The sequence below is a fragment of the Dermacentor albipictus genome, unplaced genomic scaffold (assembly GCF_038994185.2).
Source record: "Dermacentor albipictus isolate Rhodes 1998 colony unplaced genomic scaffold, USDA_Dalb.pri_finalv2 scaffold_35, whole genome shotgun sequence".
NCBI lineage: Eukaryota > Metazoa > Arthropoda > Arachnida > Ixodida > Ixodidae > Dermacentor > Dermacentor albipictus.
Genome location: NW_027225589.1, coordinates 3,288 through 75,376, shown reverse-complemented (window position 1 = coordinate 75,376; position 72,089 = coordinate 3,288). Strand labels below are relative to the sequence as shown.

The 72,089-nt window shown below is 46.7% G+C and overlaps 2 protein-coding genes across 3 annotated transcripts in view; both read right to left on the bottom strand.

Moving 5' to 3' along the window:
• Positions 1-4,815, bottom strand: part of LOC135897245 (sulfotransferase 1B1-like) — a 12,727-nt gene extending 7,912 nt beyond the window's left edge. The window contains exon 1 of one of the 2 annotated variants that reach the window (XM_065425828.1): positions 4,746-4,815. In XM_065425828.1, coding sequence (XP_065281900.1) covers positions 4,746-4,789 — 44 coding nt within the window. In that variant the 5' untranslated portion in view covers positions 4,790-4,815. Of the gene's footprint in view, positions 1-4,701 lie in introns of both variants that reach the window. The other variant, XM_070529912.1, reaches the window with a different exon arrangement.
• Positions 4,816-23,439: 18,624 nt separating this feature from the next.
• Positions 23,440-31,165, bottom strand: LOC135897250 (sulfotransferase ssu-1-like). Its single transcript, XM_065425832.2, has 3 exons — positions 31,056-31,165; positions 26,550-27,024; positions 23,440-24,031 (listed from the first exon to the last, which is right to left on the bottom strand). The coding sequence occupies exons 2-3, from the start codon at positions 27,003-27,005 to the stop codon at positions 23,546-23,548; spliced, it is 942 nt and encodes a 313-aa protein (XP_065281904.1). The 5' UTR covers positions 27,006-27,024; positions 31,056-31,165; the 3' UTR covers positions 23,440-23,545.
• Positions 31,166-72,089: the final 40,924 nt, after the last annotated feature.

Genomic DNA, 72,089 nt, shown 5'->3' with positions numbered 1-72,089 from the left:
CTAAATCATGCAATGCAACAAAGAAAACAAATGCAGCGGCAATGAATTAACTGTTGCACGATATATTCGATGAATTTCTTGAAATACACGTATTATGCTATTATGAAAAGAGCCTAAATATTCACACTAGTTCCCCTTGGCAAGTATGGTAGCCAGGCTCGCCTTCACCTTTGTGTCATTATACCCCAAGGTGATGAATGAGTATGCTGCATATACGTAGATTCAGCAATATAAGGTAAAAATAACAAGTGTGTATTCGTTGTATGTTCATTAAGCAGCTTAATATATTTCCACAAATGATATAAGTCAATAGTTAAGGCGGTTCAACTAAGACTAATGGTTGCTTGACAATACAAATCAGTACAATTGTACGATGTTTTATTGTATGGTATGGTGAAGAATAAACCATCACAACTGCTGCTTGTGCCAGCAACAGTGCGTTCCCTTTTGTGAAAAGTTCATATATGATGCATAATTGTACTTATCCCAAATTATGTCTACATTTATTGCTGAAACGTTACCCAGTTGGACAGACTGTTCATTTTTTTGGACTGGTAGTTAAATATGCTCGTGCAGAGGGATATGCTCAGAAGACGTGACTGGAGTATTCACAGTATCATGCGAAAGATTGTAATTTATTTTGCTTAATACACATTTAAATGTCTTTCTCATACACCTAAATGAATGAGTCATTGGCCATGACTTCAACACAAGGCAGGTTGATTGATTGTATTGATATGGTCCCTTAGTTCCTTACAGGCACTGAGGCCTCTTCGGCATGCTAATAGGTTTCCAATTAGGTATTCCCCATGAGCACCCGAAATAACACGCGAGCACTTTGTGTCATTGAACGACAGATATGCGCCTCCTCGGAAACAAAAGTGATACTACAATTTGAATGAATGCTATCACAGTAAATTATTTAGGGTGCTCTCAATGATGAATTTTTTTGTAGGGTTTCGAGGTTCAGGACTTCTAGTTAAAGCAACAAAATTCAGCAATAAATGCCATCTCAGTATGCTTGACTTTCATTGTTTCTTTCAATAACTAGAACCAATTTCCATCAACTTTTTATTCGGTGAAACGTTTTAAAAATATATTGACACGTGTACACGTTTATCTTTCTCGTGTGACCACGTTTCACCGTTCAACAAATGTTATCACGCAGCGAAGGACGCGCCTGCATGTGTGGGAAGTTTCTGGAATCTTATCTATGGTTCCACCCACTGTCTGTCACCGAACCTTGTGTAATCTGATTGCATGTATGCGCGGCGCGAATTGTGTAGAACTTTGTAAAAGACAAGCGGGTTTCAGCGATTACTCTGGAACATTCGACGACTGATGTATAAAGCCGATGCGCTTCCCCCTCTGATCATATTTTCCACGATCGCCGATCGTGTTCGCCGCTATCGTTGTGCTATAAGTGTAGCCTGTTCTTGTGGGCATAGGTTCGCACAATAAAGGTTAGTTTTGTCACAGTACTGCTACTGTGTTCTTCAACGTCACCACCACGTGACAATATTTACTAAGAGATTCTCTGCAAAGTTTAAAAAAATTATGGGGTTTTACGTGCCAAAACCACTTTCTTATTAAGAAGCACGCCGTAGCGGGGAACTCCGGAAATTGCAACCACCTGGGATTTTTTAACGTGCACCTTAATCTATGTACCCGGGTGTTTTCGCCCCCCCCGAAATGCGACCGCCATGGCCGGGATTCGATCCCGCGATCTCGTGCTCAGCAGCCTAACATCATAGTCTCTGAGCAACCACGGCGGGTCTCTGGACAGTTTTTATGACATATAAAAAGACAGCATACCTATGTGGTCATTAAAAAATTCCGCTATCTTTTGCTGAATTCATTATCTTTTGCTGAATTCATGAAAATTTTCTGACAATCTATGGCATCCGCATCCTAAGTAAAAAAAAATATTCTGGCTCAATGCTTGCCAAGTACTGCCGTTCTATAATATTTAGATAAAACGAAGAACACGTCAGTCATTTGACATGCAGGATTAAATTCCACTGAATTGAATCCTTTGTTTAATAAAGCTGACAAGAGCTTGGGCAAGTTCGTAATTGATGGCCACACGAGTAGAGCACGGAAAACAAGGACACAGAGACACACACGGAAAGCAAAGGAAAACTATTCTAGTGTTAGGGAAAACTATTCAATTAGTTATTTTTAGGGTTCCATAGTAGTTATCTATATAATTTGCTCTCATCACTTATGCTTTAGTTAACTTTGTTTACCTCAGACTAAAGACTACATGGCAATATTAATCAGTACCATTGTGATGTTTCGTTATGTTACAGTATGATTAACAGTTAGACAAGCGTAATGGTCGCCGGTGCCAGCATCGATAGGTTTCGTTTCAAGACAGGTTCATGTGACACACAGTGTACTTATAAAGTTAATAGAAATGCGAGATTCCCAAACGATTCCTATAATAATAATTGCTGAAACAAAGATACCCGGCTGGACTGTGCACATTTTTCAGGTGTTAATGCAATATGCCCGTGCCGAACGAATATGCTCAGCATATTGACTGCAGTTTTGAACAATCACATTAAGAATTGCAATTTATTTCCGCTTAGAACAGTCTGCAATGTCTCTTTTCTGATACTTCGAGATGGATACATTCGCTACACTTGCAGTAGAATGCACATGAATGGGGACGTGTTGATAAGATTACATACCAACTAAAACATTTTACGATCTCTTAGGTGGGTTGATAATGGTACAACAAGTGCAATGTCCACTAAATTATTCGAATAGTCGGTGCGTTATCTACTAAGAAAAGCCACCAAATGGATAATCTGTCTCTTTTTTCTTTTGTACAGTGAATATAATATACAGTCCGTCCAAGACGACGGCACTAAATGCAACATTAGTGATAACTGGAACACTTATTGCGCACGGCAAGGGCTTCATACCATGCACGATTGGCACAATGCGAATCTGCGCCAGCAGCTGTCTAGTGATTAACATCACGTAAACTGCATAACGCCGAAGAATCGAAAGGTGCTTAACGCTTTTCAAATAGCCCGAAAGATAACTTCTGCTGGCATGGCATGGCATGGCAAGAACTTTATTTTAGCCCAGAGAAACTAGGGTCCGAGTTCAGAAGCCCCCAGGCTAAGTCGGTGGCTCCGACCACGCAGGAACCGGTCGGCCAAAGGCTTTCCCGATGCCGTGAGCTCTCCGGACGGCCAGGAGTTGATCTTGGAGGACTTCGCGGGATATGCGCCGACTCCAGTCCTCCCCACTGTTGAGATCCGAAGCCCTTTGGTTGGGGCACAGCCAGAACATATGATCAAATAGTCAAGGAGTGTGTCCACAACTTTTACATTCTGCTGGGAAAAAACCTCTTGCCGTCCCTATAGTCTCAGGTGATTTCGTGAAAAGTAGTAAGGGGGTCTTTGTAGGAGCCGCAATCATCCTGGAGCAGTTCCTCATCTGATGCGCGGCATGTGAGATCTCGCACAGCAGAGTGAGCTTTCTCGTTAGGATTGCAGCCATCGGGGCTGACTGACTGGCCCTGATGAACCGGAAACCAGGTGTGAGCTATCCAGTTGGTCGTAATTATGAGTAATAATATTGAGTATAAGTAACTTGTGTGCTTCCATTGAGACGAAGCCGGCTGACTAATTCCTAATAGCTGTACGGGAATCGGAGAAAATCGTGGAGCCTCTCCTCATTGTAATTGCAAGTGCTATGCTTGCTTCTTCGGCGGCATGAATAGAGCTCGTTCTTAGTGACGCCGCGCTTATTAATTTACCGCTCTCATCGACCACGGCAATAGCGGAGCTGTTGCCCGATCCATAAGTAGTTGCATCGACAAAAAGAGGTGGAATTTGTTGTTGGCGCAGTTTACCCAGAATGCATTTAGCCCTGACGTCCCTTCTGGCCTTGTTGTGGATGCTGCTAAACTGTTTATGAAAGAGACAAAAAATCTTTCAACTACCGTCAAACGCAATACCTTCAGTTTTAAGCGTGTAACGATGCTTCCCGGAGCGACTAATTCTCTAATTTCTTCGACTAAGTTGCGAAGCTGCAAGTGACTGAGCTTAACGCAGGTTTCATGCTCCAAAAGCGCTTCTGGTTGTACAAATTTAGATTGGGTGAATCTAGATATTTCTTCAAGTCTTGTGTTTTGTTTGCGGTAACATCCCAAAATTATTTAGATTGGTTGCCAGGAACCTTAAGAATACTGCTACATTTAAACTATACAAAAACGGCAGCGCACACACCGCTGATGCATGTCCCGCAAACACGGCCCTTCATCCGAGTACGCTAGCAGTTATTCGACTATGCGTCTCTTTTTGAAAATTCTTCATGCTGACACACTTTCGAGATATATACGTAAAGCGTGTCACGAGAACTTCACTGCACATGCGGCGCAGCATTCATCACGCCCGGATCAAGCGCCACAAAATGAGATCTACAACAGTGGCTGCTCAACACACACAATCCCCCCTTAGTGGCAGCTCAGTATCAAGTTAAACTTGGTGTACTTCCATTGTTACGCACATCAACTATGACGCTGAAATCAACAAGCATGAGCGACCGCTTGCCGTAAAAATTCCGTATAGTAGAAGTCAGAACAAGAGCACGTTATCACATCATGAAAATGAGACACGGATACTATGCCCGAGTCACCTGCGCTACATTCAGCCGGTTCGCGCTACGAAATGCGCTTACCTAATCATGGGCTGTTGACGCAAAACATCTTTGCTAAAGCTTACCGTTCGGTGTACTTGATGTGTGATGCCACAAAGAAGACACGCATACACAGACACTAACGTTCAGGCAGACACCGCATACTGCTACAAGCGTTTACGTGCCAGGCGCACTCATTGAGAATTCAAATTGACGCGGACAGATGGCGCTCATTGCGCAGGCGCAGGAGCTCCGCGTGCCAGGGAGCGAGCGCTCCGAGAAGTCTGTGCGCCTTTTTTTTTTCTTTCTCTCTCTCTCTCTGCGCGCCATGTGCGGCGGGGCGGGTTGCTTTTCTTTTCCATTTTTCATCCTTTTTTCATGAACGAAGGAAATACGCTGGCAGGCTGTATTACAAATGCTGTAGGCTAACCTATGAATTTGGAACGCACTCCTGGACGAATGCGTTGTTCGTGAAAGCCGTAACAAGGCCCTTCAGGCGATTGCATTATCGCAAACGACGATGAGTAATACAGCGCATTTGTAGCATATCTTCCAGCGTAGCGCCAAATGTGATGCCCGCACGTAGGTTAATGCAATTTTTCCGTTTCGATGATAGGTCAAACCAATCAGTGCTGCAATGACGTACTCATATGCGTCACCGCGCAGGCATACTGCCTGCGAAATGCTGGGTGGGCTCAGAGAATTCGGCACATATTTTATGTGAATGAGACACTTTGATGAGCTTATAGTGCCGGATATCAGTCAACGAAAAACCGCCCGATGTTAGTGATTTAGCCGAGATATGAAGACAATGTGAAAATTATCTGAGAATCGGACGACACACAACGCGCACACCACATGCGCGACATCGGTTCATCGCACACTCACAAAGTCCGCGTTCCCAGCTACGAACGTTACCAGTCTCTGGGCTGTTAGCCTGATGCATGATACATTTAGCTAAATTTGGCGTTCATAACATCTATTATCGCAATTGGATCGGCGTTTTCTTTATTCTACTGCCGCAAAAGTCATACTGTGACCACTGTGAAGACTGTCTTGCCATTGCCGAGAGCGACTAGGAAGATCATATCATGCGGTCAACAAATGCGGAGGTATACACTATATCTATACTAAAGTCTACAAGTAGGCTAACGATTAACGATTTTTGTCTATTGCCAATCTATAGACGGTATGTAAACCTGAAGCAATAAGGATTTTACAGTATCGGCTGTATTGTACTTCATCTCACGCCTTACCACAATCAGTATACGGGCTGTTCGCACAAGTTCACATCACCTTTGGTGACGTCCCACCCTATGGCCTTCACCAGTGGTGATATAGGAAACCGTGGAACATGATTCGAATTGCAAAGAAGTATACGGGGTGTTTAATTTAATTTGAGCCAGACTTTAACATATGCAAATGCTATGTAGCTGGAGAGAACCAAGGTAATGTTGTTTGTCAGCACTTCAAGATGCTCAGATCATTCCCCTCATTACATAATTAGTGGTAATTTATTTCTCAAATATTTTAATTACATGAAAATTCTCAATTATCAAATTTTAGAGCAACAGTAGAAACTCCCGATACAGCTTAAAACATTTTGTGCGCATACAAGCCGGGACGAAAATAGGAGCAACACGAGGACGAGCGGTGTTGGTTTGCGTCCCTGTTTCTTTACGCACAAAAAGTTCAGTGTTGATGCATCTGATTCAACTAGGCCGACTCGCAGTTATGGTCCCGATACAGCTTGCTGTTGCTCAACACGTGCTCCATAGAAGTGTTTTTCAGAGCGTGAAGAAGCCCGCGATCACACGCAATGTGATTCGAGTGGGTGGTCATGCAGCAATATATATATATATATATATATATATATATATATATATATATATATATATATATATATATGCGTGTACGTGACTGTGTGCATGTGCGTGTTTGTGAAGAATTACGCAGAGTGGGAATAGACTAGAAAACATTTGCACCTTATCGACTCTCGTCTATGGACAGTCTATAGATGAAGAATGAATTTACAACAATTAATAATGATTGCGTCAATGTTTTTCTATAGACCATCTATAGACTTTAAATAGACCATAAATAGAAATATCGACTTTTGTCTATAGGTAGTCTATGAGGGGAAATAGACAAAAAAGAAACAAACACCATATCGACTTTTTTATAGACCGTCTATAGACTGCGAATAGTCAAAAAGAAACAGAAACCTTATTGACTTTTGTCTATAGAAAGTCTATAGACAAATAATAGACAAAAAAGAGACTGCATTGACTGTCGTCTATAGGTAGTCTATAGAGGGGAAGTAGACAAGAAAGAAACGAACACCTTATCGACTTTTGATATAGACCATCCATAGACTGCGAATAGACAAAAAAATAGAAACTTTATCGACTTTCGTCTATAGAAAGTCTGTAGACTTTGTATCAACAAAAGCCCAAATCTATAGTAAGACAAGGTCGTCTATAAAAAGTCTGTAGACTATCTATAGACAGTCTAAAGTCACATTTGTAAGGGCGGTCGCGTGGGCCTCATCTTCAAAGCGATCTGCGACGTGAACGAAGTGCGCTAAGTGCTGGTAGCTTGCATGCGCTGCGCTTTCGATGTTGTTGCTCGAATTCACGTTGAAGTGAGAGGCAACACGAAGGTCGATTCGCTGGTTGCTGTTACTTCACTCCTGACTTTTGGCAGCAAGTTGCCGTGGTCATCAACTGAGATGTGTTCATGTTAACGTGTGCTTGCGTGACACCGTTCTTGTTAATTTACTTATTGAGCGTATTTTGACATGTTTATGCGGCCGATAAAACTTATAGCCGCACATGATATAGCTGTCTACTGATCTGTTATCGTAATCGATGCTTCGCCTTTCGTGAGAAGCTACGACTTTTTACGTTTTTTCAATGGAGCTATATTGAAGTGTAAAGTTTTTTCGACAAAGTCTGTGAAGCTGCATCGCTTTATAGTAATTATGCTCGAGCATGCCACACGTTGCATCGATATTTCCCAAAATGTTTTCTATCCAATGCGTCTATATCAAAGAAATTCACAGCGCCATTCAATGAACGACGCCATTGGGTTGTTAACAAAGAGTGATGCTTTAGTACGAGGTCGATTCAAGATCAAGGGACTAACTATTCGATGTATACGTTCGAGGTTTTGTGAACTGAATTTTCCAGAAAAAAAAATATTTTATATACCACTATTTTATGGAAGCAATGCACGCAATTTTATTTTCTTCATATTAAGACAGCTTTATTTATGCGCATGTAAAGAGAAAACCTACATCGGGATAACGTAAAATCATAAAAAGCAGCGGCCCTAAGTAATTTCATCTGCTCTAACTCATTTGACCGGAAAAAAAATATTGACACCTGAACTCGTTTATCTTTTACGGGTGAGCGCTTTTATCGTCCACGAAATCTTATCCATCAGCGCAGGACGCGTCTAAATGTATCGGAAGTTTCTAGAATGTCATCGATGCTTCTGTCCGCTGTCTGTTGCCCAACCTTGTGCAGTCCGATTGCATGTATGCACGACGCGAATGGTGGAGAAGTCTGTGGAAGGCATGCGGGTGCCAGCGATTACTCTGGAACATTGGACGACTGATCTATAAAAGCCGACGCGCTTGAACCACTGATCAGATTTTTGACGATCGCCGACTCTGTTCGCCACTCTCGTTCTGCTTTAGGTGTAGCCTGTTTTGTGGGTCAGCTTCGCCGAAAAAAAGCTAGTTTTGTCTTTCACAGTATTGCTACTGTGTTCTTTAACGTCACTACACCATGACATCTGGTGGAGGTGATTTGCGTTCATCTACCGGACGCCCTCACAAAGCCGTAACCCAAGCCCGCACGGGGAAGACAACACCAATATCACAAGAACCAGCGAGGTAGCCACAGGCTGCAAGGACTGCCCCCGGAGCACGGAGTTTTGCCTGAGGCGACCATGAAGATAGCCACCAAGTCCACCCCAATGGCAGCCCCAGCGTCCTCCAACGTGCTGCAGCAGTCCAGGGAGCGTCCGACGTTCCGCGGTTCAACGTTCGAGGAGTCGGAAAGCTGGCTGGAAACGTATGAGAGGGTCGCTACGTTTAACAGCTGGGCGAGCGACGACAAGCTGCGACATGTCTATTTCGCATTGGAGGACGCCGCCAGGACGTGGTTCGAGAATCGAGAAGACACCTTGACGATGTGGGACCTGTTCCGAAGCGGCTTCCTGCAGACATTCGTAAGCGTCGTACGCCGAGAACGAACCCAAGCGCTATTAGAAACAAGGGTGCAGCTACCTAATGAGACAACTCTAATTTCACGGAGGAAATGAGCCGTCTATTCTGCCACGCTCACACTTAAATGCCCGAGGAGAAGAATGTTCGCCTACTCATGCGTGGTGTGAAGGAGGAATTTTTTGGCGGAATGGTACGAAGCCCAACGAAGAACGCCGACGATTTTCTTCGCGAGGCCACCAGCATAGAAAAGACACTCGACATGCGAAACCCGCAATTCGACCGCCACACCAACTCGACAAACTACGCCGGAGTACAGTCACTGGCCACCGACGAGCTGCGCGAGACTATCCGAGCGGTCGTGCGGAAGGAGCTACATAAGCTGTTCCTATCATCACAGCCTCAAGTGGCTTCGACTACCGAAGCCGTACGTGAGGAGCTCCAACAACAACTCGAAGTAGCCGCTGAATCGCCGCAGCCTCAGCCGCAAGTGATGACATCCGCCGCTGTAGCCCGCCGTCAGGTTCCGCCTCCGCGCCCACGGCAGTGCCCAGTGACGACATAGTTCCGTCATCCACCGCCGCCTCCGCCAGCACGCCCAGCGGTCGCCCAGCGCACCTACGCGAGGAAGACGGACATTTGGCGAGCCCCCGACCACCGCCTGATCTGCTTTCACGGCGGGGAAGCCGACCATATGTTGCGCCGATGCCCATACCGCGACTTGGGACTGAGAGGGTTCGCCGTTAACGCACCGCGTCCACAGCTTGGGGAGCACCCACATGACATCACCGACGACCTAGCGGCCACTTAGTGGAGCTCCCGACGACCGTCCCGTTCGCCGTCACCAGTCCGCTACCTGTCACCGCAACGAGGACCATACGCTGGCCCAGCCTGGGGCTGGTTCGTCAGCCCAAACTAAATGCATCAACCGATGGAGGTGCGGTTGCTGCTCGTCGAACAGACGAAGATCCTCCGCCACCGACGAAGATGCTGAAAAGACAATCTCGACGACATAACACCGCCACCCTGACGAGTTCTGGCAGCAAACAACACGTTGATGAAAGACGACCTGACGACGCGACGTTCAAGCCACAGGTCAGAGCGACGCAGCCGCGATCCGACGCCAAGACCTAACTGTAACGCAAGACAAAGAACCCGGGTCACGCAGGGCTCGAGGGCAATGAGAGAGCGCATGGCGCAGCTCGTGCTTTTGTCAACCGAGCGGCCGACCACTCTGACGAAAACCCCTTTTGTACCACGAGACATCCTTGAGCACCAGCGGCGCGAGCGAAGAAAGTACAGCCCACCACACCCTGACCTATCCAGGCAGGACTCTTATGACTGGCGCCAAATACAGAAGCACACATTTCCAAACCTTTATTTGAAAAATGCCATTCACCCAACGCCGTACAGCGTTCGCTGTCCTTAGTGCGGAGGCAGGCCAACTCTCGCCCACATTACGCGGGACTGCCAGAACAGGCCACCCAATATTAATGCACCAAAAATAGCCGGCAAACATTCCGGAAGGGAGCAGTAGGAGATTTGGCTCGCCAGCGAGGATCGGGAGATGCAACTAGTGCTCCTCGACCAAGCGCGGCGAACCGCTCAAGCCAGTGGGGCCCTGGACTAGGGGCTCCACCCACTCGCTTTCTGCATTTTTCTTTTTTCTTTTAAATAAACGTTTTGATATATATCAGTCAAGAGTTCAAGCACATCGAGAAGGTGATGACGATCGCATACACCGAGGAAATTCTGGAAACCGCCAATGCGTTTGTCTTCTCGGATTCTGCCGCATCTACACCGACGGCCATAGTTTCGAAACCAGACTTCGACATAAATCCAAGTCTCCCCATGATTAAGCAATAACAGCTCAGAAGTTTACTTCGACGATGCAAAGAGTGCTTTTCGACGTCATCAAAGATTCGACAAAGGCCAGTCGCAAAGCATCGCATAATAATCGAAGAGTGTGCTCGATCACTCCGCCAGAGTCCTTATCCAATTGATACTCGAGAACGTGAGACTATAGGGCACCAAGTCGACGAAATGCTGAGCGACGACATCATCCAGCCATCAAAAAGCCCTTGGGCATCTCCTGTAGCCTTGGTGAAGAAAAAGGATGGAACCCTACGTTTCTGCGTTGATTACCGCAGCCTGGACAAGATCACGAAGAAGGACGTATATATCCTCCCACGAGTAGACGATGCATGGGATCGGCTCTGCGACGCAAGATACTTCTCGTCGATGGACCTCAAGTCTGTCTGCTGGTAATAGAAGTCGACGTGAGAGATCGCGAAAAGACCACTTTCGTCACGCCAGACGGCCTCTATGAGTTGAAGGTTATGCTATTCGGACTGTGCTCGATGCCTTCCCCGTTTCAGCGCGTCATGGACACGGTGTTAGAAGGATTGAAGTGGCAGACGTGTCCGGTTTACTTGCATGACGCCGTTGTCTTCGCCGGAAATTTCGACGATCACCTCAGGCGGCTTGCGACAGTATTAGAGGCCGTCAAGATGTCAGGGCTCTCTCTGAAGCCGGAAAAGTGCCGCTTCGCTTACGATGAGCTTTTGTTCCTAGGCCACGTGATCAGCAAATCTGGAGTACGCCCCGACCCGCAGAACGCAGCTCCCATCGCAAAGTTCCCGCAGCCAATCGACAAGAAGGCAGTGCGTAGATTCCTTGGCATTTGCCAAGGTCTTTTCACGCATCGGGGAGCGGCTAACACGTCTAACCAAATGTGATGTTGAGTGCAAGTGGGAAATGACGCAGGCCGATGCATTTCAAGAACTCAAACGACGCATGCAGTCGCCGCCGGTACTTGCACACTTCAAAGAAGACGCCGATCCCGAAATCCACACTGACGGCAGTAGCCTAGGCATCGGTGTCGTCCTAGTCAAGAGGAAAGACTTACTCTGATAGGTGATGTCTTATGCTAGCCGGTCGCTGTCAAAAGCGGAAGGCAGTTTTTCTACGACTGGAAGGGAATGCGTCGCCATCATTTGGGCCACAGCAAAATTCCGCCCTTACCTCTGTGGGAGGCCATTCAAAGTGGCCAGTGACCATCACGCGTTGCGTTGGCTAGCTAACTTAAACAACCCCTCAGGATGGCTGGCGTGGTGGAGCCTCAGACTACAAGAATACATCACTGTAACCTACAAGTCCAGACGAAAACACTCAGATGCCGATTGCCTAACACGCGCGCCCATTGATCCACCGTCGCAATATGACGAGGATGATGGCGCCTTCCTTCGAATTATAAGCGCAGAAGACTTCGCTGAACAGCAACGAGCAGCCCCGGAGGTAAAAGGCCTCGTCAATTATTTGAAACGGCACACCGACGTTGTCCGTAGGGCATTTCAGCGCGAATTGTCTTCGTTCATGCTTCAAAACAACCTACTCGTGAAGAAAATCTTCTCACAAGTCCGCACCAACTGCATTCTTCTTGTTCCGTCGGCACTGCGTCCAGAAATACTGCACGCCTTACATGACGATCCGATCGCTGCGTACCTCGGTTTCTCCTGAATGCTATCGTGGATACATGAAAGGTATTACTGGCCGCACCTAACCACTGATGGCGCCCGTCACGTCAAGACATGTCGAGACTGTCAGCGACGCAAGGCACCACCGACAAGGCCATCGGACTTACTACAGCCGATGAAGCCTCCTTACCGACGTTTTCAGGAGATCGGGATGGACTTGCTGAGACCTTTTCCGACATCAACTTCCGGAAATAAATGTATCGTCTTGGCGATGGACTATCTCACCCGCTTCGTCGAAACTAAAGCTCTACCGATAGGCAGCGCATCCGAAGTGCCGAAATATTTCGTTGAAAACATCTTGCGGCGACATGGTGCTCCAGATGTCCTCATCACCTACAGAGGAACGGATTTTACAGCAGAGCTCACCCATGCCATTCTTCAATACAGCCAGACAAGCCACAGGAGGACAGTTGCCTACCACTCGTAGACGAATGGTCTCACGCAGCGCCTGAAAAAGACCCTCGCCGACATACTAGCAAGGTACATCGACGTTGAGTACAAGACTTGAGATGCCGTCCTGCCATACGTAACCTTCGGTTACAACACGGTGGTGCAAGAAACAACACAGATCACGCCGTTCAAGCTGTTTTACGGCAGGAACCCGACGATGACTCTCGATGCCATGCTGCCACACGTGACCGACGAAGAGAACCTTGATGTCACTACCTATCTTCAGTCCGTCTAAGAAGCCCGACAGCTCGCCCACCTAAGGATCAAGAACCACCAGCGTACCGACAGCCGAAACGACAATCTCCGATGACGCTACGTCCAGTACCAGCCTGGCGACCGTGTTTGGGTTTGGACCCCAACACATCGACGAGGGCTCAGTGAGAAAGTAGTGCGACGCGATTTAAGACCCTACAAGGTCACGTGACGTGTTGACGAACTGGGCTATGAGGTCGGGCCAAACGGCATTTCGCATTCACAGCGGGGACACTCACGACCTGAAGAAGTTCATGTTTTGCGTATTAAGCCGTTTCACCAGCGCTAATGAAGTTTGGGATGTCGCGCAGCTCAACTTTTGATTCCTTTTTTTGGACTGTGTCAACTTCGACTTTGTTTGTTTAAAAGTTTGTTTAACAGTGCTCTTGTTTGTTTTACTCTCCTGTCCACGCAATCTTATCGCTCAGCGTAGGACGTGTCTAAATGTATCGGAAGTTTCTAGAGTTTTATCGATGCTTCTATCCGCTGTCTGTTGTCGCAGAACCTTGTGTAATCTGACTGCATGTATGCGCGACGCCACCATTCGAATATGAACCTGGCAACGTTTAACGCTAGAACGTTATCTAGTGAGGCGAGTCTAGCAATGCTATTGGAGGAATTAGATGGCAGTAAAATAGATATAGAAAGCCTCAGTGAAGTTAGGAGGCCAAAGGAAGCATATACAGTACTAAAAAGCGGGCACGTCCTGTGCTACCGAGGCTTAACGAAGAGACAAGAACGAGGAGTCGGATTCCTGATTAATAAGAATATAGCTGGTAACATGCAGGAATTCGTTGCATTAACGAGAGGGTGACAGGTCTTGTTGTGAAAATTAATAAGACGTACAAAATGAAGGTTGTACAGGTCTACGCCCCTACATCGAGTCATGATGACCAGAAAGTCGAAAGCTTCTATGAAGACGTGGAATCGGCAATGGGTAGATTGAAAACAAAATACACTATACTGATGGGCGACTTCAATGCCAATGTAGGCAAGAAGCAGGCTGGAGACAAGGCAGTGGGGGAATATGGCATAGGCACTAGGAATAACAGGGGAGAGTTATTCGTAGAGTGTGCAAAACAGAATATTATGCGGATAATGACCACCTTCTTCTGCAAGCGGGATAGCAGAAAGTAGACGTGGAGGAGCCCGAACGGCGATACTAGAAATGAAATAGACTTCATACTCTGCGCTATCCCTGGCATCATACAAGATGTGGACATGCTCGGCAAGGTGCGCTACAGTGGCCACAGGATGGTAAGAACTCGAATTAGACTAGACCTGAGGGGAAACGGAAGAAACTGGTACATAAGAAGCCGATCAATGAGTTAGCGGTAAGAGGGAAAATAGAGGAATTCCACATCAAGCTACAGAACCAGTATTCGGCTTTAACTCAGGAAGAGGAAATTAGTGTTGGAGAAATGAACAACAATCTTTTGGGCATCATTAAGGAGTGTGCAATGGAAGTCGGTGGTAACTCCGTTAGACAGGATACTACTAAAATATCGTAGGAGACGAAAGATCTGATCAAGAAACGCCAATGTATAAAAGCCTCTAGCCCTACAGCCACAATAGAACTGGCAGAACTCTCGAAGTTAATCAACAAGCGTAAGACAGCTGATATAAGGAAGTATAATATGGATAGAATTGAACATGCTCTCAGGAACGGAGGAAGCCTGAAAGCAGTGAAGAAAAAACAAGGAATTGGCAATAGTAAGATGTATTTGTTAAGAGACAAAGCCGGCAATATTATTACTAATATTGATGAGATAGTTCAAGTGGCTGAGGAGTTCTATAGAGATTTATACAGTACCAGTGGCAGCCACGATGGTAATTTAGGAGAAAATAGTCTACAGGAATTAGAAATCCCACAGGTAACGCCGGAAGAAGTAAAGAAAGCCTTGGGAGATATGCAAAGAGGGAAGGCAGCTGGGGAAGATCAGGTAACAGGAGATTTGTTGAAGGATGGTGGACAGATTGTTCTAGAGAAACTGGCCACCCTATATACGCAATGCCTCATGACCTCGAGCGTACCGGAAGATTTGAAAAATTTAAACCGATCAGCTTACTGTCCGTTGCCTACAAACTATTTACTAAGGTAATTGCAAATAGAATCAGGAACACCTTAGACTTCTGTCAAGCAAAGGACCAGGCAGGATTCCGTTAAGGCTACTCAACAATAGACCATATTCATTCTATCAATCAGGTGATCGAGAAATGTGCGGAATATAACCAACCCTTATATATAGATTTCATTGATTGCGAGAAAGCATATGATTCTGTCGAAACCTCAGCAGTCATGGAGGCATTACACAACCAGGGTGCAGATAAGCCTTATGTAAAAATACTGAAAGATATCTATAGCGGCTCCACAGCCACCATAGTCCTCCATAAAGAAAGCAACAAAATCCCAATAAAGAAAGGCGTCAGGCAAGGAGATACGATCTCTTCAATGCTATTCACAGCGTGTGTACAGGAGGTGTTCAGAGAACTGGATTGGGAAGAATTTGGGATAAAAGTTAATGGAGAATACCTTAGTAACTTGCGATTGGCTGATGATATTGCCTTGCTTTGTAACTCAGGGGACCAATTGCAATGCATGCTCAATGACCTGGAGAGTCAAAGCAGAAGGGTGGGTCTAAAAATTAGTCTGCAGAAAACTAAAGTAACCTTTAACAGTCTCGGAAGAGAACAGCAATTTAAAATAGGTAATGAGGCACTGGAAGTGGTAAGGGTCTTACTTAGGGTAATGGTCTTAGGGTAATGGTCTTAAGGTAATGGTAATGGTCTTACTTAGGGCAGGTAGTGACGGTGGATCCGGATCATGAGACGGAAATGATGAGAATAATAAGAATGGGCTGGGGTGCATTTGGCAGGCATTCTCAGATCATGAACAGCAGGTTGCCATTATCCCTCAAGAGGAAAGTGCATAATAGCTGTGTCTTACCAGTACTCACCTACGGGGCAGAAACCTGGAGGCTTACGAAAAGGGTTCTACTCAAATTGAGGACGACGCAACGAGCTATGAAAAGAAGAATGATATGTGTAACATTAAGGGATAAGAAAAGAGCAGATTGGGCGTGGGAAAAAACGGGAGGTAATGACATCTGAGTTGAAATCAAGAAAAAAAAATGGGCATGGGGTGGACTTGTAATGAGGAGGGAAGATAGCCGATGGTCATTAAGGGTTACGGACTGGATTCGAAGGGAAGGGAAGCGTAGCAGGGGACGGCAGAAAGTTAGGTGGGGGATGAGATTCGGAACCTTGCAGGGACGATATGGCCACAATTAGTGCATGACCTGGCTTGTTGAAGTATGGGAGAGGCCTTTGCCCTGCAGTGGACGTAACCAGGCCTATGATGATGATGATGATGATGCGCGACGCGAATGGCGTAGAACTTTGTGGAAGGCATGCGGCTGCCACCGATTATTCGGGAACATTTGACGACAGATCTATAAAAGCTGACGCCCTTGACCCGCTGCTCAGACTTTCGACGATTGCCGACTCTGTTCGCCAATCTCATTGTGCTTTAGGTGTAGCCTGTTTTGTGGGGACAGGTTCGCCCAATAAAAACTAGTTTTGTCTTTCACAGTATTGCTACTGTGTTCCTTAATGTCATTACCACATGACAATGTTCACCCACGACTCTCCTCGATGCCTGCAAGTATGATTATAACTTCCTTAGCTTATGCAAACTCCGTGAGCTACCATGATATGGCAACGCCGATATGGCACCGAATGCCTGACTCCGACGATGTAGGCACAGTGGCATGGCGGCTATGTTTTAATCGTGATTGAATTACAACATCGTGATTACGATGGAATAACGAAGCAGGAATGATGACGATGACATTACGACGATAGGATGCCACATGGCGTCAGAATAACATTGTAAGCTGACCAGCACTGACTTACAGCTACTTTTATTTTCGAAAGTGCAGGAAACGAAGGTAATGTATAAATATTACTTACAGCTAGAGTACTAAAAGTAAGGTATCCATAGATTGATGACACATGTATAAGCAAGGCGTCCTTGACACAGATTGTAAAAAAGAAAGGATTTCTTGTAATGTATGTTCACAACAGTGGGCAGTTTTGACTAAGCGACGAACGTGTGCACGTGTTTGTTGAATTCTTTTCTTTGTTGATGTGCGCAATGTGTATGACCTCAGTTTGGTAGAAGACCGAAAACAAAACTGTTTGCAAGCAAGCGCATGCGTTTGCCGCCTACATGTCCCTTCGGTTCACACTGTTATTCGTTGACTTCGAATTAAAACCAACTGATGGGCCAACAAGCCTTAAGAATGGTATTACAACCAGTGCATGACAGTAAAGCTCTTGTTTGGACTAGTTTGTACATTCTTGACCACGTAACAGGGCAATGCGAAATCAAGCGTGAAGAAAGGGCCTGCCTTGTGTACGTGTCTTACTTCGTCCTTCCTTTCGGCGCTGTCCTGATATTAGTGTATAACGCTATGACGTAACGTTGGCTGTATCACGAAGGTTGTATAGCGACGACACAATGGCGAAAATTGGATGACAGTGACGCTAGCGTAATAACGGCGGCGTGACATAGACTGTAGCAGGAAAATTTGATGAAGACAGCCTAATGAAGACGGCGTGAGAGGGCGTCACGTTGGCTGTGATACGAAGATGTCATGAGGGTAATGGTTAGGCTACAACAGTGTCATGACGATGACTGGCACATACACAGTGGCAATATGACATAATCAGTGGCGCCTACGGAGGCACACATTCCCATGGGAAGTTGCATTGCAATATCTCTGCGATTGGCCCAACACTGCAGACGGCTGCAACGGCTCAAAACTTAGCAAGGCATGAGCTTTTAGCACACTTCATACTTACAGACCAAGGTCAAAGAACATTTGTTAAGCAACACACACTCATTTAAAGTAACTTTTCAATATACATTTTTACAACCATACAACTTAACACTGTATGAGAAAGCTTAGTGTGAAATGTAACATACAGAAAGGCAAGAAAAAACAAAATATATTTTATGTGAAAATGCGTCATCGTCAACGAAAATTGAAGGAAGGAGTAAGCAAGGAATATGCACCCTTAAAGTTGCTACACAGTACATTTAAGAGATGCATATGACAAAGAACTGCCTCATCAGAATCTGAAGGGAGTACGACATACAAAACTATAATAGTTTTGGTAGTCTGCGAGTAATATATGTGCTTTTACAATATTTGGCAAACATAGTAGTGTCGGAATTGTTTGATTTGTTTTCTCCACAAGCGCCCTGTTACATTTATAGGGCATCAAAATATAACATCGCCATCGACAGTAGGTGTCGAATGTGCTGGTACAAATGCACCAATAACAGTCACGCACCTTTATTATGTGTAAGGCTTTTGCTTCGTTGTCACAGAAACCTTATTTTTGAAACCAGACGAAAATGAACATCTCGACCATGTGAAGCAAGCCGATAATAAAGCCAACGAATGGATAGGGAATGTATATTGTTAGATTTCATTTGAAAAGAAGAAGATATGTATCAAAGGAAAAAAATGTCGACGCCAATACCTCTGGCTGCCTACAGGAGCCGAACCCACAACCTTCGCATTACGCGACCGATGGACTACCAATTTTGCTGCACGAAGGCCGTTTCAACGTACACACTCTTGGGTATCAACTCGGCACTTGATTTTCTACTTCGCAAGGGAGCGTCAGCACAGTAATAATAATTGCCAAGTTTTGTTACTGACTAAATCTCCAACAAAACAACCTAGCTCTGTGTGAAGGGGTCTACAGATTAGTCTTGCAGCACCATTTACGAAACCAGCCTTTATCGAGCTCTACGATAAAACGGCACAACTGCTCTCTTTACTGCAGGTGCAGTGCCAGCGTTGCAAAACAGTGAGAGTACATTATTTGTGGATGCAGTTGTAACAAGGCCGCGTTATGGGAACTTAGTACTTTCCAAATCATAGGTGTAGGGTAGAGCTCAACACCACTTCTCTGGCAGCCATTGACGGAGCTACGGATACTACCAAGACGTCCTTGAGAACCATCACATTAGGAAAATACGACTTTCTAAAGTGATGTCGATTCACAGCGAAACAGAATATCCAAGCAAATAAAGAAAACTGATGCACCAAAAAGTTGTAAGGTGCGACTGTATTGCACGAACCTAGGGCTTTGGTGCCTTGCTGCGAAGTCTACAAGTGAGCTTCAAAATTTGACGCTCAGTGAATTGACAGAAGTGTCTAGAGCCCATTGACACAACCCGCACTCGAGTCTAATGGTGCCGTGCATCAGTTGCTGACAGCGGCACACATATGAGGCAAGGTGACTGCTTGTTTCTGGTTTTAAGGAGCTCAGCTATTGAATAAAGTTTCGCCAATCTGGCAAGCAGCCGAAAGTGTAAGCAGTAATGTACGGATGGTGTGAGGGGCATTTATGCTATTACCACTGCAGATATTTATAACCAAGATGCCTCACGGGCCATGGAGAGGGAACTTGTGCAGACTGGCTAGGCATCATTCTAGACGCCAACTTTACCCCTAAACGCCAGAAGAAAATTGGCGGTTCTCATGCGTGCGGGCGAAGCTGCGCTAAAAGGACCTTTCCTAGTTGCTCCGAAAACAGTAGTTGCTAATATTTACGAAAAGGAAACGCCAATGACAGAAATGTTTGTATAAAATGAGGAATTCATTTTTTCCACACATTTTCCGAGAGCGATTTTTTTCAGTGCTCCGTCATTAACACTGTTCACTCAATGCAGCTCAGGTGACCGTTCGTTAACTTCAATTATTTCGTTCCCCTTTGGCAGCTTCTGTAGCTGAACGCATTTTCGTTTCTTTGTTGCCAGATTCTTAGGTTTTCATTTGCTGACTTTAATTTATGCTTGTAGCGACCGCCCGTATCTTCTTTCTGCACGCTTCTCGCAAAGCCAGTGTCCCTCACATTAGGGGCCATTAACCCTGCTTCTTCTTAAAATCGAGGCAGCTACCCGGACTAAGACGCGACCAGGGCAAGTTAGTAGACCTGCTTTTACTTTTGAATAAAACACAGTTGGCACTCTTTTCGCAAGCACGTCGCATGCCAGACATACGAAGAGCACAATGAGCACCTTCGCCATTTATTTGAGCGACTGGATTAGCACGACCTGGCTCTAAAGAACCAAAGAAGCATTTTTGTAGTTGAAGCCCTGGATTTTCTCGGCAATCGCATTTCACCCCAAGCCATCAAGCCACTGGAGTCATAGGTGTGGGCAGAAGAGGACTTCACCTGTCCAACCTCCTTCCGAAAACTGCGCGAGAATCATGGGCTTCTAAACTTCCACATCCACCTCATACCATGTTGTGCACAAGTTCTTCAGCCGTTTACCGGCCTCCTGCACAGCGACTTCTAGACAGCGGCTACCTTCCACTGGTCCTCGCAGCACGAAAACTCCTTCCACGACACAAAAACGTGTTCCTCAACTGTAGTGTTGCTGATTCTTGTTGCCCGACGGGCCAACTTGCTTTATAGCAGACGCGTTGACCACGGCAGTGTGTGCAGCACTGCAGAAGCACGATGGAACGGACCACTGGGCTTCTTCTCAAAGCACCTGAAACCTACAGCCGCTCTCTACAGCACCCTCGGGGGGGGGGGGGGAGAGGGGCAGGGAGTGATGGCCACCTATGGTGCTGTCATGCATTTCCGTTTATTTCTTGAAGGCTATAGCTTTTACGTTCGGCTGGTCACAAGCCATTAACCTTCGTTTTCAAGCGCAACAATTCCTCGTACTCCGAATGAGAGCTTTGGCAATTTTCCTTTATTCTGAAACTTTCTACTCACATCCCCCACATCTATGGGACAGAAAGTCAAGCAGCTGACTCGCTGTCGCGTAACGGCACTGTCCCTTCTAGCGCCTTGGATTTCCAAGCTCTAGCCGTGACCCAGCAAAACGACCCCGAGCTGTGCCAATTGGTCACGTCCGACACATCGCTGGCAGCCCAAGGTCCGTTCATGCCCCATTAGTTTCGGCGGTCAGTATTCGATTCACTGCACAGGTTAAGCCATCGTGGCATGAGAGCGACACATAGGGTTATATCAGACCTGTTCGTCAGATGAGAGATCAACAAAGATGTTCGAAGTCGGGCAAGAAGCTACTGAGCCATTGAAGCCATGAAACTGACCCGGCACACGCCATCAGTGCTGCAGCCATTTCACCCACGAGAGAGCCGTTTCAATCACGTGCATTTAGACTTGGGGTGGCATCTTCCGTCCTGCCAAAAATTTTGAATGCATAACCTCGCTTCAATACAAAGCTACTTCCGATTACTATCTCATCACTGAAACATCACTTTAAAGCTTGTGTGTAATATTTTCAATTTTTATTTTTGCATGTGCCTGTAATTTATGCTGACTTTCATGTTAGATATTTACAACCAGCCACATAGACTAAGGATCTAGATGATACTCTGATCTACATTGTGCTAAACTATGATGGGTTAAATATTTCTTCTTCGTCGTGTTCTTCAAATAAACATTTGTGGAATCAAAAACCCGCTGCTTTACACGCGAGATCTTCAACGCAGAAGTTCTTGAGCGTATTGAGAAACAGCCAATTGAATTGTTTTTAGCTATATAGCTGTTGTGGGTCCAATCTATCGGGGCTAAAAATTACCAAATTTGTCAAATGACTAGTCACTTGATCGCATTAACACTAATGTCCTCAATATGCTTCGGAAGTAAGGGTAATGCTGTATGCAGACGATGTGTTTGAACCGGGCTTGAGCTAACTATACGGCGCAAACACAATGGTCATTGCCTCCACTTCTGCCTAAATCCTTTGGGTGCCTAAGCAATAGAACGAATGGAGCCATAGCTACACCAAACACCACATTTTCGTAGCTCTGTCAAAAGTTTCGCTGTACATCGATAGCATAGTGGAAAAAGTTTCATTGGCTGATGACGATGCAATCGAGGTAGCGGTCCTGGCCGTCTCATCGAAAACATAACATCTTTTGCGGCATGTTCTTCATGTTTAGCCTAAGATAAGCATTGACTATTCGCTCGAAGTCGGCTTGTTGGCACCATTTCTGCAGCGCTGAAGTTACTAGTTACACGGTACAACTCCAGATTTCACGGGCTTTCTTTGAACTCAAAAAGTATAACGAAAACATGGATCTTCATGCAAAAAGTCCATGTGGACATTATTCATTAAAATCTGCAACCTCTAAATCGAAGATTTCGCGTATTTATTTCAGTGCACTTTAGGTTAAACAAGTTTTGACAAATACGGGCTTAAGCTCAAAGTCGGAAATATATTGAACTGCTCAAAACGACAGGTAACAACACTACAATACTAGCTTGGTTGAAGCCGTGTAGCGCACACTAATAGTTTTCTTATTTGGCCTAAATTAGTTTAAGTCCTCTTTAGAAGAAGTATCCAGCGTTTTGAGAAGCTCAGCTATTGAATACACTTTCGCCAATCTGGCAAGCAGCTGAAACTGTAACCAGTCGTATAAGGATGGTGTGAGGGGCATTTATGTTGTTAGCACTGCAGAGATTTATTACCAAGTTCCCTCACGGTAATGGAGAGGGAACTTGTGCAGAGTGGCTAGGCGTCATTCTAGACGCCAAGGATATGTACGAGCCCAAGCTAGAGAAACACAGATGTTCATATCATCAGCGAGTCAGCTGTGTGCGGTCGTACTTACATATGGCTTTGTCATATGGTGTATGCTAGAATGAAGAGGACATTTGCACTCCGGGTATTCAAATCTGTTGGCCTAAGGCCGGTCATGAGTGCAGTGGAAAGTGGCAATGTTTCTGCGAAGCGTTAGTTGCTTCGAGGAAAGTAGCCTAGAATGCAGGCACATCCCCAAGATGGTCCAGTCTGACACAAGGTCTCAAAGCGCGAGCTCACATGGAGAAAGTACACGAGATATTTGCAAGTGACGCATGGCCCAAGTGTCTCGGAGGGCGAGTTAAGCACGAGGGGAACATAGGTGGTTACGTGTGCCAATACTTTCGGATCTAGGAGCGCACATTCTAGATTTCAGAACAATGCTGATACATTCGACTTTGCTGTTTCTAGCACTTGGCCCGGCAAATCATAAAACTGGCGGTCACTCTGGCTAATAAATTTGTGAATAATCGTTACGTGTACTTAATATGACCGGAAGTTACCAATCTCGTGGACGGGCTCTTTACTACGACTTACTCACTTAATGTGCATCTGCAGCGGGCATCATAATGAAAGAAAGAAATTTCCTCTACGTATTTATCTAAGCGTAGCAGGAATTTCTTTATCAGAAACAAGATCTACACAGGGAACAGAAAATTTACATATCTTTCCTCGCTTACACAGCCTTATTTAAATATTGATGAGAAAATGCAGATTCGCAAACATCAGTCTTCTGACACTGAAGAGATCGTTACCTTCGAATGTTTAAGGCAGGTCACAGTCATTCCAAAGCTCCATTACGTCGCTCCCTAGAGTATTCCTCGTTATCCAGGCTTTGGTTTCTTTTATCTGCTCCGGCGTGAAGTAGTTTTTCCAGTCACCTACGATTCCTTTACGCACAAAGCCAGCTCCTTCGTGCATCTCGCCAGTCTTGGTTGGTATGTCCTTCACCATTTCAAACGAGTCAGGCTTGTCCTTCGCTGTCTCCACCATTTTCTTCACTCGGTCAGTTGGCTTGACACTAAAGCAGACCTTCATGCTTTCGAGACTGCAGGCCTTCAGCAACTTCTGCAGAAGTGTCTCGTCTTCCCGCAGTGCAGCTCCATGCTCATTACCGAGGAAGTCGGCGATCTTGAGTACTTGCTCTCTCGTGTCCGCCTTTAGATTCTCGTAGGTAAGGAAAAGGACATTGGCATCGTTTCTCCGCTCGTACCATGCCAGCAGGTGGTCGAAATAGTCGCCGTAAATTACCTGTGCACGAAAAGAAAGTGGGTCGTTGGTACCTAGAACGCATGAAGAACAACTTATGTCTACACAAATTTAGTGTCAAAACAGAGGGAACTTTGCTTAATTATAAGATTAGACTCGGATAATTTGCTGTTATCTACTTCGCGTACTTTTTGTTAGCCGAAAGTTCGTTACGTGTTGATGTTCTTGGTGCGTAATAACTGTTACCTCACTTACAAACAACACAAACACATTGCCCGCGGCGGGAGTTGAACTTTGAGCAGTAAACGATCACCACCCCGACTGGCAGCGGGCCAGCGCTTTCGCAAGGGAAAGGGCAGTGTGGGAACGGTGGCATCGTGAGCGGCATCGGACCTAGCTGTGGAGGAAGACGACGACGAACGCACGAGGAGTGCCATGAGCACGTCACTTTGACCACGTGTCTCCTAGAGCCATCGCCGGCACCGCCACTGGACTTTCCGCTTCATGAGCCCTCTAATGTTTTCGCATTAAAACTGAACATTATCTAGAGCTCTACTTTAGTCTTTTACGTAGTTAGTGCAGGTAAACACTACCTATCCCTTGTGATTGACCCATTTTATAGTATGAAATTGCAATAAAAGGATATGCCAGGGCACGTAATCTACGTAATACGGCCCTGCGAACGGCAGTAGTCAAATGCACCGGAGAGTCTGGCAGAGAACCTTGATCGCGTTGTATCGTTCATGTAACCTAACCGTACAATAACATTTTTCGCACTATATGGCTGCAAGTTTCCTTCTTGATTATTTCGGTCATATTGTTTGCCACCTGAGATAATGTCTTTACCATCAGGAATCCGCACTACTTGCTGGGACAAAATTACTATGCAGCCCGTTCTACGTCGTGATATCTTGAAGAACGCTTTCTTGTTGTGATTTCTGAGGTGCCTCTCTCGACGCTCAATCAAATTGCATCATTCAACCAGAACCGCATTAGGACTGTCTTTTTTTAATTCAACATCACTCCAGGCGCATTCCCGCCATCGCCGTTACGTAGCGTTTAAACTCTAAGTGCCCTAACATCTCGGTGGCGCGCCATCTGCTGTGCGTGCGAGTAAAAGCATGCGAGGGTGACCCGATGATCGTGGCTTCATCTGGCACGTGCAAAGGAGGCAGGCGGGGATGGAGCGTGATGTTTTGCATAATATGCTAAGTGCCGGGGAGGGGGGTGGGATTCTTGTGGCGGCTGCTTATTGCGTGATAGAGCTCGGTTGCGTGGGCCCTATATTGAAAGCGATCTGTGGTGGCTACTGAATCTAGCCGCAACGAGAGCTGACAGCTACGTGTAGGCTGTGTTCTCGCCGCTTAGGGCCCGTAGAAACGAGAGTCTGCATGAAAGTGAATTCAGTCGCTGCTGCTGCCGTACTTCCTCACGTCAGCGTTTTGACAGCGAATATCGCCGGTCATCGAGTGGGATGGTGCCATGTTTACCTGTGCGGACGTGACACCATGCTCGTTATTTTAGTTTGTGAGGGAATGTTTACAAATAGTTATGGCCGACTGTCTATAGTAATGTGCTATCGAATTCAGTGCTACGTCTTTAGAACGAGACTGTGGCTTCTTTGGCTGTCATTATCACAACTCACATGAGTAAAGGATGAAAATAGGAAAACGAAGGAAAAAAGGAGAAAGGAGGGCCTGCCACGCCCAGCCCTTTCCTAGCATGACACTTTAGCCAAATAGCACACGTCGACCGCAATGGTCTCCACCCCAGATTGACAGTTTAACGACTTCTTTTTACCTGCCCTATTAGTATGGGCCCCCCTCCGACTCTGCATTCCAAGTACAAGAACAAGCACTTGTGTAGGACTTGTACAACTTATGGTTTGAAGAAAAATATTGCTTTTCCCATATTTCCCTTCAGACATTCTGTCAAAAGTTTCCTGTCATTCAATTCAAAGAAAACGTATTTATTACAAAATGTCTCACAACGTTAGTCCCATTGGATGCTATATATTGCTGGTCTTCCGTCATTTCGACATAACACAATGAAGGTCTATGTGATAGCCTTTGTGTTAGGAGTAGTGGCAATGGAAGGTTAAATTTTATGCATCGTAGGAGAACATGCCTGCCATTGACATCATCAACTGTGTAGTAACTTAAAGATGGGAGTTTCGCTCGCGGCTGAACAGGTCGGTGAAGTGCAGAAAGTTTGACATGGACCCTAAGTAAAAGAGTTCGCACGGATCTGCATGAAAAAAATAGTGGTGTGAAACAGATGTGAAACAGTTTTAAATGGACAAGAATTTCAAGCTCCACTGTAGTCATTGTATTGCATTGAACTCTATTGCACTGCACTGTATTGTTAAGATAAGCGCTATTCTCGCACATAAAAGTACACGGAAGCATGTAGAGACCGATTTGATTAATGAAATTTACGTTAGGGTTCCCTATTGAATATGCAGCTGCATTTAGCTTAGATAGGCAAATACGATTCGTATTGGACAAATAATTCTGTAGCCTGAATGTTTTCACTACCATGCTAGGAAGATTACACTTACTTTGCCGGATAAAAAAAGGTGTAGGAACTTCTCGAACGAAACGTCGTTGACCGTCTTTGGAGTCAGTCCCTTGAGGAAGTGGTAATAGGACACCGCACAGTCATAAGGGTTTCTGGCGACGTATATGTACTTTGCGTTGTCCACTGGCGGGAAAACTCTTAACGGCAGGTGGGTCATAATCGGACCTGTTCTGGATGGATTGTCGGCCGCTGCGGCTCCAATCATGTCAATAAACGGACACACGAGCCCAAACTCCCCAATGCTGGAAAGTTCTTTGCCACGTGTCACAATGTTGTAAACAATGAACATCGTCCACGTGGTTCCACATTTAGGATATGTTACGACGACAAAATCTCCGTCTCGAGGTTTGAAATTGATAACTGAGCGGATGGCTTCGTCCCGGAAGAAGTTGTGCATCCACACTCCTTCGACAAACCGATATGACTCTTGGTCCATTTCGATCGTATCGTCGTGCCTGCAAAACGTTAGGTAGATAACATCAGCCATTCCAACTTTATTTGGTAAGCAATGAGAAACTCTAATCAGCGCCACATGAACGAAAATCTCAATGTGGTATTAAACGTGCTCTTATTTACGTGCACATTTATGAGGGATAGGGCTTCGAGAACCAACCTGAAAACCATGTGAAATCGGGCGCTGGCATAAGAAATGATGAACCTAAAGACAGCCTAATATAATATAAAATATTTTTTTTTATTTCACAAAGCTTTAAATGTTGCAGCAACTTAAGTCACCTCACCTTTATTGTCCCTATGCAAGTGTTCGCATTCGAAGACTCTAGATACAAAGCAATTTTTGCAGTTACGGCGATATTTTGCAGGGCTTTATTGTCTACATATTAGTTATTGAACTTCAGTGGCAGAACCATATGAGCACTTTGGAGGTCATCGACGAGTTTATCTCTCTTACCGAATAAATTTAAATAAACGAAAAGTGGTACGCGCTACACGAGCGAATACACCGCCACATCCGAAGGCTTTCTTAAAGCGTAACGGACGAATACCACCTAGACAGCACAAGGCCTGTTTACTCCGATCTATGACATCATGCTACTGGCCCGACTGCCATAGAGCCATAATATCTAATTGGTGTGCTCCCGAGAAAGCGGCAGTGATTTTCACGTCACCGCTTTCGTCATGCCAGCCTTGCTAATGGAAATTTCGGGCCATAGCATGACGTCATATGTCGGAGAGAACAGGCCTTGTGCTGTGTTGGTGGCGTTGTACCGACACGGACAAAGAGAGGCTATAACATAGATCTCATCACCATTTTTTTTTACGTTGCCATCGAAATCAATAGCATACCTGCACGAGGCGGTGTGTTGCGGCCGGCCTATTTTCGATTTTTATTTACTTTTCTTTTCTCGACAGGAAGCCAAAGCCTGGCCGACGGAAACCAAGCGCACTAACGAAGCGTGCCACGATGGTGGGATGGCACAGATGTGAGCACCCCACCGACATCAAGACACTGTTAAGCCACCGAAAGGCAGCAGCTAACGAAGTAAAACCGTTCTTTGGGATAACAGGCGCTTTCTTGAGCCCATAACAAGGCAATGCAATAGAACAAGGATGATGAAAGGAATGTACAGTGGACAGGCGCAAGTTTCCAACAATATTTTGGAACCTGAAAGCGGTCCTATATGAATACACAGCAGATCAATGTATCCCACAACTTTTAAAAAGTTCAAGCGCTTGCATTTTCTGCATGGACAAAGAATGGACTAGAAAGAAGATACATTTGCCGCGCTTCGAATGCAAGACTATTCACTACATGTGGTCTTCCCATAGCGCTGTCACAAAACAAATCAATTACTAGGTGGGTACTTCTTTTGCGTACGAAACTGTATTTACTTGACTCCCTCCTTCGTATGCACCGTCAAAATTCCGTCTCCGCGACAGCTTGCGCATGGATACGTATGCGGGGATAGCTACGTGCTTCGCATTGCATGTAGGCCCAGGCGTGCTTTGTGATTTTTTCTTTGTGTTGGGATGCTTGTCTTGAGCTTGTTCTTTATTGAAACAGATGTTTCTCTGTATGGTGCAGGTGGGATTTCAATGACTGTATGCACAGTTCACTTCGCTTTGCTAAGCGCTTGTAGCCTCGGCTTTGGGGAGTACAAACAGTTGGTGATAAGCATTTTCTCGCCAAATTACGCCCCGAAGAAATCCCGGCATGACAGCCATACACAGCTTCGCTGTAAATCCAATATAACTTCTTCCGCAACATGCCCCTCCACATCTGGTGCGGCCGCTTGATCGATAGCGATTGAAATCAAGTTGCCGCAAGGACACTATATTGACAGGGGGGTTCCTAAGAAGTTTCTTCCTGGATGCTTTGATTACAACAAGATACGTTGTGTCGTGAGATCATTCAGCATTGTGATTGGCAGCAAAATTGACACTACTTGCGGCAGCTGAGGTGGCCGCGAGGTTTCTTGTGGGATGGCGCGGACATAGCATGTGGATATGCAGCTATGTATACACTTAAATTGTCACTGACTTTCACAGTAGAAGGTTACTGCCACGAGTTTTGGTGAGAATTCTACGTATAGGGGATGGCCACGAAGTTTGAACTGAGCTGTATTGGTGAGAGCAAGACAGAATGTGTCGTGGCATGGTTTGCTCGCTTGTCTCTGTTCCATGCGTCATTATGGTGATAGGTACAAAAATTCCCTGAGGCCTTTTTAGAGCGAAGCTTCCTCTGTCTTTTACCCTGGGTTTCGCGCTAGTCCCCCCCCCCCTCTTCCCATTTTCTCACCGAATCAACAGACGTACATGCAGGAACATATTACACTTGATGCCACTGGGCTTACATGTACCTTGGCAAATCGCCCAAAATAAGTGCGATGCTGTGATGGATGGTTTATGAAGACAAAAATATGTTAAAGTGATGTATACTTTACTTTCTCTCGGGGTTTGGTTTGGTCGACTTTTCTCGCGTAGTATGTCAACTGATCAATTAGAGTCGGTACCTCGATGCGTGCATTGAAAGTGAGCGTTTTGTAGTTAGCGCGTGTTAAGTGGCTGCGAAGAACGTAGTGGCCATTAAAAGGCGTGTCGATGAGCAATCGAAACATTACGCCACTAAACGCAAGAGCACATTGTGGCGTAAACGCGGCATGCTAGCCAGTTTCGAACGGAACAACACGATGCATGCCTTTTAAACAGGCCAATAATTTACTCCACTGACCACATGAACAATATACTTCTACACAAAAAGTGTAAAGATTACGCAGACATCTGATGTTATCCTTTCATGAGCATTTGCATCGACGTATGCGTAAACATCGAGAAACTCGTGCACAAACATTGTCCAAACTTTCGTTTGAGAAATGTGGGAATATTGCCGTTGGATTAGCATAACTTTTTTGTTGTTGCCTGTACTGTACTAATCTCATTATTGACCAAAAGTGTGCCCGGAGAAGCTCCAATTTCCTGACGCATAGCAAACTATGTCACTCAGGATTTAAGTGCGCTGGTTTGCTTGTGCGCTTTTATTCAATGAGTGACCAACTTAAGGTGCAGTTAAATTAGAGAATTTGTTAAAGAGTGTTTGTCATGAACAGACTACCGTCTTCATATAGTGTTGGATAGAAAACCTGGCCACGCTTCATCTCGCGAGCACCTCCTGTAAAGGCCATGATCAAACTCACTACTTCTATCTTTACTGACTCCTGACCATCCTGTGCACGATCCGCATCATTAGTAATTAGTAATGCCACTACTTCCGTAGTCCCAACCCCATCCACATGCCATGACAGATGACCGAAATGAGAAATGCATGGAAAAACATTTAGTAGGTGATCTGTGATTTGCAGTTACTTGTTACCACAGAAACTGCTTGTAACAGTTAGTTTTTCTATTTTCGGAAAAAAGTGAAAGGCTGTAAGCAGTAGAACACCTGTGATCAAAGTACAACCTTACTTTCTGGCGACTCCATAATTCCTGGGAAAGGTGACCACAACGATTATGCGATTGAGAAGGCAATTTCTATATACTGTGAATTATTATTATTATATTTTTTATTAGCAGACCTCGCTTTACAAAGGTTTTTTTTGCTGAAAAGCTTTCGACGGTTCGCAAAAGCTTTTGCTAATATAATGCTCGAGGTGATGATAGCGAGGCCGCGCGGACACCCTATTTTATTTGACAAACCACTGCGGCGTAGGAAGTATTTTTCAGTAGGAGTTTTGGCAATCTTTGAAGTAATTTGTTAAGCGGCTAGAATAAAGAAACAAACATTTTGCACCACAATCTTTCGAAAAAACGGCAATGGCAACCCCTTTACCGCTGTGCCCAAAATGTATATGGCATAAAACTTTCTAACAAACATTCTACGTATTTCTGCTCTATATTCTTCCACCAACAATCAAAGATGCTTCTCCCCGAGATTTATCTTCAAATAACAAATTGCAATTTAGCATCGTTGAACATAATGGCGCTCCACTACAAAAACGATGCGGAAGTTGCTAATAACGGAACTTACCTGAATGTTACACGCGTCCTAGTACCAGTTTTTTCAGTGTTCTTCTTCGTACTTTCTAAATGAGTGTGAAGGCGGGTGCCAGTGGAAGAAACGACAAAGCTTATGATGTCCGTTCCGGGATCAACAAGGAAGCGTATTCTCTGGTGCGTAATCTGTTCTGAGATACCCTTTTGAACGCCCTTTACCGTGCACCTCTCGTTGTTACTATCTAAGGGTGAACCGAGTTTTGTGTCCGATAGCATAGCCGCAACCAGCAGCCGAAGCTGCGAACTGAAGTGCTCGCACGATGTGGGACACGGTAGAAAAAATATTCTTACGCGTCGTAGCATCACGGTATAGCATTTGTTAACATGCTGTTCCCATTTGCAGCGGACCTTATAGGAAGATGGCAAAATATATAATAAATTGTTAATCTGGTAGTTTCAAATAATATTTCAGTTCGTGGATGTGATTTCTTGATTTATGTTGCGACTATTGCTAGTCTGGGAAAAGTCACGACTATATACACGTCAAAAATTACGGCGCAAGAAGCCAGATCTTAATGAGAAGGAAATATAAAAGGTGATGCGCATGTCAGGTTTTCAGCCGCACGTCATGTCACTAAGTCATCATTTTTCTTAAGCACATTTTACAGCTCGATCTAAGATTAGTTTTGATAACCTGCGTTAGAAGTTGCGCTTGTTTTAGTACTTTCATGAAGGCGTTCGCTGTAGTAAAACTGAAGCTTAGACATAAAAGAAAGCGGGACACACATCCAAGTTTGTTCTTGCGTATTTCCGCGGGAAGTTAAGGTTGTGCATATTCACCATCACTTCGTTTTGATAACTTAATCCACATGTATGTGACTTAAACCTTCGTCTTGATGATCCTGCGCCAAATAGAAAGCGTAGGCGAAAATGAAGTGACATGCTTTGAATCAATGTAATAGTTGGGTTGCCTATCGCTGTTGAGCATTTCAGTAAAATTTATATTTTAGCTTTCTCAAAATTTTCTATCGCTTCTATCACGATGGGAAAATAATTTCTATGGGAATGCAGCCGAGCGCAGTGCAACAGAATGTTATTTCATTTCATTTTATTAGTTTTATCATCCAGCTCTGACCGATTAGAGATTTGGATACTAACGCAGCGGGGAACCGTTGGTCCAAGAAAAATTCAATTGAATACCATTAAAATGTATTTCTGGAAGCTTTTCTTCGATTACTTTGTTTTTAATTGCCCAGCCACGGTATTTACTGCAGTACGTCACGGAAGATAAATGTTATTTGTCTTCCGGGAGCGTAAGTTTAGAAACACCTGCACTTAGGTTGTCCCCGTATTAACAGTATGCGAGGCATATGAATACATTATCAAAATACGGCTTCTTAACATGACTGTGTTTTGAGCTATTGAAATACGCGTTTGGGCGAGGGTGCTACATGGATATAGTGTTCCAGTAGTGATGCGGGGGTGCACATTGTTATTGCGATAGCAAATATAAGCACACTCCAGACGCATTTTTTGTTGGCGTCGCCGTTGCCGTAATGTTCTGTATAAAGCCACAACGCTATTACACCGTCTCGGCGCGCCATATGCTGTGCGCGCGAGTGAAACTTGCGAGGGTCACCCGATCTCAACCTCCAGCGTGCAAGGGAGGAAGTGCGCCGTCTCCCGTTCTGCACCAGGCACCGGGTGTGGGGGGAGGCACGGGAAGGGGCATTCTACTCCGATGGCTACTGCGTACGGCGAGACGTCGCGGATGCTGTATCTTGAAAGCGAACTGCAATGTGGACAAAGTGCCCGGTCACATGGACCCCATCTTCAAAGCAACATGCAATGTGAACGAAGTGTGTCAAGTGCCGATAGCTTCGCATGTGCTGTGCTTTCGACGCTTAGGTAACATTGAAGCGAGAGTCAGCACGAAGGTCAGTTCGCCCGTTGCGGCTACTTACTCCAGAGTTTTGGCAGGAACGTGCCGCGGTCATCGAGCGAGATGTGTTCATGTTTACCTGTGCACGCGTGACACCGTCCTTGTTAATTTCGTTCGTAAGTGAATTTTTACATGCTTACGCGGTCAATAAAATGTCTATACCTATTTCATATGGGTCTCTACTAATTTCCTATCGCAATCGATGTTTCGCTTCTCAAGCGAAACTGCGGCTTTTTACAATTGTCAATGCAGCTATATTGAAGCGTAAAGTTTTTTCCATCAAGTCACTCAAGGTGCATTGCTTCATAATTATTATGTTCAAGCAGATCGCATGTTGCTCTTACTTTTCCCAGAAGAGTTTTCTGTCAACTGTATAAATATGGTAGCCATGTAATGAACTGCACCATTGGGCTGTTAAGAAAGAGTCATGCGCAATTACGAGGCTCATTCAAGATCGAGTGACTAAATGTGCGATGTTTACGTCCGAGGTTTTCTGAGTTGAATTTTGCAGAAACAGAACAAAAAATAATATATATCCCTCTATTTTTTTGGAAGCAATGTACTCAATTTAATTTACCTAATTTATTTTCTTGTTCACAGAGAACCTACATAGTGATAACGTAAGATCATAAAAAGCAGCGGACTTCAATAACTTCGGCTGCTCTACTTGTTTCACAGGAAAAAAATATTAAACCACAACTCCCCCAATGCCTGGAAGTGTGAGTAAAACGTTTTGGCAAGTGTAAGTAAACCAAGTTTATGCAAACTCTGTGAGTTACCAGGATGTGCTAACGCCGATAAAGCGGCGAATGCATGAATTCGACTTTGTAGGGTCAGTGGCAGGGCGACCCTCTTATAAACACGACTGATTTACGACAGCGTGATTACGATGGAATGACAAAGAAGGAATGATCACAATGCCATTACGATCATGGAATGCCACATAGTGACAGAACAACATTGCAAGCTGACGAGGACTGACTTACAATTATTTTATTTTCTGAAGTGTAGGAAATAAAGATCATGCAGTATTATTACTTACAGCTACCGTGCTAAAGATAACTTATGCATAGATTGATAACACATGTGTAAGCATGGCGTCCTTGACACAGACTGCCAAAAAGGAAAGGATATATTGGTGTGTATGCTTCGAACAATGAGCAGTTTTGTCTAAGTGAGAAGCTCGTGCACGTGATTCTTGCATTCTTCTTGTGCATTGTGCAATGTGTATGACCTAGCCTCCTTAAACAACCGGAAACAAAGCTGGTTGTGTGTACACGCATGTGTTCGTCGCATACATGTCCCGTAAGTTCACGCTGTTATTCGTTGACTTTGAATTAGAAGGAACTGGCCCAACAACAAGCTTTAACAGTGGCGTTACAACCAGTGCATGACTGTAAAGCTCTTCTTTCGGCTAGTTTGTGCATTCTTGAAGACATAACAGGACAGCGCAAAATAGAGGGCGAAAAAAGGGCCCTTCCTGTGTACGTCCCTTTCTTCGCCCCCCTTTTTCGCGCTGTCCTGTTATTTGCGTATAATGACGATGATGTAACTTTGGCTGTATGGCGAGGGTCGTATAACGACGACGCTATGACGAACGTTGGATGAAGACGACGCTGGCGAAAAACGGCGGTGTGACATTGACTGTATCAGGGAAATTAGATGAACACGACCTAACGAAGACGATAGCATGAGATAGTGTTATGTTGCCTGTATTACGATGATGTCGTGACGGTAATGGTTAGACTACGGCAGTGTCATGGCGACGGATGGCGTACGGACATAAACAGCGGCGGATACGTAGGCATACACTGCCACGGCAAATTTGCGTTGCAATATCTCCGGGATTTATCCAACACTGTGGACGGCTGTAACGGCGCAAAAAATAGCAACGAGCTTTAACACAGTTTACGCTTTCAGACCAAGGTAAAAAAAGCATTAGTCAACCAACACACACTCATTTAAGGTATCCTTGCAATATACAATTGACTATACAATACAATATACAGTTGAATCCCTGCATTTTCTCAACCATCGCATTGCACCCCAAGCCACCAAGCTACTGAAATCATGGGAGCTGGCAATTGAGGACTAGCCCTCTCCACCCTCTTTCCGAAAAATACGCGAGTTTCTTGGGCTCCTAAACATTCACGGGCAATTCATACCACGTTGTGCGCAAGCTCTACAGCGACTTACCGGCCTGCGTCACCGCGACTTCTAGAAACAAGCTACCGTCCAGTGGTCCTCGGAGCAAAGTTTGGGTACGGACTAGTTGGTATTCCATTGTTTCAAGCATCGCTTACAACGCATGCAGGGACAAGGGACCAAAAGAACCACGAAGACAATCGCTGACCTCCAACTGATTTTTATTATGCGAATCATATTACGAGAGCTCAACCCAGATCCTCAGGCGCGGCGGTGTCGCCTTCAATGACCTTTGACCCCATGCCATACCACGTGACACCGTGACGTCACGACAGGGGAGAAACGGTGCTCCAACTCGCGCCGTCGCTCGTGGCGTCGCGGCGTTATATAAGCAGCTGCGCTTGTTTCTGGGTGGCTTTGGCTCAACTCTTGCAAGATGGGCCGGGTGGGAATCGAACCAGGGTCTTCGGAGTGTGAGACGGAGACGCTACTACTGAGCCACGAGTACGATGCTTCAAAGCGGTACAAAAGCGCCTCTAGTGAATGCGGTGTTGCCTTAGAAACGAGCTGTTTCTAAGGCTCAGGCGTGCGTCGCTTGCTGAGGCGTACATTTCGTTGCCGAGCCGAACGCTGCGTTGCTCGACGCTCACCGCGTCCAATGCGGGGCGCGTAGTCGCTGCGCCGTAGCCCATTCATTGTCTTACACCCCTTGGCGGGTCGACGGGAACGCTCTCGCGTTCCACTATTGAAGTCGAAGCAGAGTAACGCATGAGTTGTTTCTTCGTCTAACCGAACCAAATATAGCCAAGCAACAGCAGTTCACCAGGCTAAACAGTGGTTCAACAACTAAAATAAAGGCTAGTATGCTTCGCATCCTGGGCTTAACCTTAGCTAAGCCACAGCCATTTTTTTGAGTAACACGTATATATCCTTAGACACCAACACAAAAGCGCGCCCCACAAAGCAGCAAACCGACATGAGTATGCATTGGAAATTCAAAGGAACCATGACCGCCGCCTAAGATGAACGAGAGCACGGAAACTCCTTTCAGGAAACCAAAACGTGTTTCCCAACTGTAGTATTGCGGATTCATGTTGCCTGATGCGCCAACTTACCTTATGCTAGACGCGTTGGCCATGGCAGTGTGTGCAATACTGCAGAAGCACAGTGGCAGAGGCTGGAGGCCCCTGGGCTTCTTCTCAAAGAGCCTGAATTCAACAGGAGCTCTTTACAGCACTCTCGGGGAGGGGGGGTGGAGTGCTGGCCATCTATTGTGCTGTCAAGCATTTCAGTTTTTTTTTGAAGGCTATAGCTTATAGATTCTAACTGACCACAAACAGATAACCTTCGTTTTCAAGAACAACGGTTCCTCGTACTCAGAATGTGAACTTTGGCAATTTCCCTTTATTTCCACATTTTCTACTGGGATTCCCAACAAATATGGGACCGAAATTCACGCAGCTGACGCACTGTCGCGGATCGGCACTGTGCCTGCTGGCGCACTGGATTCCCAAGCTCTAGCCGTGGCCCAGAAAAATGACCCCGAGCTGTGCCAATTCTGGGAAGACGGGACGTCACGGGAATTGATCACATTCGACACATCGCAGACAGCCCCAGGCGTGTTAGCGTCTGATTAGTTTTGGCGGCAAGTATTTGATTCACTGCGCAGGTTAAGCCATCTCGACATCACAGGGACACGGAGGGTTATCACAGACATCTTAGTCTAGTCAGGGATCAATAAAGATGTTCGACGCCGGGCAAGAAGCTGCCAAGCCTTTCAAACCATGAAACTGACCCGACAGACGCCTTCAGTGGTGCAGCCGTTTTGACCACGAAAGAGCTGTTTTGACCACGTGAATTTAGACTTGGTGAGGCCTCTCCCGTCCTTCCAAGGTTTCAGGTACGCCCTTACGTTTGTCGAGCGGTGCTCATGGTGACCTGAGACGATCCTTCTACAAGAGATCACTGCTAAAACAGTGGGGGACGCATTTTTTGCTACGTGGGTGTCGCCGTACGGTTGTCCTTTGCGCAAAAAACTGACCGAGGCCGGCCATTCGAAAGCTCTCTTTTTTCCTGCTCTGACGAGAATGCTCGGCACGCTCCTTGATTATACCACGGCTTACCACCCACACAGCAACGGCGCGCTCTGAAGGCGTCAACTGAAGGCGTCATTGACCGCTACCATCAGCAGACAGCAGTGGATGGCAAGGCTACCCCTAGTGCTACTGCGGTTGCGAACAACAATCAAAGATCACCTCGGAGTCAGCGCACGTCAGATGCTGTATGGGTCATCGATGCATTTTCCATGCCAGTTTTTCGACACCCAGCAAGGCACTCTGCCCATGGCCACGGTTTTTTCCTCCTTTCGCCACGCTTCTTGGAGTGCATTGGGGGTCATTACCACCTACTCTTTGCTAGAATCGAGGCAGCTACCCGGACTATGACGCCACCACTGCCACTCAGCAAACCTGCTTCTACTTTTGAATAAAAGCCAGTTGACTGTCCATTCTCAAGCTGTCAAAACGTCAGACTGAGCTCCCAACATGATTCTTTCCCTGTTTGTCGACTCGGATACATATCTATTCTGGGGTATTTGCCGAAAGTAAGCCCACACTAAGCGAGCGTGATCAGTGGCCCAATTCCTGTATTCAGGCACGTACCCAGTGGCACATACGGAGTGACACACGTTATAGTTGCGCATACCTAGTGGCCCGAATCGTGAAAGCCTCATATATGCATATATAGCCTGTTTCTGCGAACCCTTTATAACATCGTAAAACATCGTTGTGGCAGATGTCACAATTCTAGTTCATGAGTTGGCCTACTCAAAGCGGCAGACAATACCTGCAAAAAGAATTGAGATGTAAAATCGACTAATTCATAAAAATTTACTAATTAGGTTTCCAACTAACTGCATTACGACCTATCTTGCAATTTACAAATTCTAGCCTTACTTACAACACTTCTACTTACAACGACAATTCATTTACAACGAATTTCACTTACAACAATTCCCTTACAACGAATTTTTAATTTGGTACCAGTTTCGAGATATAAATACCGGCACTTTGCCCAAAAATGCATTGGTGTTCTAGTTAATTTGTTAACAAAACGCCGTTTCATTCACTGAGGCACATGAGTAACTGGAACGCCACTACATTTCTCCGCAAAGTTCGGGCATTTATGCATCGAAAATGGGGTGCTCTAACGTAAAACTATTCCAAACTTTTGTATTCCTATTCTGCTATCAGCCCTCCACGATGGGCCAAAACATTTTCGACCACCCCCACTTCACCTGTCTCTTACGCGAGGTTATGAAAACCACGACAGCTCCCCATCTGATATGATGTGTACACACTGATTATGCATGATTTGACAGAAAAAAGAAAAACAGTTATTTCTGATTCGACCCCTTTTCGCCATTAGCGATGGGCTATTGGTAAAAAGTTTTCGGGCTGCACAACTTCACCTGCTGCCTGTCACGCGACGTCACAAAACCACACAATTTCACCCCGCCAAAGTGATGTGTACCCGATGAAGATGTATTAATGTACCAAACAAAATTGAATTTCCTTCGGAATAGCCGCAGGCTGCCCCATTCCGAAAGGAATAAAAGATGGCTGCCGCCGATCGCTGAGACGCTGAATACTCGCACGGGCCCTCCGGCAGGTGCGAGTAAAACATCTTAAAACATCATAATAAAACATCTTGCGTGGCCGTGTAACATTTTTGAGCACTTTCGGCATGTTTACCCCCTCATTCGGCCAACTCTTCTTTCCTGAGGGTCAGTTTCAGCGTCATTCGTATGCTTCCGTTGCATGCCGCCGCGATATTCGACCAACCACCACAAGCTAAGTAAGGGAAAGCCGACCAATTGCAGACGTCGGCACCACCCTCTTCATACGTTTATCTATTTTCAGTGCACTGGCTCTGCCCCAGCAGATCCCTCTCCACTTTAGCGTTCTCCACGCCTCTTGTCAGCCAATTACATACGACAAGCCACTCAGCGTAGGAAATGCTATTCGTTTTTCAAGCAAACAAAAGTGACCTCCTATGAACGAGGATAATGTTTGACTGGTCTGTACAGGCAACCCTGCGGGTGACCGCGCGGTGCTTGCGTCGGCGGTTACGTAAATTTGACGTCAGGAGGTTGGAACAGAAGCATATTGGAATAGTTTTACGTTATAGGGCCCCTGGCGTTGTCCTGAGAATTCGTTGCAGGGGCATCCGCCTTGCGAAGTCCCCTGCAAGAATTTGTAAACTGCAATATGGGTCATAATTAGCTAAAAAGGTAATTAGTGAATTCTTGTTAATTAGTCAATTTTGCATTTCAGTTTTTTTTGTGCTAATGTGGTGCCGCTCCAATTATACCGGCTCATAAAGTATAATATAGCTATCTTCCATAGGCAACCTTTAAGAAAATTTGAAAGTGTTCGCCGAAACACCCTGTAGACAAAAATGTTCGACGATGAAAAGGCCAACGACAAAATGCAAAGGGGCGACTAATTATTAGTACTAGTAGTGCGAACTTCATCGCAGCCTTATAGAGTAAGGGTTATTGTAAAGTTAGCTTGGGCTGCATCTTAAATTGTTGATCCAGAAGGCCAGCGGTAATCATGGCCCGTGGACCCTGCTTCGCCGCTGACTTTGCAAGCTCGAACTGGGTAATGCTGCATCCAAGCTTTGCTATGAAAGGATTGCCTTTGACAACGCATGTGAAACGCCGGTATCCTAATTAAGAGAACAAGCCATATATCTAACCAGTATTTCTCATGCCTACAAAACATACTAGACAGGATACGCATAACTAATTAAGCTTTCTGAAAACTCATAATCGACACGGTTAACGCTACTTACCATTTGTAGGAGTACACATTTTTAATTAGTGACCTAGCTTCAATAGAAAGCTACTTCCAAGTACTATTCCATCACTAAAACATCACTTTAAAGCTTGTGGATAAGGTTATCTATTTTTAATTTTTACATTTGCCTGTAATTTAGGCTGACTTTCATGGTACAGATTCACAACCAGCCACAACGGCTACGCATTCAGATGACAGTGTGAACCATAACGTATTAAATTATGATGGATTAAATATTTTAATTTCTTTATCGTCATCTTTAAATCAATATTGGTGGAATATGAAACACTTTGCTGTAAACACGAAATCTTTAACCCAGTAGTTCTTGGGCGCACTGAGAAATATCCAATTGAATTGTATTCAGCTAGATTGCTGCTGTGGATTTATTCTATGGGGGCTAATAATTAGGAAATTTGTCGCATGGCTAGTCGCCTGATTGTGTCAGCACTAGAGCCCTCAAATATGCTTCGGAATTAAGAGCAATGCTTTAAGCAGGCGGGTTGTATGAATAGAGCTTGAGCTAAGCAAACGGCGCAAACACAATGGCCGTTGCACCTACTTTTGCAAAAATATTTGGCTGTTTAAGCCGCAGAACGAGTGGAGCCATCAGTAAACCGAACACCACATTTTCGTAGCTATGTCAAAGGTTTTGCTGTAGAACGTCAGCATAGGCAAGAAGGTTTCATTGGCTGGTGACGATATTTAGGCAGCTTTGAGTACAAGGAACAAAAGTATCCCTGCACATGCTTGATATTCACATTTTATGTTATGGTAGTTCTGTTCATAATGCTCATAAAGAAAACAGTTTGCAAAATCATACAGACGTTAACCAACACAAAATTCGCGTACGAAGGTGTAAATGTTGTCGCAGTTTAAATTTTCACGCCACAGAAATGTCTGCGCAATAATGTTCACATAATTGCAATGTCGTTAGGCAGTTACGAACGAGTTCTTATATTTAAATTCATTGCTTTCACGTGACCAAATAACGACCTCATTGGGGGGTGGCGGGACTTCAAATTATTTTGTTGACCCGATGTATTTGCATGTGCAACTAAATGTATGCACACGAGGGTGCTCTTGCGAATCGCCCCTGTGAAAATGTGGCCGGAGAGGTCATCACCGAAAATGCGAAGTCAAGCTTAGCGGGGCCACGCCATAGTCACTAAACTACTGCGGCGTGTGAAACGGCACTCTAATTCCGCATTCCTCACGGAAAATGCGATAAAAGCAGCTGAATAAGTGCGAATATTTCTTACAAAAAGAAATATTTTTGGTTTCAGCCTCCTGCTCCGCTGCAGCAATTAAGCCCTTTCATGGCACAAGCGTTACTGGAAATAAAATGTGAATAGATTATTTCTAACACATTTCAGCTCCATTAATACCAGAGTGCTAGAATGACGTGATAAGTTTTGAACTACCTGCTTGACAAGAAAATGATTCTCCAAGCAAGCACTTTACCCACGGCTAGTTTGTGGATGCCAAATATTTCTGGTACGAAAGCAAGAAAATAGAAAACGTCTCTATCAGTTTGTCTGAAGGCCACAGCAAAGGATATTTTCACTCTTTGTAATCTGGCTTGCGGTACCGGCCGCCCTGCTCTCTTTCCACGAAATCGCTTGCGATAAAATGTGGGACAGAGAAACGCTACAAATGTGTGTGATATCTTAAGTGCGGCCATCACTTGAAGCACTTCCTCGACCACGTGCTTGTGATAAGAGCTTGGGGAAAACAACGATTACAGAGGTGGCTTAGCAGCAGAGTAGGATGTATATAAGCATCATTGACAATTGCGGTTGGTCCAGGAAAGTTTTAAATCTTGGTTTTTTAAATCTTGGTAGTAAGCGATAACATTTAATGATTTCTTCATATTAAAGTGTTTAGAGTGTAGCCAAGCCTAGAAGAACCGGCGTCATTTAGAGTTTTCGCGTAATAAATAATGTTCACTGACCAAAGCTACGGTAAATTTTCAACCTCTTATTGCCTTCTGGCTTTTGTCAATGAATATTATTTCCGCTTTTTCTCTTTATCAGTTGCTTAAGTCCTTCCACATACTTCCCCTTCCCATGCCTTGCGTTAGGAAGCGTAATAAATAGGTTGTGATTAGCACTAGAATGTTACCTTCTGCTGGTATATAGGTACGATGCAATGACTCTCTTCAACTGCTTTATTTCCGTTCATATATTCTTTCACTCCCGACAGTTCTCGGTTTTTAGTATAAAGGGAGAGAGAGCATCGGTAAATTAATATTGTACTCGAATTAATTAATAATAAGGCATAATGAAAGTTACTGATGATTTTTATGCATAGATACCTGTTGCGCCTGAGCAGGTGAATGCGCCAAAGAACTAGTACGTCCTCGTCATGCCACGAGTTTGCGTTTGTAGGCTGCTGCCCAGAAATTTTTCCTGGGCAGCTTATACATCGACCAGCACACCTTCTCCGCCACCCCAGACCATGGATCTGGCACAACAAAGCAGAGAAGAGGAACCCCATTGACGACCTCAGAAGTCTCGTAATGAATCTGCAGAGCCAGATGCAAAGTCAAATGCAACAGATGCAAAGCGAAATACAGCAAACACAACAAAAGTTTGCCCTGCAAGAGCACAGTTTCCGAAATTACGTAAAGAATCAGAATACGCAAAGAACCACCAACGACGCCAGAGACAGACTATACAACGAACGTAGGTTCGGCGCAGAAACCCCCAATGCAACCAACAATAATCAGACATGGCAGAACGGAAACAACAACACTTAGAAATCTGGCAATGGAACTGCAGGGGGTACAAGTGCAAGCGGGGCCTCCTACAGCAATTCATATACACTAGAGGAACCCCACCAGATGTAATCATGTTGCAAGAAACAAACAGCACCCCAACGCTCAGGGACTACACATGTCAAGAGATCGGCCGCACCCCGACCCTCATAAGCAAACAAATAGTAGCCATAGCACACAAAGAGATAGAGGATACCCAAATAGAGCACGTAATCACGGAGATAATTCCCAAAAAGAAAAGAAAAGCCAAGAGCACCTACATCGTAAATCTATATAGCCCACCCAGACAAACAAAGGGGAACTTTATTAGGCTCTTTGCGGAGGCGAAAGAGTTAGCGGGGCAGAATACTCTAATCATTGCGGGCGACTTTAACGCCAAGAGTCCGAGATGGGGCTATACTAACGAGGACAAAAAGGGGCGCGGCATCTGCACGGCGGCAGAGAACGTAGGGTGCGAGCTGCTAACCGACGAGAACCAACTGACCAGGCAGGGGAATAGCGTCAGTCCAGACACGAGTCCCGATGTAACCTTTATCAGGGGCGCCAAACAAGCGGAATGGGAAAACCTGTTTGAGAACCTTGGGAGCGACCATCACATAATAAGGATCAGCACGGTGGCGGACAACGTCCGGAGGAAGATTGGCACGGCTCGGCTGACGGACTGGGACGCCTTTAGAGCACACTGCAAGCAGATCGAAGGCAGCATCGTTTCGGCGGAAGAGTGGAGCCAACAACTCAGGCGAATCCAAGACCTATACACGAAGGAAGTAGACAGAACGGAACAGACGCCGGAGGTGGACAAGCGGCTCCTCAGGCTATGGGAGGCGAGACGTGGGCTCACCAAGAGGTGGAAGAGACAGAAACTCAACAGAAAGCTAAAAACGAAAATTGCGGACATCACCAAGAAAACGGAGGAGTACGCGACGCAGCTGGCCAGACAGGGGTGGCAGCAATTTAGCAATTCGCTAAACGGCACCCTCAGTACGGCCAGAACGTGGCAGATCCTCAAGGCCCTCATGGACCCGAGCAAAAACAAATCCGAAGGCAGCAAGTCGATACAGAGGCTAGTCCACCAGTACGAAGGCACAGACGAACAACTCCTTGAGGAAGTCCGGGTCAAATGCTACGGCAAAGAGCAGGTCGAGAGCTACAAGCAAGAATACCGCGGCGAAGAAAACCCTACTACGGACCGACCCATCATGAGAGAAGAGGTCGTCGAGGCGATAAGATCGGCCGCCAAGAACACGGCGGCGGAGTGGACAAAATCCGGAACTCGCTAATCAGAAATGTCGGCGACGAGGCCATCGACCAACTGACGGCCTACATCAACAAGCTCTGGCAAGAAGGAAGAGTTCCGGCGGAGTGGAAACACGCCGTCGTTGTAATGATTCAGAAGCCAGGGAAGAAACTCCAAATAGAAAATCTCAGGCCGATATCCCTAACGTCGTGCCTGGGCAAGCTGTACGAGGAAGTGATCACGAAGAGAATCCAGTCGCACTTGGAAAACGAGCGATGGTACCCGGACAGCATGTACGGTTTCAGAGCCAACCTCTCAACGCAAGACGTGCTGCTCCAACTCAAGGAGGAAGTGCTCGAGACGATGCCGAAAACGGGCGAAAACGTCGTCATGGCCCTCGACATAAAGGGGGCCTTCGACAACGTGAGCCACGCGGCCATCATGGAGGGCTTCAACAACAACCAACTGCGGGAGGAGAGTGCACGATTACGTCAGGGACTTCCTGAGCAACAGAACGGCGACGGCGGGGCTGGGCGAGCTGAGAAGCAACGTCTTCCCCACGCCGTGCAAGGGCACACCCCAAGGATCCGTCATATCGCCCGTCCTCTTCAACGTGGCAATGATTGGCGTGGCAAGAAAACTTAAGGAGATCCGAGGCATCCAGCACGCGATATACGCCGACGACGTCACAATCTGGGTCACCCAAGGATCCCTCGGAGAGAAGCAAGAAAAACTGCAGGAAGCGGCGACCTGCGTGGAAAACTACACCAGAGAAAGGGGACTGCGATGCTCCACGGAGAAGTCGGAGCTCCTCAGGGTCGGCAAGCACCCAACGCAAGCGACACTGGAGGTGACCCTCGAGGGACACAACATCCCGGAGAAGAACATGATTAGGATCCTAGGCATGTGGCTACAAGGCAGCCGGAAGCGCAGTCACACCATTAGCCTGCTGAGCAAGGCGGCGGAACAGGTGGGCCGCATGATCAATAGGGTGTCCCAGAAGAGATACGGAATGAAAGAAGAAGACACTCTGAAGCTAGTCAACAGCCTAATTGTCAGCCAAGTCAAGTACTCTCTGCCGTACCACGTGACGACCAAGGCAGAAAGAGAGCAAGCAGACACCATCCTCAGGAAGGCGTACAAGACGGCTCTGTGTCGACCGAGGAACACGTCGAACGAGAAGTTGCTCCAGCTGGGCATCAGCAACACCTTCAGCGAGCTCGCCGAGGCTCTGCTGGGTACGCAAACCGCGAGACTCAGAGGCAACCCTACGGGACGAGCGCTCCTGAGGAGGTTGGGTCGGGATACGAGCGGACTGGCAGACAGATACGCGGACGTACCGGACCACCTCAGAAAAACCATTAATGTGGGACCACTGCCAAAAAATATGGATGCCAACTTACACGAAAACAGGCGAAAAGCTAGGGCCGAATATGTTGAGAGAACGCTATCCCAGCTAGACAATACAGTATACACGGACGCCGCCGTATATCCACACGGAAGAGAACGCGTAGCCGCGACGGTAGTGGTTAATAGGGAAGGAAACCCGATCACGTATGCCACAGCAAAGGTCGCTGGCACAGCGGAGGCCGAGCAGATTGCCGTAGCGCTGGCGGCAGCGGAAGGTTATAGAACAGGCCGATCTCTCAACATACTGACGGACTCAAAAGAGGTGTGCAGAAACTACACGAGAGGCAGAATCAGCAAAACTGCCCTCAGATTACTCAGCGGAGCCACCTCCGCCGAGAAGGAAAAGCCCCGACACAAACTAATCTGGATCCCGGGTCACGTAGGCATAGTGGGGAACGAAAGGGCAGACAGCCTAGCTCGAGGTGAAGCGTTCCGAGCTGGGCGGTCGAATGCCCCGGAGACCCACCTACAGGCTTGCGAGGGGGGATACGCAGAGACCCTGAACTTATATAGAGGAACTAGAATCAGATATCTGCCACCACACAAAGACCTCTCAATGGAGGAAGCGACCAGCTGGCGCAGACTACAGACAAACTCCTTCCCCAACTTACACGTGCTCAATAAGATGTTTCCGACACAATACAGGGCCACATGCCCTTGGTGCGGTGCCAAACCTACACTCTACCACATCACCTGGGAGTGCGAACGCAACAAAGCATTCCACAAACACGAACACCCGAGTGCGGAGCAATGGGATAGTCGGCTCACCAGCAGCGAGCTCACGGCCCAAAGGGCCATAGTGCAGCACGCGAGCGATGCAGCGCGACTCAGTGGAGCCTTGGAATAGGGGCCCACCCTTGCTGAAGAGAAGTCTCCAGTCGCCAGCGCCAAGAAGATGAAGACGACGGAGACCTCGTAACCGCGAAACTCTCGAAAGACTCAAAAGTTTTCCCTCCCTCCCTGTACTTACAATGTGCAATGTGCATGCCCCACTCCCTCTTTATGAACGTTCAGCATGGGTTCATCTTAGCTAAATACATGTACTTATAAGAATACAACCGGAATATTCCTTTCCGAAGCATTACACATACATATTTAAAAAAAATGTAATGCAGAGAAGTTCAGTTCTTTCCTATGGAATTCTTACAGATTAGTGTTGCTCTATAGTTACTGTATCAAGGTCAGGCGAAATTCGGAGCATTGTTTTGCACTCCTAGTGACATTGGCTGGCACAGAAGTCAGGCTCAGACACACACAGACAAACATATATATATATATATATATATATATATATATATATATATATATATATATATATATATATATATATATATTGTTACACACGAGGTGTTTTAATGCAGAACCAGATGAATCTGGTTGATAGGCGCGGCCGTTGAAGAGCGGTCTCGCGGCAGCTTGGCTCACGTCGTTCTCTTCTTTCTTTCATCTGGTTGTTTGCGCGGCAGGCGTGGTTCATGACAGCTTGTGACATTTCCCCGCTTACGTTATTCTGGAGCGCCTCAGCGACGTAAACTACCGCATTGCGCGTCTCACGAGCAGTGGACGACGCTCGGCCAAGGCTGAAGTGACACACGTCGCGCGTCTGAGGCGTTACAATCCGCGAGATGACTGACTCGCCCGGCGGGCTTCGTCTGCCAGCGGGGAAATGTCACAAGCTGTCATGAACCCCGCCTGCCGCGCAAACAACCAGATGAAAGAAAGAAGAGAACGACGTGAGCCAAGCTGCCGCGAGACCGCTCTTCAACAACCGCGCCTATCAACCAGATTCATCTGGTTCTGCATTAAAATACCTCGTGTGTAACAATATATATATATATATATATATATATATATATATATATATATATGTATATATATATATATATATATATATATATATATATATATATATATATATATATATATATATGGATATATATGTATATATGTATATATATATATATACACCCATGCGCATTAGGTGGTCTAGTCCCGCAAATAGTGGACTGGATGTATTGGTGTTCGAGATGGATCTGCCATAGTGGAACTTCCGCGTACGAACGCTCCTTTTCATTTTCAAACACCTCTGGGATCCTTATTTCTGGGATACGGTACTGCGAAAACTTACGAGACGCAAAAGAGGAACGCGAAAATTGTTTCTTCTTCATGTTCTGCTTTCTGCTGGGTATTTGGCCAACTTCCTATGTGATGTAGATCAACAATGCTGTTGCGACTAGCCCGAACGCATGTCTTATTCACGTGAAGTTCACGAGGGTGACCGTTTAGGCGAGTTGGTATTCCAGTACGCTTTCTAGAATTACCACAACTCAATATAGGAGGCAGGGGTAAACGTACTCCTCTACGCACTGTTTCTTTTACTCTGCTGTGTACTTTCTTACGTTCTCTTTTTCCTCTACACATTTCTGAATTGCGCTAGTTTAAGAAAGCACCGTAATCACCTCTTTTAACAGCACGACGTGCAATAATGCCAGAAATAAACGTCAGCATCAACGTAAAGGTTTAGGTCCAGAACATTTAGCAAAATGACAATTATAAAACGGCAGATGTCGCACGCTTCGACCTAAAACCTCGAACGAAAGTTCGGAGTCGTCAGTGTGCCTTGAAATACGCTATGGGTGAGCACAGCGCACATATGGTAAAATAGGACAGGAAAGTTGCATGTATGCCTCATTGACTTTCTTTGCCAGATTACCCGTAAAAAAGTACTTCCACAAATTGTTTTCAACGCATTTTATCCCCTACGGGCTCTTCCAAAATAGTAAAAAGTGGCCCCTCTATATCACGGCTTAACAATGAGACAAAATATATATGAAAAAAATCGTTTGACAATATAAAGAAGCACCTAGTCGGCGCTTTTTTTTTCTATTAGCGACTTGAAACCCAACCTTTCTTTACAATAGCTCTGAGCGTATACTTTTGTGGGGATAATCACCTAAAGATACGCATGGGTGTCATTTTACATATGTATAAACACCGATAATTTATAAGCTAATAGTCCATAGATATTACTTTTTTTTTATGAGGGCGCAGCTATGAATAACAACTGATCAGGACAAAATTCTGAACGCCTTGATATAGAAAAGTCCCTATTCGTTGCTACAAAAATGGGCGACAGAAAAATTTACTAAAAGAGCATGAAGGAGAACAATCGGGCTTTTGTACCTCAAAAATCATATGTTAGTTCCTCAGATTACTTGTTTGGAAAGGAATGTTTGCAAATATCGGCATAAATAGAATGAGATGAAAAAAAAACCATGCTTGAAATAGCAATATCCTCAAATACTCTAGTATAGGCTACTTTTCTGTAGTAATATGACGAGGCTTGAAGAAAAGAAATTACAGGTAGGTATACGGGCTTTCGCCTTAGAGAAGGGACCACTTATGAGACATCGTCGCCATGGTAGGTCACGGTTTTTACAGAGGTTCATGACGTCACTTCCGTGACTCTTCTTCGTGATCCACTTCTTCGTCCGGTCATTCTGCTCCCAGGTGAAATAGTTCTGCCAGTCGCGGACGATTCGTTTACGAACATACCCAGGTTCATCTTGCATCCCGCAGCTTATGCTGAAAATGTTTTAGCCATTTGCCGCGGTTGTAGCTCTGTTGACGTAGTTTCCAATGCATGTTTCACCCTCTCCATGGGCTTAGCCGTGACAGAAAGGACTTCACGTTTTCTAGAATGCAGGCATTCACCAGTCTCTGAAAAAGAAATTGGTCTTCACGCAGCGCTGTGCCAGGTTTTTGTCAAAGAATATGTGCGATCTTTAGAATTCTGTCCTGGTGTCCTCTTTCAGTAGTTCATCAGTGATGCAGAGGACGCTTCCATCATATCGGCGCTCGTGCGATGACAGGAGATTAGTCACTATTATACACCATAAGAAAAGAGCACTAGTCTAACATATAAGATTGTTCGAAGCACTTTCAAAAAAAATGCCTATGCAAAAAGTTACCAGAACTATTTCATTTCAGTAGGAATAGAAGTGTGGTCGCGTATCAGACATGCTAAACTTGCAGATAACACTGCCGCCGCCACCACCGCCGCCGCCGCCAACAACAACAACAACAACAACAACAACAACAACAACTACAACAGCAACAACAACAACAACAACAATAATAATAATAATAATAATAATAATAATAATAATAATAATAATAATAATAATAATAATAATAATAATAATAATAATAATAATAATAATAATACAATGCTAATCTATAAAATACATATATTTGGCATATAATGGAACACATAATATTTACTGAGTTTTTTACGATCACAGTGGCAATAATTCGTAAATGCGGTACGAAACACCCGCTACTGCGGCAGAAAAACTACAATGAGGAGTCGCATGAAAAGGCTGTTCCGCAATGATATCACAGAGGGAGCTGATACATATGTGTACTATATATATATATATATATATATATATATATATATATATATATATATATCCATGCACATTAGGCATTCCTGTCCATATCATTTTGCATCACTAACAGTGGGCTTCGGTCATACAATTACCGGGAGTGGCTGTGGGTTACGTCACACATTTGGAAGGCAGGTTTCTGATAACGCTAGGATATCTACTGATCAAACGTAACATATTTATAGGAAAAAATAGCACTGGTACGTAGAATAGATGGAGCTGACAGAAAAATGTGCTCACTGACAACGGGATTTATAGTGCCCATGAGAAAAAAATATATCCAGACATAATGCGCATATCACGATGAAACAAGCATCCCCGATAATAAAACACCATTACCCCACTATCCGCCGCAGCCTAATTTATTATTTTTTCAGCTCTAATTTCACAATTTACCGTCGGCCCTAAAGAGAATACATACGAATATATGTTTTTCTTTCGCTTATTTGCCCGCCTAAATATTTCGATTTGTTATGTAAGAAATATCAACCCCTTCAGGTAATTGCCCTAAAGCGTATTGTGTGATAAGCGCAACGGGATATCGTCAATATTTTCTAGAAATAAAAGAAATGCATAAAAACAAGGTAAAGTATATAATCTTCTATGATTTATAAGAATAGAATTAGATCGATTCTTGTTATAGCGCAGCTACTTCATTATTTACTGTCATGAACCATCACATGACACGGATATGAAATCCGGCAGTCACAGTATTCAGCCTAAAATGATATATCTATAGGAACGTTTCGTTAACCTCACTAACCATGACACATACAGATATCTCCACTCTAAACATAAACAGCGTAATTATCTTGCTTTGTTTTTCCACTGAAAGGGCACCTTAAATGCAATGAATTCAAGTACCACTTTATGCACGAATACTTTTTTATTGACTACGGCGTCCTCTACGAGTGCTGGAGTGCCAGTACCATCGTCGGTTGCATGTAAAAGAGCCTTCAGCCGGTGTTTTTGCCATATCTCGGCTATGATGAAACCGTTATATCTTTCATTCCCGAGAGCTATTGGAAAAATCCTGTAGCACATACGATATCGCGGTTTCTCGCTTCGGCGCCATGGAGGGTCGCAATTAAAGAAAAACCTAGATCATGGTGTTTTATGTGCCAAAACCACCATCTTATTATGAGGCACACCATCGTGGGGCACTCCGGAAATTCAGATCACCTGGGGTTCTCGAAGTGCACCCTAATCTATGTGTTTTTATTTTGCGTTTCACCCCCATCTAAATCAGGCCGCCTTGGGCGGGATTCAATCCCGCGACCGCGTGCTTAGCAGCCGAACATCATAACAACTAAGCAACCACGGCGGGTTCGTTTTGGAGCGTCAAGCGCTATCGCCTCGACAGGCACTTAAAGCTGTAGGGCATGAGATATGAGCTCTCGAATGAGACAAGCAGAAAGAAGGACGATATCGTGTGTACGAGCAAACCCGGATGTTTGGTCTCTGCACCAAGCTGCTGAGTGTACTAACTTTTACTCGGCTGCTTCTTCCTTGTTACCAAGAAGAAATGGACTTGAATCGTGTTAACTGGAATAAAGAAAATTAGCGGAACGAGTTTTTTATGAAATTGTCGGTGGTATTGTTGTGTTCTCGGTAAACTCCCTGAAACTTCGTTTAATAACCAACTACTTTTTTGTTGTCATTGTAGTTCTTAAAGTAGGAGGGCCTGAACTAATTATGGAAACTTTAAAATCTCAAAAAGCATATAAAGGCATGCCTGTGAAAGGTGAAAAAATAGCAATTTCACACACTGATGTGAATTTGCATAGAGAATTTTGAAAAGGTTCGAGGTTAAGTTAAGTCACCGTAAAGATGAGTGAAAACCAGCTTCATAAGTATCATCCAGGTACTTTTCTTTGTAGCTTTTCTTGATATGCCTACCACATCATCATAGTTACGACAAAATAGGAGCTACTAGGCATTCTTTATCAGCTTGACTTGAACGTGTAATATAGGAGTATACAGCACAATCGTACACAAAGAATAAGGAAGATGTTCAATTTCTTTTATTCCTTGTATAAATAACGATATCTTACACTGCTGGCGTCGTTATCCTTTAAAGTTTATACATGTGCAACGTCATGGATTACCACTTTACTTGATAGAAAAATTCTGCAGATTATTTGTATGGTATAACTTGAGTGTGAACTAAAATTAGGACGCTGCGGGCTACGACGTAACTAATTTAGCTTCGTGTTGATGGTTTTCAAAATATATCGGCTCTTTGTATCATTATATATTAATTTTTGTTTTATAGTAGTCAATATTCATGGCTATTTCTTTCTCGTTTATTAAACATAGCCTTCATTTTCACAAAGAAGCATGACCACATATACGCATAATGTAACACATCACACAGAATTTTTCTGTGCTCGCAGACTGAAATTCCAGCCTTACTATTGATTTGACAGGAGCTGCAGCAAACTATTTGTTCATGTTCACGTCATTTGTTCACCCTCCTGCTTGCAACAAAGTATGCATATTTCAGAACTTATCAAGCCCTATGGAAGGGCACGGTGTCTATATTTTTATGCGTATATGTAACGTTCGTATTTCCCTTAGAGTTCCGGGCGTCTCTAGCAAAATGCACGGACAAATGCAAAGAATCGTCATACAAATCATTCTGTACTTGCAGCTGCAGTGTGGATTAGTGTGAGGCTCATATTTACGAACTGTTGAATTTTACTGAACAATGCCTGTGTAACGTCAGCGGCAGCTGTGAAACTCTACAGCATCTTGCAGTTGTGGTAAGGGAGCTGTTCGAGTAGCGTAATGTGTGCCCATTATATAAGTAAGAAAAACATGATCAGTAGTTTCTAGCCGTTTTAAACGTACTAACTTTATCATATATTACTGCGAAACATGTCACCCTCAATGTGCACTTGGCGAAGTTGACGCCAAGAATTTGTGAAACACTACTCATGTTCTGACTCCTACTGTTTTTATGGTGACTTCATGTCAGATAGTAAGACCTGGACAAAGCAATAATGAACAGCTGGTGAACTTATGTCGTACACAAGAACAGAGGGGTAGGCACGTTGGGACTCCAGTGGCTGCATTTGTCTCCTCTTTCATGCTGCGTGCCCTTTTGCTCTATATTTTAAGGGACCCCGGAATGATTTCTGACGATTTTGTACAAACGTACTAAGTCGTTAGAGTAAGTCCATCTGATCATTAATTGACGCATCTCAGTACTCGGCCTAAAGCGTGTAATTTATTACAAGGTTTTAAAATGTACATCGTTACCGCACCTACCGCACCTATCCATCTACCCATATACTATATGAGCCGCACCTACCCATATGACGTAAATCACCCAATTGACATCATCTGGGTGAGCTATCCAATTGGATGCCCAAGGCGCGTCATCTATAACTTTTCCACCTTTATGGTGAACAAATGATGTTCGTAATATTTGGAATGTTAGTTAATTTGTGTCCTTAAAAATCGAGTAACAGAAAGAGAATTCACAAGAATAATTTCTAACTGCACTTAAGCACTTCCGGCACACAGCAAGTGTCGTCTGCTTGTGTTACAACTCCATTTTGACGAGAGCACCGTGGTCAGAGTCGGTCTCAGTCTTTTCGCGAGCACTACGATTCGACTTTGTTGCGTTGTGGACTGCAAACGTAGCGACTGGCAAAATGTCAAGCTACAACGGCGTGTCCCTCTACAAGGCAGCATACGGGTGGACTGGCTGCAGCGCGTCGGACTGTCGCTATCCGATTGGCGCCATGATTTGCGCGTTTGTGGCCGTCACTTTACACCGGAAGATTACTAACGCAATGGCGTTTCGCGAGTCCGGTATTAGGGCAAACGCCAGCGCAAAGGGACAGGGTCTGGCCGCATGAATGTGCCGTTTAACTGGATGAGCAGTAGCGCAAATGTCCATAGTCTGCATGTTGCCGCCACCTGGTGGAACAGAGCTCAACCATACACAGTAGCAGTAACGAAATGTATTGTTCTTCGCTGCTGGTGTAAATTTTTCGCAGGAGTGTAATCATTGAGACGTCGTTTTTGTAAATGTTTAAAATGATTTACTCTTCGTTAGAATAATATTACTGCATTGTTTCGCTGGTTAAGCTCTGCGCCAACAAGTGGCTGGGCCGTCCAGACCGATCGGGCCACTCATCGTACATCTACGCTGAAGTTCTTTCATCAGCTTGAGTTGATGCCTCCAGCCATCTGCTGAAACCCCCAGCTTCGCTGTGGTTACCGGAATACCAGACACGTTCGGTGCTTCGACAGAATGCCCGCCACAGCTTTGATAGCTGTCGCTTGGGGTCTACTGCCAAGCAGCTGGCGGAGAGTTTGGAGAGACTTCGCGCGCTCACTCCTAGAGAACCGGAAATTAACGACAGGACGTGCCATCATGACCCAGAGTCAGTGAAGGCGGAGCTTAGCCCCGATCACTTGGCGAACGAGTTGAGGAGAAAATGCATGACTCTGGAGGAGGTTAACTTGTAATCGTCCATACCTCTATTAATATGAGCCGATGCACACAAATTGTGGTGCGAATGATTTAACTTTAGCTGTACCGTACGCGTCTACAAAATTTCCCCGAACTGTTTCAGGGGCCCTTTAATCTTTCTCTTACTTGAATATCAGCGTACCTAACTACCGTGCATGGAGTCTTTCGGTGAAACAGAAGGTTCTCCATGCGGATTCGATGCCACTATTATAGGTTGCGTGGCAATCGTTGAGATCTAACTTTCTGCTGCTTCGGGAAAATAATGGTGCATATTTTCATGCCTGTCATTTGCGCATACAAAATATTTTGCCGCTGTAGATGGGCAGCACTTTGAAAGCAATGTACAGACAGCTAAACAGCCCCTATGAAAATATCTTGAGCTGTTTCTATTGATTAGAATTGGCAACAAGCACTACACTGAAGCCTACTGTCCGGAAGGTAAAAAGCTGCTTTCACACATTTAGGAAGCTAACCCTGCTCGGTGGTTTGCCTTAATTTTATTAAAGCTACGTGCTTCTCATCCTGTTCATTTCTTGTACAGATCAATGCTTCGGAAACGTCACCTGCTAAACCAAAACTGAAAGCAGAGCATAAGTGCGACATTCCTGCAAAACACCTAAAATTGAATGATGCGCTTCCGCGTCAGTGTCGGGCAAGCAAGTGCTTAAAGGGAAGCTGAAAGCGTTTCTAGAAAAAATGAGTGAAGAGCAGCACGTCGTGGTTTTCAACCACTGAATTCGAATATCGCATCGAAATTGAGTGAAAGAAAGCGAAAACATATTTTATTTCGACGAAAAGTGCAGCAGCGGCCCGACCAGCAGCAGCAGCAGCAGCAGCCCGACCAGTCACAGGCTTGCGCCTGTGACTGGTCGGGCGCCTCGTGACATCAACAGTGGTGTTCGTCCGGGCCGACTGCTGCCGCTACACACGAAGCACGGTGCACAGTAGTTTGGTGCTGTTTTGCTGACGCGGTCATGGAAAATTTCGAGAGCTTGCGTTTCTCTGAGGAGTTCGGCGTTAAGAGGAAGCTTTAGCTCCGGTGTTCCTATCTAAATACATGTAAAAGGAGAATTCGTTTTTCTCGGCAACTACTGCACCAAATTTGATGAGGTTTGTTGCATTTAAAAGAAAAGCTTAAAATGTAGTGACTGTTCTTTCGAATTTTCGATTTACGGCTTCAATTTTTTATAAAAATTGGCAAAAATCGCAAATTTTCAGAAAACGAAACTATCAAGTTTACAACTCCATAACTCAGCAAGGAAAAGTGATATCGCAATTCTATGAAGTGTGCCTAATAGCACATCTAAAGCGGACACATTTGACATCTTACACATGAATCTAAAAATTTCTAATAATATGTAATGACAACTTTTGCAGAACCCTTGTAAACGACGTAACAAATTCACGTAAGATGTAAAATGACATACTAAATTTGTCCGCCTTGAATGACCTAATGGATGCCGTTCACAGAACCGTGATATCTGTTCTTGAGGCTGAGCTATTAGTTTGTAAACTTCGTGCTTCTATTTCTTTTCAAACTTCTGAATTTTTGAAAATATTTTTAACAGAATTCAAGCCCTAAATCGAAATTCCGCTTCCAACAGTCACTAGAATTTAACTTTATCTCTCAATTGCAACAAACTTCATTAATATCGGTCCAGGCGTTATCTCAGAAAAACGTTTTTGATTTTTTACATGTATTTGAATAGGCCGCGTCGGAGTTGGGCCCGAGCTAAAGCTTCCTCTTAAGTCCAAACTCCACGAGAGCGATATTCTGCGCTACGGTGACGGGCGACGGCTTAGAGCGACAAAACAGGCCGTCTCTTGAACATATCGCTCGGCGTTGTCGCTCGGTCGCTCGTTCCTAGAAATCTAGAGCTCGTCGCTCGTCGCTCGTCGCCCGGAAGTGCTATGAGCGACTAACCAATATTGCGAAGCCGGAACTGGATGTACAGTCGACCAAAAAAGTTTACGGACCAAGAGACCTGACCAAAAGTTGAATATCTCCGCAGCCTCCAAATGCAGCCTCGTATTCCCACTTCCAGCCTTTACTGGTATACGCAAACAACATTGTGATGTACGGTTTTACTGGCTACTTTTAAAGGCAGCTCGTATATTTAGCATTTTCTGAGACCCCGTGGTCCGTAAACTTTTTTGGTCGACTGTACATAACTCAAATACTGCTGTTTGTCGCACGGATCGAGCAAACTATTGAATTTTACGCGTGCAGGAATAAGAACCTAGTGCAAGACCTTCAGAAATATTTTATGCTCCTCTTTCAGTAAAATACATCAACTTAAATTGATAAAGCATGCGTCACGCTAGTTTCGGCGCGTATATCGCTGCTCTCATATCGGAAAATTGCCGCTCAAAGCCGTCGCTCGCGTGGAGTTCGGCTTGCAGGCGACGAGCGAACGCGACAGCGATCACCTCGCTTGTCGCGCTGTCGCGTGCAAGATCACTTGCAAGGAGTTTATACTTTACTCCCTACATGTACGAGCCGATTGCGAAGAGCCGGCCTCTCCAAGAAGCAAAAAAATGCTGGTGCAAGCACTGCTTTCCACGCGAACGAAGGCGAAGTGTTAGCATCTCCTTGTGTTGGAAATGTTCTTTGGCGAGTATGTTTAACGCTAAGCTGCATTCAGCGTTCCACTGAGTGTGTACGTTTCCGGGCAAACAACTGTAGTGTTATGTTCCTGCATGCCTTCTCGTAGAACGTTAGCAGTGATGTGATCTTCGGCATTTGTGCGCTGCCCCAAAGCTGTCGGCAATTTAAACTCGAGAAAAGTTTACCGGCTGTGGTAGCACGTGTAGTATTAAACCTTCATTAGCGCGCCAGCCGCACGCTACTCGTAACCGGCGAATTCCGTCGGCTACATGAGGTGGTCGGTTTCTCTATGTGTGCGAGAGAAGGGGGACCGCAGCGTCCTGGCGTGAGCAGGCTTTCACACCCATGCAAACCTTACGCTCGAACTGCGTTATGGCACACGCATGCAGGCTGTTTCGCGCCACACGTGCGAACAGAAAATTCGCGACGCTTGGCGATGAAACCTGCGTCAAGGGTGGGAGATACACATGCACCTACCTTTCAGCGTGCTAACACAAAAGAGAACCCGAAGCATGCATTATCGATAAACTCTGGTAGTAATCGTCATCACAGAAGTGGTTAGAGCACAGTACTGTTGTTCTTGAGCGCTTGAAGTTCTTTCGCTTCATAGCAGCCTCCCACTTAGCTGAAAGCGTCTTGTCTTGCGGGAACAAATGGAATATCGGAACATCGTCGCGGCCGCTGGCGTTCGTGCAAGCGTAGGCTGCACAGAACGCCGGCACGATCGGCCTTTAAGTTCAATTGATGCTGCGCACTTCAACTACCACTGTACATACACACATACACAGGAATGTAGGGTCGATCGGAGCAGATTAGGACGGCACGCACGCAGAAATAAGCCAGGTCAGGCACGGTCGCGGAGACTGCGAAGGAACGGAACATCAATGCTGACGTCACTACGCCGCGGTTTCTGGTCTCCGTTCGCATCGTCAGCGTCAGCAGCAGTGCGCGGCGCTCGACGGGGGGCGGAGCTACAGCGCAATTTTAACCGACAATTGCCTCGCTCCTAAGTGAAAAATCCCTCCAAAATTTTACCTGCATGTTTTATAGGGTTCCCGCATCCGTATATGAGCGTCCTATTGAATACGACAGACTCTTCAGCTTCCCTTTATTCACGGAGATTACCGTTTGAGAAAGACGTCCTTTTATGCTCGAGCTATGCAGAGCAAAATTGAGCCTCGTCACTCAGGTGGCCTCTGTTAGCGGCATGACATTTTATCTATACGACATTTCTGGTTCATATTCAGGGGCAAAATAAGCCAGATTTCAGTAACAGAAATATGTAGCTGTGTCAGCGTTTTCAAGCTCTAGAAGCGTTTAAGATTATTTGAGATGTTGGGCTTGAAAACACGCTTTAAAACTGATTTTGTGACCATCGATTGCAAAGATAGTTAAAGTTGCATAGATGCGTAATGACTACATCCATCCGTCGTAATATTTATCATGGTACGGTAAAATCACAAACCATAAAATGGTTAGAGTGTCTCACCTTCCTTATCTTTCCAAATTATGAATGCATCTCCTCACAGACATCTTTGAGGAATCAGAATTAACTGCTCTATAAAAAAGTTACAAGAATTCCAAAACCGCTGTAGTTTTCATGCCGGTAATAGCACGCAATAAGTTATTGGGTATACACATATATTTGGTGGTCCCTTCAGCATACTGGCCCGTGGTGCATTTTTCGCTTGTCTTGTATAAACCGGGTGTTTTTTTATCTGTGCCAAATTTTTACTTTCGCTCGTGGAAAATACCACAATTCCAACTCTTGGCCTCCATTACACAATGAGGCGGTCATTACTTCTACAAGAAATAAGAATGCTTATTTCAATAATTACTGTAATTACGGTAAATTCCTTTAATTTATTTAGTTTATTTTACGTGTTTACATATACGAAATGGCGCTAGTGAGTTCACAAGGCCTTCGTGCTTGAATGCATAAAAAAATGTTGTGTTTCAAGAAAGTAAATGGACCAGAAATTAATTTCATCAGACACTCTAAAATTATTATCGCGAAAGTGGTGAAGTCCTGAAAATTTCTTGCAAGCGGATACGCCTTGCGAACTCACCGGTTGAGCTAGTAGATTGAAATATGCTCCGTAAAGTAATATCTGAAAAGTTAATTAGCCTAGTTATGTGATATAATTTAATTAAACCATCTGATTTCTCCTATAAGGTAAGGCCACCTCAATAAATAATCTAGCTCAAGGGTTAGAATTCTGGTATCTATTACCGGCAATGTTTCAATATTTTGTGCAGCTTCAGAATCACCCAATATTAAACCTGCTTTTCCGTGGTTTTTGAGATGCGATCTCTGATATAAGAAAAAGATATTGAACAGTTGACGCAAAATAGTGAAACCATCATTATTTAGGCTTACAGTATGGCCATGCCAAAGACAAGTCTGTTGACTCGTCTATATGCGGCGAACGGTGTCCTGCATAATCCTGGTTAGGAATGTGGGCAGGATATTTACCCACAGATCACGCAAAATTTTGGGGAAAACTTTGCTGAACGCCACGCCTGCTTTCACACCTGAAGCTAAACATTTCGACAGAATTGCCTGTCTGGTTGGGAAATTCATTAGAACTTGAGACTGACTCCAACCAAATAACTGAATTTTATTAGCCCGACGTTTCGGAGCCCATTCGGCTCCTTCTTCAGGGGGTTGTTCTTCGGGTGGTGGCGGTGTGCCGCTTTTAAAGCGTCTTTGTTCCCCCCTCCTTTCTTCAAAAAAGACGCTTTAAAAGCGGCACACCGCCACTCCCCGAAGAACAACCCCCTGAAGAAGGACCGAATGGGCTCCGAAACGTCGGGCTAATAAAATTCAGTTATTTGGTTGGAGTCAGTCTCAAGTTCTGCTTTCACACCGAGGGATCCAAGCCCTTCTAGGTGAAGACCAATGTCCTCCATCCACACAGGATGCAATTCTACGGCACGAAGGGACACCTCTTCTTCGTCGGCGCTGCTGACAACCTCGAAAATGACGGTAAACCTAAGAATATTCAAGAAAGCAAAGTGTAAGTTTTCAAAGGTAAAAAAAAACATCTAAGCAAAACGCAGGCTTTTGTTTTCTTCTAACTTGTTGTAGTGATTTGGCAGTGCGATCTGAATGTATATTAAGTATAGCAGGGTGAAAAAGAGGAAGGAATGCTATATATTTTGATATTGTATTTCCGCAGTCGGTTTGCAAATGAACTGAACCAGTCTACTAAATAAAACGGACTCGGCAATTCAATATTTTATTTCAGTTATATCTCCCGGGACAGAAATTTCAGCGCGAAATCCTGTTGAAGAGCTGTGGTCTCCATGCCATAAATTCTATTTGCTCATTAGGTATTAAAATTCATTACCTAATATAACTTTTATGTAGTCAAAGCACCCTAACTTAGCTCTACCCCTCCGTTCATAAACATCTTACTATGGTGTCTAAAGCAGAACCTAAACTTCACACAAGTGAAAAATTTCAGTGACGATTTAGGGGTAAACGTGAAAGGAATGCCGTTATCATTAGGGGGCACCGCTTTGATGTCCTGGATCCAAGATATAAACCACGTGCGCGACATTGCATAGTGCTGAGCAGGTGACACGACACACATCCTGCCTTTTCGAAGAGCGAAGTGCAACTAACGCTGGTCTGAACCACACCACTGTGTGCACATACATGCGCTACACATTCATACACGCTTTCCTAAACCCATCTCTATCTCTACATGTGACAGGCCTCCCTCAATTCACACCCATATTTTTTTTTAAAACCTTGACTTTCATAATGCTAACGCATTCAAATCTCGAATTCGAGAACACTTGATTGCGGATTGAAATGCGCATGAAGAGGATAAAGTTGCAGATAAAACTGCGTGAACGACTTAAACGCTTGCCGGTTAGGTTAAGGCGACTTTCTGGCAAGGTGATTTAAGAGAACATTGGCTACCACCGTAGGCAAGCCTAAGGAAGAGAACCGGTTGCGTTTGGGTCGACATATATATTTCTGAGCTTTGCAAAATGCACAAAATGAATGAAACAATAGACATGAACATGCACATATATGTATCTCCACTTTTTTTTCTGTGTTCCTTGGGCTAATAAAAACATGCACGTGACTATGATTCACCATTTCCTCTGATTTTCTCTGCTTTCGCGATTTAAACTAATTTCTACTCTCTGCCGTTTGCTCTTTTGCTTCCAGCCTCAATTTCTAAAGTATACGGTTAAGACGGTCTTACGCTCGTTATGGGCTTGCATTTCTTAAGTTCTTTTTTTAAAAAGCGACCGCTGAAGGCAGTGGAAATGATAATGGTTTGTGGTTTCAGGAATTAACGAGAATCCAGATATTGAGAAGCTATCTAATTCTCCGTCTAGTTTACCTGAACCAATTGCGTGCGCATCTCTCAACAGCAATGGAGAAAATTACAATTACTATTTTTTGGAAGACAGAATGTTACCCACCTTGTCTTACGGAGGTCAAGCTTAGCAAATCCAGATTTTCCACCGCAGTAACGCCAGGGAATCTTTAGAGCTAGTCCGCTGTCCGTGGTGAAGTCAACCCTGACCATCGTTTTGGCTTCGCCAAATCCACTGTAATAATAAATAAAAAACGCTTTCACAACCATCAACCATTGGAGAATCAACGACTGATCGCCCTCCCGAAAAAGAAAGCAAAAGAAAAGCATGTTCAGCTCTGAAATAAATTTGAAAGTGGTGTACAGCGTAAGAACACTTTCTTGTCATCCTGGGTCTTGTACCACGGGAGATCGCTTATCAGTCAGTGGCCAATTTCGACGAAATTGATAACAACCTTCACGTATATAATGGTTGTAAGGAGCCAAGGAGCACACGCTCATGGTACTCATAGAAAGTATCAAGAATGGTGAACCGAACTGCTGAGAAGACATGCAAGTCTACCCAAATTTGCAAACCAGGAAACTGGCAGCATACCCAAACCCGCTAAACTCTATTCTGTGGTAAGGATGAATTGGCAAATGCAATTTGCCGAGCTGTCAAGTTCAACTTATCTGTTTCATTTTCGGCGTAAGTAGTAAAATCTCGCTTATACAGGGGCATTAACACATGCGGTAATATTTTCCCTGAACTCGCTTCATATAATCTATAGCTGCCGATAATAACCGTGCTTTCTAGCAGCAAGTATGAATGTGGAAAGAAAATACTATTAGAAAGTGTAAAACGCAGGAAACACTCGGCGGAATTCGACAGCCACTGCACAAACATTCTAAGCAGACGATATAAATGCACTGTGATAGTTCATGACATTACTACGCTAAAGCATGGAGCTGAGGCATCCTGCTTCCAGGATGTATAGCAATTGACCGTCAAATAATATTTTATCGCTATGCACCGGAAAATAGCTGTATTTTCCTTTTTTTGCACTCTTTTTGTGCATTCTTGCGTTTCAGGGGTAACGATATGAAAGACAGTTCGTCCCATATACAACCATTTACAACCAGTTACATTCACGCACATTGCCCTTGGAAGTCTCTACAACATATATTGACACGTGAACTTGTTTATCTTTTACGGAAGAGTGCTTTTCACCGTCTAACAAATGTTCTCGCTCAGCGCAGGACGCGCCTGCATGTATCGGAAGTTTCTGGAGTGTTATCGATGGTTCCATCCGCTCTCTGTTGTGGTTGCTCAGTGGCTATGGTGTTAGGTGGCTGAGCACGAGGTCGCGGGATCGAATCCCGGCCACGGCGGCCGCATTTCGATGGGGGCGAAATGCGAAAACACCCGTGTACTTAGATTTAGGTGCACGTTAAAGAACCCCAGGTGGTCAAAATTTCGGGAGTCCCCCACTACGGCGTGCCTCATAATCAGAAAGTGGTTTTGGCACGTAAAACCCCATATATTTTTATTATTGTTGTTGCCAAACCTTGTGTAATCTGATTGCACGTATGCGCATCACGCATGGTGTAGAACTTTCTGGAAGACCCACAGGCACCAGCGATTACTGTGGAACCTTCGACGACTGATGTATAAAAGCTGACGTGCTTGACCTGCTTAGATTTTCGCCGATCGCCGACTGTGTTCGTCGCTATCGCACTTCCTTGACTGTAGCCTGTTCTTCAGGGCATAAGCGCGCCCAATGGAACCCTAGTTTTGTCATCCCCATTTTTGGTGCTTTATTCGGCGTCAATACTACGTGACAATCAAAACGTGCGCCCGTCTATACTGTAGGAAGTGGCGGCCCTGAAAGTATGTTCGGTGTCCGCAAGTTAAACCTCTATTTGCTTTTCCCACTGTCGCTGGTTTCTAGCCTTCTTGAGGGCCATCACTTAATATACTCTAAAGTTTAAAAAGTAAAGCATGCGCATACTTCAGGGTTCAAAAGCATGAAAAAATTTCGAAGCACCGCTACAGTATTTACAGACGCTGACATAGAATTGCCATTGCGTTTACAGAACAGTGATAGTTCATACTGAGAACAAAACCCGAACCTTCGATTTATTCTTTTGGAACAGTAACCTATGTAGAGAAAAGCAAATAGATCTATAACAGTGACAACTGCTTTCACGCTCGTGCACGAAGCCACCCATTTAAGCAAGGGATGCAGAAGTGAGCTTTGTTAGAACGTTATCGCTGCGATGATATGCAGCACTTCACAACTTAGCGAAATTGTAATGCACGAAGGCTTGTAGGGTTTCCAGCAAATATGAATAAGAGCGTATTTTTCTACCACAGTTATGGTGTTTGCTGCAATCGTAGCACCGCGTTAAGTTGTAGGATGTTTTTTTTTATTTTCATTAGCCAAACTGCTACTTTGATTTCGCATTTCATTATGTCAATATTTCAATATTCAATGCCCACTTATTAATGGTCCAAACGTCCTGTTTATTTGGCAAGTTTGTAAAATAAGAAATGTATGGAGCTAAATGACAGAGGGCAAAAAGAACGGTCTTCAAGAGCCCTCGTGACGTAAACACTTTGAAGAACTTTTCCATTCCCAGAAGCTTTCAACCTTAGATATTCATCAATCATTGACAGTAGTGTTCGGGCGTACGGTGTTTCATTGCGTTATAAGAGAGTTTTAGTATAGCGTAAAGCAGCAAACGCAAAGAGGTAGCGTTAGCGTTAGCGTTGCGTGCACCACACTGCGCATGCGCTAGACGTAAACGCTGCTGGAGCTCTTACGTACGTACGCTATTTTCAGGATTTAGCGTTGAACGCTAACGCACGCAAGGGGAGCCTTACGTACGGCAAGATGGCGGCGCCAGTCGAAGTGAGAGCAGCCCGCTTCGGATCTATCGAGCCGTCTGCCTGCACTGCTAGGCTCTATCCTTCCCCACTAATGCTCGTGTTCGCCTTAGATTTGTGTGATGATGCTTCGGCAGCGGTGCACAGGTGACAAATGGGCGTTGTTTACGATATACGTTCTCGATTAGCGGCGCAGTAGGCTTAACGAGAGGGTTTGCTCATAGAGTTAGTAGAACAACTCTGTGGGTTTGCTAAATGTGTTTTCTGTATCCGCCTCGAGATGGCGCCCAAGTGTATTTCGCTCGTTCGCTTGGTGTAAAGCCGCATGTGGAACCGATGCATGTCATGTTTTCCGCGGCAAAACACAGTAGTGTGGTCGCTGCTGTGGTCACAATGCGTGTGCGTTTTACCAACGACGACGATATGAACCTCGTGAAAGAGGTTTTCGCCTTGAACCCATTCGGATGGACGTCAAGGTGGGCGTCCGTTGCAAAAAATTGGAAAGAAGTGGGAAATCCGCTTTCCGGAAGAGAAATTGCCGGCGAAACGTCCCCTCCGGTATAGCTTCGACGTTGAGTGGATCATGAGGACACGTAGAACCTGCGCGGTCGCTCTCATTCCCGAAGCATGAGGGTGTCTATGTCATCCCAACTTATAAAGGACACGTAATATGGGTCCCACAGAACACTCGATCGCAGCATCCCAAGATTAATCGGTATGTTTCGCGACTCTCGACAAAACAACGCTCAAACCAAACACCTACATGCGTAAATAACGCAGCGACTGTGGCTTTCGATAAGCTTGACTTAGGGTATAGTGCCTAGAATATACTAGGCACTATACTTAGGGACACACTTGCGGATTCGGCATTGGATAAGCTGGACATTTCGTGTGGATTTGGCTTTCCAGTACTTTGTGTCTTTACATGTAGATGGCGCTGTATTTGTTTGCGTTAACGTTAACGCTTTTCTCCGCTCCGCTATTCTAAAACACTACCTTGTGCCGCGCAGTGCAGTCTTCCTTTGCGTTAGCGTTGCGTCGCACGCTAACGCTAACGCAAGGGTTTTACGCTATACTAAAACTCTCTATAATCGTACCAACTTCTTTTATTCCATGCGTACGTTTACTGTTCCCAGTTGTAGTTAAGTGCTGCACGCTACTTTGCGCATAAACTCCATAAAGATACTCAAGAAATATTTCATTAAATGATAATCGTATTCATCAGCGTTTCATGGATGAGAATGTAATCACATTTGGGTTGTCATATTGATGAACTGGTAACAAACAGGACACAAATTGCAACACAGTTTATACGGGTTTCTTAGGCTATCGTATGTATTTTAATTACTAGCAAATATTACGGCTGTTTTCCTTTCACCAGTAAAAATGTCAGAGCGTGGTGGCTGTATCAATTTTAATGAAGAAAGGCACTTATACACATTATACATCCCGACAACATCAGCGTATTTTCGTTCTTGACGCGCGCGTGCTAACCTGAATAATCACGAAAGAAAAAAAATACTCTATAACACATTTATGCCCGGGAACTAAATAGTAACCTTGAGCGAAACGTCGAAAAGCTAAATCAAACTTTTTTTCACACAAGCTATACAACTATAGAGTATGCGGTGGCTGATATCTAACGAGAATATTTAGAATTTGCGAAGTTAATCTTTTGTTTCAGAGTTAATACCACAGAAAACCCCTTCTGGAATAAACACATTATTACTTGGCACAGAAGCTATCTCGGGCAATCGCTTGCACGTGCCGTCATTGTTCCTACTTTTTCCTGTTTACATAGGTACCTTACTCGGTAATGCGCTGTTTTCCTTCGTATTGTATGACAAAGTGTGGTTGGGGCTGCAAGGACGACAAGGAAATGAAGAAAAAGACATGTTGGACATGATCGTACCAAGCTTCTAACACTCCGTATATATGGGCGATGCGGAAACCATTCTTTAATAGTGCAATACAGTTTACAATGACCCGCTGTTTAATTACATGCTGTGCATAGGCTGTATCTTGAAAAAAGAAAAAAAATGTAGAGGAAATAACTGCACTGCCTCAAACCAAGCGCAACGGCACGCCCTAGCACGCACGAACCGCAAAGCCCTGAAAGCCCACAGCTGAACAAGTATGGAAAACTTATGCTGAGTTTACTTAGCCAAGCGTCGCTATTGGGTTTTTCTAAACAGTGCATTATCGAGGTAGATCCCGCTTCTAACAATCAGCTTCGTGCTTTCTTCGTATGACAGTTGACGACGACAAATTTGCACTACAGCATATTTCTATTTCCTCCAATAACACTGATATGAAAATATGCAGCTTCAAATTTGATGTGGATGAACTTTGCCGACTCGAAATTATTCAAATGATGCAGTCCTCTGAAAAATCCTCGGTATTTTACCATGCGCTATCTTGTTCTGTTTCCCCGCATCTCGTTATTTCGTGATCTACCATGTATTCTTCAGTTAGAGCATACTAAGTATATAATCACTTTTACAAAGACAACTGCACCCTTATTGCCCTCTTCCTACATAAGCGTTTTGTCTTTCGTTGCCACTGTGATTGCGCTTCGATTTTGCACCCTCTTGAGTACGCCAGTGGGGGCCGCATATTTTTTTTTCAAGCAATTAATCAAAATAGTTATCGGCCACAGCTTCTTAGAGGATCTAGAAATCTTGAATAAACTGATCTGCATTGAACTTGTGTGATAGAAAACAAATGGGCCGCATGAATACCTTTGTTCGCAGTACACTTGGAACGGCTTTAGAACATGTAGATACTTCAAGCCAAGCAAAGAAGTTGGACCAGCAAAAAGACCCGGTAACACCAGCGCTTCTGCATCACCAGGGAAGGGAAAGATTTCTGGAAGAGCATTGATGAGCTTCTTCGATGCTCGCTCGAGAGTCTCGGTCGAAACGCTGCAGTGTTCTGTGGTAAAAAAAAGTAATAACAAGAATAAACTTAAAACCACCTTTCTTTTTAGCTGAACCATTGCTAAGTAGGACGTTCTTGCTGGCTAGTTTACTTATACTTGAATGAAAGTTAAAAATGCGCGAAAAAACGAGGAGAAACGGAAGGAACACAGAATAAGCCACGAGTGCAGACGGCCATTTACTGTTCCTATTCAAAGCATTGCCATGTTCAAGCGGGACCCAAGGCACGGGACCACATCGTCACGTACACATTGGGCAGGTAACAGAACAGGTAATTCCGCATACTAATTGCGTAACACTGCCTGCACCAATTAAACATTAAGAAAAACGTGAACCAATCTATGTTACGAAAAACAATATTGAATGGATCAAAGGACCGGCACATGTCTTCTAACAGTAATCGAAGTGTAGGCGCTAAGTGAGGGAATGAAAAAGCGCGATAGCACCTATAAAACGTGGTGACTGACTATAATGGCTTTCTTTTAACGTCGTTTTATGGAGCCATCGCGCTTTTCCATTCCTTCACTTATCACCTGCACTTCGGTTACTGTTGATGAACCCCCAAGCTGTGCCCTAAGGGGTTATTTTTGTCCGTTCAATAATAATAAGGCAGGCAGGCAGGCAGGCAGGCAGGCAGGCAGGCAGGCAGGCAGGCAGGCAGGCAGGCAGGCAGGCAGGCAGGCAGGCAGGCAGGCAGGCAGGCAGGCAGGCAGGCAGGCAGGCAGGCAGGCAGGCAGGCAGGCAGGCAGGCAGGCAGGCAGGCAGGCAGGCAGGCAGGCAGGCAGGCAGGCAGGCAGGCAGGCAGGCAGGCAGGCAGGCAGGCAGGCAGGCAGGCAGGCAGGCAGGCAGGCAGGCAGGCAGGCAGGCAGGCAGGCAGGCAGGCAGGCAGGCAGGCAGGCAGGCAGGCAGGCAGGCAGGCAGGCAGGCAGGCAGGCAGGCAGGCAGGCAGGCAGGCAGGCAGGCAGGCAGGCAGGCAGGCAGGCAGGCAGGCAGGCAGGCAGGCAGGCAGGCAGGCAGGCAGGCAGGCAGGCAGGCAGGCAGGCAGGCAGGCAGGCAGGCAGGCAGGCAGGCAGGCAGGCAGGCAGGCAGGCAGGCAGGCAGGCAGGCAGGCAGGCAGGCAGGCAGGCAGGCAGGCAGGCAGGCAGGCAGGCAGGCAGGCAGGCAGGCAGGCAGGCAGGCAGGCAGGCAGGCAGGCAGGCAGGCAGGCAGGCAGGCAGGCAGGCAGGCAGGCAGGCAGGCAGGCAGGCAGGCAGGCAGGCAGGCAGGCAGGCAGGCAGGCAGGCAGGCAGGCAGGCAGGCAGGCAGGCAGGCAGGCAGGCAGGCAGGCAGGCAGGCAGGCAGGCAGGCAGGCAGGCAGGCAGGCAGGCAGGCAGGCAGGCAGGCAGGCAGGCAGGCAGGCAGGCAGGCAGGCAGGCAGGCAGGCAGGCAGGCAGGCAGGCAGGCAGGCAGGCAGGCAGGCAGGCAGGCAGGCAGGCAGGCAGGCAGGCAGGCAGGCAGGCAGGCAGGCAGGCAGGCAGGCAGGCAGGCAGGCAGGCAGGCAGGCAGGCAGGCAGGCAGGCAGGCAGGCAGGCAGGCAGGCAGGCAGGCAGGCAGGCAGGCAGGCAGGCAGGCAGGCAGGCAGGCAGGCAGGCAGGCAGGCAGGCAGGCAGGCAGGCAGGCAGGCAGGCAGGCAGGCAGGCAGGCAGGCAGGCAGGCAGGCAGGCAGGCAGGCAGGCAGGCAGGCAGGCAGGCAGGCAGGCAGGCAGGCAGGCAGGCAGGCAGGCAGGCAGGCAGGCAGGCAGGCAGGCAGGCAGGCAGGCAGGCAGGCAGGCAGGCAGGCAGGCAGGCAGGCAGGCAGGCAGGCAGGCAGGCAGGCAGGCAGGCAGGCAGGCAGGCAGGCAGGCAGGCAGGCAGGCAGGCAGGCAGGCAGGCAGGCAGGCAGGCAGGCAGGCAGGCAGGCAGGCAGGCAGGCAGGCAGGCAGGCAGGCAGGCAGGCAGGCAGGCAGGCAGGCAGGCAGGCAGGCAGGCAGGCAGGCAGGCAGGCAGGCAGGCAGGCAGGCAGGCAGGCAGGCAGGCAGGCAGGCAGGCAGGCAGGCAGGCAGGCAGGCAGGCAGGCAGGCAGGCAGGCAGGCAGGCAGGCAGGCAGGCAGGCAGGCAGGCAGGCAGGCAGGCAGGCAGGCAGGCAGGCAGGCAGGCAGGCAGGCAGGCAGGCAGGCAGGCAGGCAGGCAGGCAGGCAGGCAGGCAGGCAGGCAGGCAGGCAGGCAGGCAGGCAGGCAGGCAGGCAGGCAGGCAGGCAGGCAGGCAGGCAGGCAGGCAGGCAGGCAGGCAGGCAGGCAGGCAGGCAGGCAGGCAGGCAGGCAGGCAGGCAGGCAGGCAGGCAGGCAGGCAGGCAGGCAGGCAGGCAGGCAGGCAGGCAGGCAGGCAGGCAGGCAGGCAGGCAGGCAGGCAGGCAGGCAGGCAGGCAGGCAGGCAGGCAGGCAGGCAGGCAGGCAGGCAGGCAGGCAGGCAGGCAGGCAGGCAGGCAGGCAGGCAGGCAGGCAGGCAGGCAGGCAGGCAGGCAGGCAGGCAGGCAGGCAGGCAGGCAGGCAGGCAGGCAGGCAGGCAGGCAGGCAGGCAGGCAGGCAGGCAGGCAGGCAGGCAGGCAGGCAGGCAGGCAGGCAGGCAGGCAGGCAGGCAGGCAGGCAGGCAGGCAGGCAGGCAGGCAGGCAGGCAGGCAGGCAGGCAGGCAGGCAGGCAGGCAGGCAGGCAGGCAGGCAGGCAGGCAGGCAGGCAGGCAGGCAGGCAGGCAGGCAGGCAGGCAGGCAGGCAGGCAGGCAGGCAGGCAGGCAGGCAGGCAGGCAGGCAGGCAGGCAGGCAGGCAGGCAGGCAGGCAGGCAGGCAGGCAGGCAGGCAGGCAGGCAGGCAGGCAGGCAGGCAGGCAGGCAGGCAGGCAGGCAGGCAGGCAGGCAGGCAGGCAGGCAGGCAGGCAGGCAGGCAGGCAGGCAGGCAGGCAGGCAGGCAGGCAGGCAGGCAGGCAGGCAGGCAGGCAGGCAGGCAGGCAGGCAGGCAGGCAGGCAGGCAGGCAGGCAGGCAGGCAGGCAGGCAGGCAGGCAGGCAGGCAGGCAGGCAGGCAGGCAGGCAGGCAGGCAGGCAGGCAGGCAGGCAGGCAGGCAGGCAGGCAGGCAGGCAGGCAGGCAGGCAGGCAGGCAGGCAGGCAGGCAGGCAGGCAGGCAGGCAGGCAGGCAGGCAGGCAGGCAGGCAGGCAGGCAGGCAGGCAGGCAGGCAGGCAGGCAGGCAGGCAGGCAGGCAGGCAGGCAGGCAGGCAGGCAGGCAGGCAGGCAGGCAGGCAGGCAGGCAGGCAGGCAGGCAGGCAGGCAGGCAGGCAGGCAGGCAGGCAGGCAGGCAGGCAGGCAGGCAGGCAGGCAGGCAGGCAGGCAGGCAGGCAGGCAGGCAGGCAGGCAGGCAGGCAGGCAGGCAGGCAGGCAGGCAGGCAGGCAGGCAGGCAGGCAGGCAGGCAGGCAGGCAGGCAGGCAGGCAGGCAGGCAGGCAGGCAGGCAGGCAGGCAGGCAGGCAGGCAGGCAGGCAGGCAGGCAGGCAGGCAGGCAGGCAGGCAGGCAGGCAGGCAGGCAGGCAGGCAGGCAGGCAGGCAGGCAGGCAGGCAGGCAGGCAGGCAGGCAGGCAGGCAGGCAGGCAGGCAGGCAGGCAGGCAGGCAGGCAGGCAGGCAGGCAGGCAGGCAGGCAGGCAGGCAGGCAGGCAGGCAGGCAGGCAGGCAGGCAGGCAGGCAGGCAGGCAGGCAGGCAGGCAGGCAGGCAGGCAGGCAGGCAGGCAGGCAGGCAGGCAGGCAGGCAGGCAGGCAGGCAGGCAGGCAGGCAGGCAGGCAGGCAGGCAGGCAGGCAGGCAGGCAGGCAGGCAGGCAGGCAGGCAGGCAGGCAGGCAGGCAGGCAGGCAGGCAGGCAGGCAGGCAGGCAGGCAGGCAGGCAGGCAGGCAGGCAGGCAGGCAGGCAGGCAGGCAGGCAGGCAGGCAGGCAGGCAGGCAGGCAGGCAGGCAGGCAGGCAGGCAGGCAGGCAGGCAGGCAGGCAGGCAGGCAGGCAGGCAGGCAGGCAGGCAGGCAGGCAGGCAGGCAGGCAGGCAGGCAGGCAGGCAGGCAGGCAGGCAGGCAGGCAGGCAGGCAGGCAGGCAGGCAGGCAGGCAGGCAGGCAGGCAGGCAGGCAGGCAGGCAGGCAGGCAGGCAGGCAGGCAGGCAGGCAGGCAGGCAGGCAGGCAGGCAGGCAGGCAGGCAGGCAGGCAGGCAGGCAGGCAGGCAGGCAGGCAGGCAGGCAGGCAGGCAGGCAGGCAGGCAGGCAGGCAGGCAGGCAGGCAGGCAGGCAGGCAGGCAGGCAGGCAGGCAGGCAGGCAGGCAGGCAGGCAGGCAGGCAGGCAGGCAGGCAGGCAGGCAGGCAGGCAGGCAGGCAGGCAGGCAGGCAGGCAGGCAGGCAGGCAGGCAGGCAGGCAGGCAGGCAGGCAGGCAGGCAGGCAGGCAGGCAGGCAGGCAGGCAGGCAGGCAGGCAGGCAGGCAGGCAGGCAGGCAGGCAGGCAGGCAGGCAGGCAGGCAGGCAGGCAGGCAGGCAGGCAGGCAGGCAGGCAGGCAGGCAGGCAGGCAGGCAGGCAGGCAGGCAGGCAGGCAGGCAGGCAGGCAGGCAGGCAGGCAGGCAGGCAGGCAGGCAGGCAGGCAGGCAGGCAGGCAGGCAGGCAGGCAGGCAGGCAGGCAGGCAGGCAGGCAGGCAGGCAGGCAGGCAGGCAGGCAGGCAGGCAGGCAGGCAGGCAGGCAGGCAGGCAGGCAGGCAGGCAGGCAGGCAGGCAGGCAGGCAGGCAGGCAGGCAGGCAGGCAGGCAGGCAGGCAGGCAGGCAGGCAGGCAGGCAGGCAGGCAGGCAGGCAGGCAGGCAGGCAGGCAGGCAGGCAGGCAGGCAGGCAGGCAGGCAGGCAGGCAGGCAGGCAGGCAGGCAGGCAGGCAGGCAGGCAGGCAGGCAGGCAGGCAGGCAGGCAGGCAGGCAGGCAG

Coding starts and splice junctions, on each gene's coding strand:
- LOC135897250 (XM_065425832.2), bottom strand. CDS start 27,005: ATGGACCAAGAGTCATATCGGTTTGTCGAAGGAGTGTGGATGCACAAC. Junction 24,032..26,549: donor ACCTTTTTTTATCCGGCAAA/GTAAGTGTAATC, acceptor TTTCGTGCACAG/GTAATTTACGGCGACTATTT.